The 61,150-nt window shown below is 42.9% G+C and overlaps 1 protein-coding gene and 1 long non-coding RNA gene across 3 annotated transcripts; one reads left to right on the forward strand and one right to left on the reverse strand.

Annotated features, from left to right (window-relative positions):
* Window positions 1-13,354: 13,354 nt before the first annotated feature.
* Window positions 13,355-16,671, reverse strand: LOC104147740 (uncharacterized). 2 transcript variants are annotated; one of them, XR_011140298.1, is made up of 2 exons: window positions 14,514-16,671; window positions 13,355-14,130 (listed from the first exon to the last, which is right to left on the reverse strand). It is a non-coding gene; the product is annotated as an uncharacterized lncRNA (long non-coding RNA). The 2 variants fall into 2 exon arrangements; XR_011140297.1 differs by having other exon boundaries at window positions 13,355-14,291.
* Window positions 16,672-17,136: 465 nt separating this feature from the next.
* Window positions 17,137-53,648, forward strand: EGLN1 (egl-9 family hypoxia inducible factor 1). The gene is made up of 5 exons (XM_009681126.2): window positions 17,137-18,272; window positions 45,295-45,414; window positions 47,671-47,807; window positions 49,297-49,364; window positions 51,567-53,648. The coding sequence occupies exons 1-5, from the start codon at window positions 17,283-17,285 to the stop codon at window positions 51,629-51,631; spliced, it is 1,380 nt and encodes a 459-aa protein (XP_009679421.2). The 5' UTR covers window positions 17,137-17,282; the 3' UTR covers window positions 51,632-53,648.
* The last annotated feature ends 7,502 nt before the right edge of the window (window positions 53,649-61,150 follow it).

The following is a 61,150-nucleotide window of genomic DNA, read 5'->3' on the forward strand; positions in this document are numbered from 1 at the left end:
GGCAAGGAGGCAGGGAGTTCCTCCTGCCGAGCATGTGACGGGCTAAGTCCTGAGCTGCTCGCTGCCTAGCCCGCACCTCAGCCCCATCAGGATTCACACGCGCTGTGCAATACCTTCACTGCAGATATATTTATCAAGCTAAAAAAAGTTCTGTTGAGCTGTTTCGTTGACTCTGAGGTCAAGCTGTACTATCTCAGAGGAAGAAAAGGGGCCACCTAGAGCTGCAAAATCTCCAGAGCCCGCACGTTAAGGAGAGTGGCGTACTCGCAGGACGCTGGGGATTTACTAGAGTGGCAAAATTCCTAGAGCAATACATAAATGACTCATTTGCAGCCAGCAGTTCCTTCCCCAACCGTAAAAAAAAAATTTACTTTTTACATATTTCCTGGCATACATGATTTTACTAGAAGTGCATTTACCCCGTTGTTATGAAGGGGAACCTAGCTGAGTGGGACAAAGTCATTCTTGGAATAACTTTCAATGAAATCAAGAGTTACAACTGGACTGACTTTGGCATAACAAGTCCTCAGGATATTGGTGACTGCTAGAGTCATGTTTTTGTAGGCAGTCTGGATCTACTAGTTTTCCTAGTAGAATAATTGCAGTAAGGGCTGTGATGTTTTGTAACCAAACTAGTTTATACTGGCAAAGGCCCTACTTTGGCTGATAGAGAAGTGACTTATACTGTTAAATTTCTTTCAGTTACTCTATGGGAACTGCTATTCTAGTATAAAATCTCTTTATGCTCTCTGCACAATAGGTGGGGGTGATTACTTCTGCATCGCTATAACAATACCATTTCATACCATCGACGAGCTAAAATGTCTAAATTTGCTATATTTTGTTACATACTAACATTAGAGCATGATTTTGGAGAGGAAAAAATACTCTTAAAAGCAAAAGGTAGATTGATGCCCCAGGACATTAGTCTGCTATGCAAATTCCATCTGATATAAGAAAACAAGTCACGAAGAAATCTGAAAGGTTTCCTGGGATCTTTATCCCAAGCTCCAAGCACAACCAGCTGCGTAAACCCAGAACCTATGTATTCCTATTTCAGTTTTTCAAAGCTGAGTTAATCTGTTTGCGGCATGCAAAGAAATTGAGTGATGTTCTTTATGTGATACTACTTAGTAGCATATCCACTTAGAAATACATTAGCACTGAAATATCACTCCAGCACTTGTCAGTGCCAGGCCAGCCAAAGAGGCGGGGGGGTACCAGCAGCCTTGACCTTGTCAGTTTGGCTGCAGGCAGCTCTAAGAAGGTTTTAGAAAGAGGATGTTCACTGCGAGCATCTCCTGAAAGTAAAAGACAGCATGACAGAGAGCACAAAGTTGCAGGTATGAAATCTAAGTAGTATGAGGTAGGGATTGAGATCATTGTCTCCTTGGAGGTGGGATTTCACCTTGCACTTGTCAGTGAGGGAATGGAGGCTTGGAGGGGAAGAACGGAAGCCCTCAGCTTGGAGGGCTTTGAAAGCAAAGAAAGACAAGCAGCTGCATTTGACGGTATAAAACCAGGGGATACTCAATCTGTGCTTGCTGGGAGCAGCTTTACAGTATTTCCATATGTATAGCAGGTGCATTAGAACAGCTCAGTGCTTTACTGTTCCTTAAAATAAGTCCCCAGATAATTTGTACAATGTCAAAGCAGAGACAGGAGAGGAAGTGAAGGAGAAGGAGTCTGCGGAGGATCCTAGCAGGGAAGCTGCCAGGGAAGGAGGGGCTCTGGGCCACCTGAACATGCAAATTGCCTCTGAGTGGCCAATTCATGGATTATAGGAGTGAAAATCAGGTCATTTGGCCTAGAGCCTTCCCCTGGCGACCTGTTTCCCCAGGCAGCTGGGAGCTCACAGCAATTAGGCGGCAGGCTGGAGGAATTGTTTCCAGTGGGGGCAGTCTATTCTGGCACCCTGCAGCCCCCTTTCCCCAGGGCTCCCTGCTCTCCCACCCATCCTGGGAGTGGTATCCTTGATGTGATGGGGCCGTGGGACAGCAGGAAAGGCGGTGCTGGAAACCAGCAGCCACTGTCAGCAATTCAATGGCCTGCATCTCCCTGCCATTGAGGCCCTAGGAGAGCGCTGCACTCAGTAGCGCGCTAGCAGCGGGGTACCTCCAGCCGTGCCCTTTCCTGCAGTAACCTGCAGCGCAGCAAAATCACTTGACCTACTCTGCATGTGCAAACAGTCAACCTGCACATATAGAGTATAGCACATTCAGCCAGAAGACATACGGGCTTGTGTAGCCAGGCAGGTTGAGTGCTTCTCTTACAGAGATAAGGATGTCAGTGGAAGCAAGGGGTGACAAAGTGGCAAGCAAAGACAATAATCTTTGCAGCAGCATGGTGAATAAATATCAGCAAGGCAAAAGCATATGTGTCTCATGGCCAGAGAAAAAGATGTTGCAGCAATCAAAACAAGAAGAGTCTGGCACAGCTTTGGCTGTAAGGCAGGCTAAGAAAGACGTATCTTGGAGATATTATCCAAAAATAATCTGCAAGACTAAAAATAGCATCAATGTCAAGATTTAAAAAGAGGTCAGAACTGAAGCTGATGCCTATGAAGATTCAAAAAGTCGTGCGAGATACAGACAATCAACATGAACTTCGCGGCTCATAAAAGACAGAGAAACTAAAAGTAGATTATACTAAATGATAGTACCTGGTCACAATCCCTAGTCACTTGAGCCAAAGTAAGCAGACCGTTTTCTTTACTGGATTTTCATTTTTCCTGGTATGTACACACTGAAGGAGCTGTATGCCAGACCTTCTGTGCTTCTCACGTACGGACCATGTTTCCTGCTGGCACAGGCCTCTTTCCTGCCAGCACCTCAAGCATGTGCTTTCACAGGGTACCTTAAAAACTGCCTGGTGGGCTGTAAAGGGCAGAAGCAAATGCTTAGCTGTGTCTGGAAGATAAGGCTGTGTGTGAAATCCCACTGCTTTTTGGCAAGTCAGACACCTGCCTCCGGTTAGCAGTGTTTTGCACCCCATGAACTAGGAATCTGCATTGCAGAGTCTTCCCTAGAAGCTACCTAGCTTTCAAAAAACTGAGAGCAGCTCACTTGCTTCTTCTAAAAGACGTCTGTTGTTTCTCTCATTCTACAGAGGTTGTGGGTAGAAGACTCGCTTGGAAAACAAACAAACAAACAAACTTCCTTTACAAGCCTGAGAAGGTTTAAACTCACATCTCCCTCCGGAAAACTCTGATCACAAGACTTGATGCTACTGCTTTGGGTGAGGGGGAAACTGGGCCTAAGGCACTCAGGTTTTGGGTCAGTGCTCAACCTGGTAAGCCCCTGTAGAATATGCTACCACTATATTAGAAGAAAATAGCTGCAAATTATTCTGTGTTGCACTTGCTCCTGTCGGTGTATGAGGATGCCTACCAAATGAAGCTCAAAGTGAGAAAACAGCTGGTGCCCTGATGTTGAACAGGTAGGCACCAGACTGCCCCACAAAAGCAGCTCCAGCTGGGACCTGATGGCTCACACGGGGAGAAGTTAGCGAGTATGAGCACCACCAGCAGCGTAGCCAGCTGACAGGGGCACTTGGGACTTAAATTTTAGACTCAGACCCCTTAGTCCAGCATAAATCTTGCTCTGGCACTCTAATCTTTCATCTGATTTAACCCTCCATCTCTGCTCGGGGGCGTTAAGGGTTTAATTCGGCATTTGCAAAGGGCCCAGATACAGCTTAAGGTGAAAGAACAAGGTGAGTAGAGGGGCTGCAATGATGGTTGACCCTCACCCCTTCGGGGGGAAGGCAGAGAGCCATGTTGTTTGTGCTGTGCATCGTTGCCAGCACTGGGCACAGGCTGGCTCAGAAGGGTTTGCCCTGGGTGATGCCACGAGGACACGGGGCAGCAGGGCAGGCAGGCTGCCAGGGCAGCTGTAGCACCCCCTGGGCTGCATGGGGAAAGGAAGAGAGGGAACAGCCGTTCTTGGATGCCTGCTTGGACAATCAGAGTCTGTGCCCAGCCACCTGGCCATAACCAAGCTGGAGACTGAAGTCGTCTTCCCACTCTGGCTGAAGGGGTTAATGCCCCTCGTTTACCCCACACTGCTCATCACTGTTCTTCTGCCAGCTGGGACTGCCCTTCTAGGTCTGTCAGCCAAACTACCTATATGTGCTTCCCTCAGTCCTCTGGAGTTCAAATGAGCCAAGTCAGCTTGAACAGTCAAAATACAAGGTCTGCCTGAATCTAGTTCATTGTTAGTAAACGAGTCAAGGAGAGCTGGCGGCGGCAGGGGAGGGATGTGGCTGCTTGGCAGGATGGTAATCTGTTCAGGTGACAAAACTGGAGGTGAAAGGCTGGCCTATGCACCTCTTTGCATGTCCCATGCATAAAGTAGCTGCAGCAACCGAATCTTGCTTTTGATTGCTCATGATGTTTGGTGTATGCTACGCTGAGAGGGGGAGTATGGTCAGGTGGATTCCAGAGGTGCACAACTCGCTTTCATCCCTATGCACTCTTGGACTGTCTCCTCCCTGCCTTGGCAGGTGTCTAGGGCTAAACAGTGCAGTTAGCATATAAGTTCTCTGCGGGGACCAGCAAAGCCACACCACCCTGTGGAGGTTTTCAGGGGCAGAGCTCCTCTCTGCTGGAGCAAGGTGTGAAAGCACTGGGGTGTTGATGGTCCTGGTGACGCACAGCGTGCACCCCTCTGCCTCTGCAAGGGCGAGGAGAGCAGGGCCATAGATCTGCCTTCTTGCACCAAAAAATTTCATGCACCTAGTTTCTTGCACCTACAAAGGAGTTGTTTCTGTGCTGCTTTAAACTCTGAGATCTTGACTGCTGGGCCCTGGCAATGTAAGGGAGTGAGAAATACTCTCCTCACACGTGTAATAAATGTCCTGGGATATAGACATGTTTGGAGTTGAGCTTATGAGAACGTATACCTGAATTTGCACATTCTCACCTCTTCCTTCTTAAGCGCGCTCATGCTGATACACTGCATCGTCAAATCAGCTTCCTTGCAAGTGCTCATATTCAGAGTTTTATGTGATTCAGAACCACAAAATCACTTTCTCCAGGTACCTTAGCGAGCATCAGTGTGAAATGCTTCAGCAGGGAGTCTGAGGAGATCTAGTGTTCACTTCTTTGGACTCTTCTGTCCATATACGATGATTATCAGGGAGGTGTTTGTGCTCGTTCTTGTTTTTGGGGACTCTCTGTTCCCGTTGCTGCCATGACTCATGAAACTCGTTAAACCAGAGTTTGCCTGGCAGGAGAAGATTTAATTATATAGCAGGAGCAGGCAAGTGATGGAATTTAGACTTGACAGGCTGATGGCAAGATGGCTTTATCTACAAAGTTGTTCAGCTGTCAGTATAGTCAATTCCATCTGTAAGGCTGGGCAAGCTGTACCGGGCACTGAACCAGCAAGGAAGAAGGTAGGAATCTGTGCCAGGAGCAGGCGCAAGACACCAGTCGTTTGCATAAGCAACCTGCAAGTGTGGCTGGCATCACCGCGCCTGGGTCAACGTGAGGAAACATCTGGTAAACCAACAGCCTCACGCTGCACCGTGACCTAGATAGGAAATACGATGCGGGGAGGGAAAACGTGAGACTGTGCGCTGTTGTAACGCATGTATTGGGTTATTTGCTTTTGTCTGGATATAAGAGTCTAATGCTCACTAAACCATTTGGAAACAAGTTCTGGCCTCTCCCTTCCTTCTCAGGCACACTCACACCAACACAGTGTGCAGCCAGACCAACCTATGAGCAACATATTTCAGTACTTAGCAAAACATTAACAAAATATTCTGAAAACCACTGTACACATCTCAGCTACGTGTGCACCACTTAAAAAGTACAGCCTTAAGGTTTCTGTCAAGCTGCTAAGAGGGATTACATTAACATTAGAGTGACTGCTCTTCTTGTGTGTGTAAACAAGGTTGTTTACACATGAAAACTCTTTCCACTCTTGCATTTGAGATTGCAGTACACAAGGAATCCACACATTTAAGAAACCAAGAAAATTAGGACTTGAAAGTTATATTCTAGAACTCTTCCTCATACAAGACTTTCTTGACTCAAGCAAACGTGAGCTCTCCTGAATCCCTCGGTACCCATCATCATACAAACAATCCATAATCCAGTCTTTTGGTAAGATGTAGTCCTTCAGAAGGGCTAATTGTTTCCTGAAAGGGCAATTTTTTTTCAGGTGAAACAGGCAAGGGTAATTTTATTCACTGGAAAAAACATGCAAAAGGAAACGTCTGGGAGCTAATGCATACTACTGCATGAAATACCTCTCAATTTTTTTCATGTTTTATTATGAGGTACTTTGAATTAAGAATCATACATACGACCAAGTATTTTGTCATCAGTTTTTTTTTTACAATGTGCCTTTTAATTAGCACATTGTATCTTACACTCTCGCACATGTAAGATCAGATTGTTCTACTTTTAAGACTAACATAAAACCTGTAGCACACTGAAAGAAATGAGTAATGTTCCGACATTGAAATTTAGTCTCCCTTACCTTTAAAGAATTTTTACCTGGCTGACACTTTGAGGAAGGCAGAGAGATGACCGTCTTATGGGGCAAAGGCGTAATGTTCCTATATTATAGTTTCCATATTATTTTTATATCAACAAAATATCTTTTAGTTCTGCAACTCTACTGGCAGGAAGGAGAACGCTGAAGATTGCATATCAAAGGTTTTTTCAGATCAAATGATAACTTATCTATAGTTAATTTGTTCAATACGCAGTCTGTGAGCAGGAAGATGATTTGTTTCCATTTTTCCTTCTTCTGTAGACAGACTGTTGTCTCCAAAATTACCATTGTTGGCTCCAAATTACAGTGATTGGTCAAAATCAAGCCTCCTCTCCTATTTTCAGATTTCCCTATTGCAGTCGCCTGAAAATAATCAAGCCGATAACGGACTGTTACTCTCTCAAATGGGTAGCAACAGAGATTTTGATATTTCCAGGATTCTGAGGTATCAGAAGTCACAGAGTGAGATTTTCCTTTTTCAATCAAATTTTTAGTTATTTCTTTTGAGAGTAATAGGCAGAGTTTGACCCCATCAAAATTTTTGTCCCACATTTAAACTAATTTTTGGAAGACAACATTTTTTAATCTGGTGCCACAATCAAGGGATCCATCTTAATGCAAATGGGTAGCATTAGGACATACTTTTCTAGCTTCTGTAGCAGTCAGCTGGTTCCCTCCTGTATTTACCTATTTCTTAGGAACAAAGGTTCAAGTATTTTGCTCTTGGAACTTACTCTGGAGTTATATTTGTGATTGGCATATTATCTCACACGTGACAGTCCATCTGAGCAATTAAAAACATTTTTCTCTGTAAACAGAGAACAACAGTAATTCATATGGCATTTATTGCTATATCCATTGATACTAGTGAAATAATTTCTCCATCCATTCTGGAAAGTGAAAGCTCTCTTTTCCTCTGCAGGAGTGTTTCTTGACTGCTTGAGGGAATATTAGGGCTGTAATCAGGGCTGTGATCCGCACAGGAGAATAGTAACAGCCAGCTCCGAGCTCTGTGTACATTGGGTAATTAGACTGCTCATACTGTGCCCCATGCAGCCAGAAGCTGCCCATGGTATAAAATCATCTTTGATACCGAGAAGGTACACACACACGTGGGGAAATCGCTGGGGCAGCTATTTTAAGTTGCTGTTCTGGGAATGTATTTCAAACTCACCTTTTTGTATTTCCATGACAGTCACTTCTTCTGTTTTAAGTGTTCAGCCTAAACATGAGCTGTTATTTCGTGAGAAATGAAGCAGCTTTCAGGAAGGGTGTCCTACAGTCAATTGTCTTTCTCAGATACCATTCTCAGTCATTTGCAACTGAAGCTCACTGTGGCTGGATTTTTCGGTCTACAGCAGCAGTTTCAGTGCAGGATCTAAGGGGATTCCTCCCTTCGCACACATGCACTTTTTTGGGAAAAGCCTTCCACGTTAATTCTCCTCTGAACCTGTCAGCAGACCTCACCTTAAATTCAAAGAGAGCCTGTTTTTCTTCCCTGCTCCACCACATGGCCCTGTAACTCGCCTTCTACGGCCCTCCGGAGGAGCTCAGAGCTCGTCTGCACAACGGCATTGCAAAACCTCCTAGGGGATGAAGACCTCCTCTATTTATAGACTGCTGAGGCTGGATGAAAATTTCCAGGGAGCGTTCTGGAAGAGCTCCCATCTAGCTGCACCAAAGGCTTACAAAGGCAAACTAGTTTGCTACCACGCTTCAAAGCTTTCCCATGCAGCTAGCATTCACTAGACCTTTGCAGTAAAATACATAGCACACACATGAGGCAAGCATTTGATGTTTACCTTCCCTTTAATGAACCTTTGAAAACATTTTCTTCCTTATGTGCCTCTTCCTTATCTGGGTTACAAACGCAGAATCAGAGGTTTGGGCCAGATCCTCAGATGTGAACCCAGATTCTCAATTTTTATTCTAGGTGTGCGACTCCGTGCTATCTTAAGATAATACAGGGGGAGAACTGCTTTTAGCTTTGTGCTGTAGCTTTTCCTTAAAAGACTCAGTCTCCTGAGGCTGATATTTTTAAACCAAAAATAAGGTTCAATTAGCAGATGCGTTGCTGAGTGTTGCTCTACAAAGATATGGTTCAGCACTTTTTTACTCATCTGACAAATGAAATAAGGAATATGTCTTAAAATAGGGGAGAAATGGTCACCCTAGCTAAAATAAGGTGATGACAGCCTGGGTGTGCAGAGTAGGCATATGCGCAGACACACAAGCCTTTGTGTGTATATGAGCTAGCCATGTTTGGCCTCTCGCATCGATAAGTTGTTGTTTACTTAAAAAAAAATGAAAGCCCTTACCTACTTTTGCTCACACCACATGGCTTTTATTGGAGGATATGTTTGCACAGGGGAGGAGCCTTGCCTCCCACCCAAATTTCAGCAACACTTACAATGTGGTAAATAGGCAAGGACAGAGTCTCTGTCTATTCTCTGCCTGTTCCTTCCAGTGCAGCTCCATCTATATCGCACAGTGAGGAAACTGTATTCCGAGGAACCCTTCTAGGAATCTGTTTTGATGAAAAATTTGGAACGTGGTCCTCGCATTAGACGCAGTCTGAAGTTATTAAAAAAAATAGCAAGAATAGCGCCAGGGAGAAAATGTAAGCCTGTTGGAACAGTAAGGAAAAAAGTGAAATCTGCCTCCTGAAAAGATAAGCATTATCATCTTCCATTACGCTGTGGGTGGATGAAGAATGTGTAAATTGCTTGCTGACCTGTTTTTTCTTCTGCGTAAAAATGAAAGGCCATTTCTTCTACTACCAATAAATGCCATCTTATCTCTCGGTCACTAATTAGCTAGCTGGGTGAGCAAGGAACAGGTTCAGGGGTAATAACTCTAACAGTGACGAAGTGATGTAGCGTGATAGGAAGACTCAGATGCAACCCAGCCCTAATTACAGCTCTGTAACACGTACTATTGCTCCAAGAACAACCCAAAGATGTTAATAATTCATATTCAGCTATGGGTTTTTTGCAAGAGCCTCCCGCTAAGTGTAATTTTTCCAGGATCTAATACTTAGGTACGGTTCTGTAAGAGCTCTCCGGTGTACAATGGTAGCATTCTGTTTCACCTGAAGCATCGACAGCATTGCGCCCTCTGAACGTCCATTGAAGGAGGTGGAATGAACAGTGTGAATGTGGATTGGGAGGGGCTAACTTCTCGTAGTAATATAAGATATGAATTTGAATGACTATAAACCTCATATTGACATTCCTGCTTTAGTATATATCTGTCCTTGGTGTAAGTGATGCTGCTTGGGAAGTGCTTTAAAATATACTGAAATATCCTCTACTCTGGTACTAGAGTAAGTGTATTTGCACAGAGGGTCGTGCTTGTCAGCACAGGGAGCAAGGAGACCTAGAAGCGCCCTCATAATGAGTGTTTATCAGCATCACAATTTTTAATACCGTATTTGTTCAGTTCCAAAATCTCAAGAACTATTTTAATCAACAGACAGAACCTTATCAACTGCTAAAAACTGCAAAACCGGTAAAATTTGAGTCCCTGGCCTGCTGTTCTCAGAGCCAGTAACCTAAAACACCTCTCCCCACATCCTTAGAAAGAAGAATCAGCTGACACCAGCTATTATGACATCCCAGTACAGAACAATATCCTGCACTTTGGATCTGCTGATTCTCTCAGTATGGTTTTAAGAGGTCACTTGCACTGACTCCTCTCAGTTAAAGAGAAAGTAGAAATGGGTCAAATTACATAATATGGAGTAAATAAGGGTGAAGTTACATGAAATGACTGAGTCAGCTTACTGTTCTGACTTGGGTGGTCCTGCTTTTTCCTCCCCGACTCCTGGTCCTGCTGGTCCACACCCTCTCTTGCACCACATCAAACCACACGGTAAGCCGATCCAACTTGTTAATCCAACAGAAAACTATTCTCTTGAACTGACTCACCAAAGGGCTAGACAAGCGTGGCGCTACCGTAAGGAAGGGTGAAGGAGCGTGCTGCTGGAGGGAGCAGGACCACCTGTTTTGGTGGGCAGCCACTCAACAGAGTGACTCAGATGTGTCATCAAACCACAACCTACAAAAACGGTACAGAAGGGCACGAGAAGTACACTGAGGGCAAATAGAGTGGTGCAGAATAAAAGCCTGCATCCTCGGGAAGGATGGAAATGGGACATGGGAACACCCAGGCCCTGTCCTGGTAGAGGAGGAAATAGGGAGTACAGGGGAACAAAGTGCCGAGCAGCGCTGAATACATCTAGCGTGGGATGGCTGTCCAGGGGTCGGACTCACAATGCGTATGTACGTGTGTGTGAACGTAGCCAGCCCTGGCAAAGGGGAGCTCTTCAGGACAGATGTGCTGTCTTGATAGTTTAAGGAAAACATGCAACTACAATGTTGTATCCCCATTGTTCAAGACAAGGAGGGGGGGACCATTGTTCACCTAGAAAACAAATAAAAATGAAGTTTACTCGCTGCATTCTTTTCTCGAAATTGCCTCATCCAAAAAAAAATCAAAACCCCTAAGTCTATTGAGGAATAACACCTGGTTGCTGTTATCAGTTCAAAAACTCCCTCACTATTGTCTCTTCCTTCCTCTTTTAAATTACTGAGACATGTTTCTCCTTCTGCAGCAGCAAATGTTTTAAGCTTTTTCTTTTCTTGGAGGCTCTCTTACTAGTAGAAGACAACTGCCTTCCTCAGAAAAAGAATGTAGAGATATTAAAAATACAGCTAGCCAACTGGAGAAAGAGAAAAGAAGCTGCATCTTCGCCCCAAGATAAAATATGCACTCCTCTAACAAATACCACTTCACGTTCTTGATTCCCTCGTGAACTCTGGCTAATAGTTTCTAAGGAGCAGGAACAAAAACCTGAGACCGTAACCCATTAAATAGTAAGATATGTTGTAATACATGAGCTGAGACTCTGTCAAGCTTTCCAGACCAAGGGTCACAAAGCAAACTGTCCTTCTTGCCCGCATCCCAGGGACGCCTGTTCTCTTTTCCCTTCCTAACACAAGGGAAGGCACTGGCAACAGAGCGAACTACGTGCCTGGCAGCTGGAAGGAGAGGAAAGAGAAAATATGATGTGCAATAAATCAGGTAAAAGCAAAATAATCATGGCAGGCCACATCACCCTAACACTGCTCTGCATTGTTTCCACCTTGATGATCTTTCAGCATGTCACGATGCTGAATCATGATGACACGGGGCAGGAAGCACATATCAGATGCAAAGTAAAAAGGTCATGTTATGATTGTGGCCCTCTGTGACCCCATGAAGCGCTGAAGAGACTTTCCTTACACTTGAGTCCCTTGTTCTAACGCTAGAAGGCTTGCCTGCATCAAAATTGAGAAAAATTTCTGGCGCAGTTCAGATGAATTTGACCTATATACAGATAAAAGAGGAATTCTTTTTCAGAACTGCTTATCGTTGTATCAGTGCATGGATTTCAAATAGTGTTTAAAAAATGTTCTTTAAAAGTATCTCTCTGTCCATAACTGGACTTTAATCACCCTGAGGGCCTGCTGGCTTGCTTAAGTTAGAGGCCAAAAATGTACATAATTGTCAATCTTTAGCAAGACGGGGAGTTCTTTTCTAACCAAAGCCAGAAATACTCCCTCTGGAGAGACCTCACAAACAATGTGGAAAAAGCTTTTGAACTTTTCATGGTACAAAGTTTAAAATGAGGACAAAACTAGAATGAGTCAGTCTTGAGCTTTTTCGAAGCTCTGCTGCATTTTCATCGTTTTACAGATACAGAGGTCTGGTGGCAGTACTTTCTGGAAAAAAAAAAAAAAAGAACATTGTTCCTATAGTGTAATTCACTAGTGTAATGCATTTTTCTTTACAGATGAACAAAATTATTAAAGCAGACCAATATTTAAATCTGCAGAAATCTCCCTGGCTCAACTGTAACCATATTTTTGGTATAATAGGCTATATTCCCAGAGAAGCAAATGCATATCATTTCAGACAGACTCAGGGACAGCAAAAACAATTTTAGTTGAAGAGCCTGGAGGAATCCTGCAATATTAAACACTAACCTTCACAAGTTTATACAAAGTAATTGAGAATACTTCTCCTTATAATTTAGCCCAACCCTTATAATCTGAGATTATAATGAAAGGTTTTTCCTTTAAACATTACAACATGATGATATTCAGTGATAAACAACCAAATTATTTTGTTACTTTAATTTCAGCAAAAACTTTCAGGGAAACGCTACGTTGGCATAAACAAAAGAATAAGCAGGGTGGAATGTGGTCCAGGGTATTGTGGATTATCTTCAAGGTTCTGAGCCCAATTCTCTGTTGTCCCAAGGGTTGCGTTGCAGTCTGGACCCACTTCATAAGGGTCTGTAACGATAGTGGAGTTTCAAGCTCTTTGTGTATTGGAGAGCTGTAGCCTGGATCTTAAAAACTGCTGAGATCCCTCAATTTGTGTTGGCCACAAAGTGACTTGAAGTTATCTGAGCAGTCACAGCACGAGACCCGGCGTGCTCTTCTGTGCCAGTCACTGCCAGCACAGCTAAGAGAGAACCTTACGTGTTCCTCACCTGCTCTGGTGGATGAACCTTTCCTAGCTTTGCAGAAATAAGGTTGGGAGGGGGAAGGTATTTGGGAGAGGAATAAACTATGCTAACCCTTTGAGTACCTCAGGAGAAGAGTGTGCATTCAACAAAGGAGCACTTGCATAGCCTTGTGGATGTACTTTGTACAGTTTGTCCTGATTAGAAAGGAAGCGAGCTTAACAGAGAATCCAGCTCAGACAAACAGATCCCCAGCTTTATTTGGAAAAGCTGCAAACCTGTTACAGTTCACTTGCTAGTATGAAAAGCTTGAAAAATGCCGCTGCTGAGATCAATGAATAATGGTTTAAGTGGAGTAAGACCAGTCAGGTCAAGTTCTTCAGTCAGGCTGAGGAACACGATGGAGTGACCTGGGGGAAAACAGCAAATTCTATGAACCCAGATGTCCTGAATTTTAATCATGACTTTGTCATGGACACACACCTGTTTGCCTGAGTCCTTACACTATCGTCAATCACAGCAGTATCTGTGTACCTTCCAAGTGCCTTTCTGACAGTAGCCTTGAGTCCCACATGCTTTTTCCTGTTCACAGTAAAACTATCTGAAGATGGGATTAAAAAAAACCCACCTCTTTATTTCCAAGTTGATTTTGTTCTGCGAATTAAATTTTTCTAATCTCGCTATTCTGCATTTCCCCCCTCTCTTTGGGCTTCAAAAATTATTTCTGGTTGCTTATATAACCTTACCACTGCAGTACGCTGCTGCAGTGCTTAAAATATATAAAGCATGGTATAAACGCACCTATTATTGCAGCTTAATGAAAGCAGAAAAGTTACCCATTGACCAACCTATTTTTAGGCATTTCTAATAAACATATCAGATTCATATCTAAGCAGTGATAAAAAGTTATGACCTTGCATTAATTTTATCCCATAAGATCCTCCTCATGACTGGTATTACTTTATGGATTTTTTATTTGCATTCTCTGCAGACCAATATACCTCATTGCTACCCAGTCATCACTCAAGTTCTTTTCCAATATCCACTGACACATACAAGAAATAAGATACCTTGGAAACGTCAGGTCAAGGAGCAGCAAAGAGTAACCTGCAGAAAAGAAAGAGGAGGAAGTTCCTTCCCCCTCACTTTTGGCAACCGTCATGTTGGGCATTTTGCTTTGTATGCTGTATGTTTCTTTTCTTCATGTTTTGTCCTTATGCTGTCTTTTAAGGAACAGGCTCTTCGGCAATGAATAGAGCCTTTATATGCTTGGAAAACATTTTTAGCATGTTGTAGCCACTGTTGCAACATAAATACACATTGTTTTCCAGAGTTACCTCCCCCCCACCCCCCCCGCCCCCCAAACACACACTTCTTCAGTTTTGTTACTGGACAAGAACCTTTACTAATTTGTTTTGTGCCCCTGCTGAAGGGCCATACTCATAAAATATGGCAAATGCTTCATATATCTGAAGATGGATTTTGCTAACCTTAGTATTTCTGTTCATCACACTGGGGAACAGTTTGTTGAGACAACTTGAAGTATTTCTGCACGTTAGTGAATGTAAAAATTAAGACCAAGACCTTTAACTGCATCCCCTAAAACCTGTGGGAAAGACAGGGAAGGAACAAAAGACTCTTGAAGCCAAATTAGTCCATGAATTAATGGCTATCAGTAGGTTTTAGCCAGACACCGTGCTTGTATCTTGGCCCTTTTTTGTTTTTTGTTTTTATTTGTTTCATACTCAGACTATTGAGTTTTCAGTCCGTGACTGTCATTTCCAGTATGTTTGCTTGAAGGAGTAAGCAACGAAGGCAAAAGGTCTTTAACTCTTCAGTTCCTCTCTGTCAGAACAACATCATTGTTCTACTGCATTTCTCAAGGATTTGAAAAGAACACGCTTGACTCTCTTCTCACTTAGCCTGGTTTAACAGTGCTCCCTGTCCAAGGAATTCAACTGAATTACTCTCATTTTTAAAGCAAGCAGGAGGAATGTCTAGCCTAGTATTTCTGACACAGCTCATATTCCTGTAGTTAAAGAGCGGCTCTCATTAAACCTAGGTTAATAATCTGTCTGCTTTATGCTGTGCCTGCGTCTTAAACTCGGTTTTTAACCCGCTTCCTTCTGCCTCTAACAATATATCTTCCTTCATTTAAGGGCGATAAACAAATAAATTATCAATCTGCCACCCTTTCTCCTTCCTTTCCCAGCTTTTCCAGTTAATTCAGCTCTTTTTATCAGCTTTGAAACTTGCTGATCACTTTCACCTTGAGATCTGGTCCTTTGGGCTTTCACGACCTTGTCCTCTCAGTTCTCCTTTTGCCTTTCTAATAGTTCACACTGTTTTTCCTTCTCATTTGCTGTGCATGTACCACAGGCATTTGTAGCCTTGGCACACTTTGTTTCTCCTTTTATATCCTTCACGTAGTACATACAGTGCCTAACATCCCTCTAAGTCCTATTACTATGTCAGTTAATTTTACATCTAATTCTGTAGGGAGAGATGATAGGAACCAGGCCATTTTAATTACATACGTAAGGCCATCTTACTACAATACAAGTGTATTACAACTTAGGCATTGCAGGATCTTGTGAGCTGTGAAAATGCCACTGTTCCTTTTCCATAGCGGCAAAGAACTGATGCATCCCAAATCACATGAAAGCCTGCGGCAGAGCAGGGGTAGAAAGCCTGTACCACTCATCTCGGGTTACCTGCCAGGCAACTCATTCTACTTGGCCACCTCCAAAGCTGTGTATTGGCTCATTTCTTTGACACTTCTTGGATTCCTTAACTCAAAAGCTGATACATGCCAACGGAGGGCCGCTGCCTCTCACCAGCCAGCCCGGCCCACGGAGCAAATGCTTCTGGTCTGCTCACCAGTGGCCTCCTAGAGGGGGTGGACACGGCCGGCCAGGGACGGTTATTCCAGCTGGCCACGAGGCCCTGAAGCGCGGAGTCGCCCACGGCTGGACTTCATTGCAGGAAACTGCAGCGTACGCTACCTTCACCCCCACCGCAAGGAAGCAAAGCTATGGTTAAGCTGCAGGGACCGGGGCTCGCACGTCACCTCAGAGGAGCCCCGGTCCTTGGGTTACTTCGGAGAGCCGACGCTGTTGCGACCGGACCTCCTTTCCTCGGCTGGCCCCTCCGCTCCCCTCTCCTCCTCCTCCGCTCTCTAGAGGCTCCTCTCCGCTCTGCCAAACCCGTTTCCTTTTTCCTGTCAGGGCCTTTGTCACATTCGCCGCGGCACCGGCCCTAACTCCGCGCTTCTTGCGGCTGCAGCGGTCACATCACCTGCTCCTCCTTCCTGCTTTCCGCGGGGGTTTTTTTTTTTTTGGTCGTCTTTTTTTTTTTTTTTTGGTTTGTCTGTTTGTTTTTAACGCTGCCGGGCCCCAGCCCACGCTCGCAGGCCGCCAGGCCGAGCACAACTCACACGGCATTTATTTTATTGCGGCCGCGGGCGCCGCTCGCCTGCCGCCGACCCCGCCGCCCTCTTGGGGGGGCCTGCAGAAGCGACAAAACCTGACCGGGCGCCGCCGCCCCGCTCCTTCCCCCTCCCTGTCACTCAGGCGGGGCGCCCCGCTCCCACCCCGCTGCCCCGCCGCACGGCGACCGGCACAACGGTCCCGCCGGCAGGGAGGGAGGGAGGGCGAGGGCGGCGGCGGCGCAGGGGCCGAGCGGGCGGCAGGACCCCGCGGCCCCGCCCCGGCCCCGCCCCCCGGCGCGGCCCCGCCCGCCTGACGCGCCGGCGGCGCTGGCGGGCTGGAAGTGGCGTACGTGCAAAGCGGGCGGCGAGAGTGGCGCCTCCTCCTCGCCGCGACACAGGCGGCGGCCGCGGCGGCGGGGAAGGCGGCGGCCGCGCCGCGCCGCGCACCACCAAGGAGAGGCTGGCGGCGAGGCAGCGCGGCCCCCCGCACGGCGCCACCGGGCTCCCCGCCGCCGCCGCTCTGGCCCTGGGCCGCGCCGCCGCGCGTGGGGCGGCGATGAGGCGGCGCTAGCGGCGCCAGCGGCGCAGGGAGGGCGGCGCGGGCCGCCGCGGCAGCCCCGCGCCCGGCCGCCCCCGAGGAGGCCGCGGCAGGCGGACGCCGCAGAGGCAGCAGCGACAGCGGCGGCGGCAGCGCGGGCGGCCATGATGCAGTGAGCGCTCCCCTCCCAGCGCGGCCGGGCGGGGGCCGCCTCAGCGCCGCTCCCGCCCGCCTCCTTACATAACCCCTCGGCGGCGGCGGCGGCGGGGCCGCGGCGGCACCACCAGCGCCATGGCGAATGACAGCGGCGGCGGGGCCGGCCAGGGCGGCGGCGGCGGCGGCGGGAGCGGCGGCGGCGGGAGCGGCGGCAGCAGCGAGCGGGACCGGCAGTACTGCGAGCTGTGCGGGAAGATGGAGAACCTGCTGCGGTGCGGGCGGTGCCGCAGCTCCTTCTACTGCAGCAAGGAGCACCAGCGCCAGGACTGGAAGAAGCACAAGCTCATCTGCCGCGGCGGCGGCGGCCCCGGCGCGGCGGCCACGGCGGCGGCGGCCGCGGCAGGGGGCGCTGCCGAGCCCCGCGGCGGCCACCCTCCGCCGCCCCGTGCCCGCAGCGCCGGGGCCGCCGCCGCCGCGGCGGGGGGCGGCGGCGGCCGCGCCGGCGGAGCCGCCGCCGTCGGGGCCGGGGCCGCGGCAGGCGAGGCCGCGCCGCCGGAGGCCCCCGGCAAGGCGGCGGCGGTGGCGGCGGCGGCGGCCCCGCTGACTAACAACCACGTCGCGGCGGCGGCGGCCGCCAGCGGGCCGGCGGAGGCGGAGGCGGCGGCCCCGGTGCCGAGCGCGGCGCCGGCCGGGGAGGCGGCGCTGCTGTACCGGGACAAGTCCGACCTGTACCCGGGCGGCGTGCAGGCGGGGCCCGGCGGGGCCGCGCTGCGCCCCAACGGGCAGACGAAGTCGCTGGTGCCGCAGCGGCTGGCGCTGGAGTACATCGTGCCCTGCATGAACAAGCACGGCATCTGCGTGGTGGACGACTTCCTCGGCAAGGAGCTGGGCGGGCTCATCGCGCAGGAGGTGCGCGCCCTCCACCACACCGGCCGCTTCACCGACGGGCAGCTCGTCAGCCAGAAGAGCGACTCCTCCAAGGACATCCGCGGCGACAAGATCACCTGGGTGGAGGGCAAGGAGCCCGGCTGCCAGACCATCCGGCTCCTCATGAACAGCATGGACGATCTCATCCGCCACTGCAACGGCAAGCTGGGCAACTACAAAATCAACGGCAGGACGAAAGTGAGTGCTAGACCCCCATACCCCCTTCCCCGGGGGGGCAGGCGGGAGCGAGGGAGAGGAGCGGGCGCTTCCTCGGCCGCGCACGGGTGTGCGTGGGTGTCTGTCTGTCTGTCTGCGTCCGTCCGTCCGGGGGAGGGAGCAGGGCCGGCTCGGAGGCGGCGTGGCTCCTGCTCTGCCCTCTGGGAAGCGCCTCTCGCTCGGACCCCTCTGGAGGCCTCTGCCGTAGTCGGTGGATACTGAAACGCGAGTTGGCCCTTCGCCTTCCGAAAAAAGGCTGCAAGTCATATCCTCGTTGGCCCCCGAAAGCGTGGAAGAGCGTGTGCTAGTCGCTGGACGTAAAGCACTCGTTCCCCTAAGCAACTTCGGTGCCCGCGTTGCCCTGAGCTGTGCTTGCACGTTGCACGCTTAGCCAGCGCTTTTTGCGTTACTCGGCGTGAAATTGCTGGGCCCTAGTAAAAACGGGGCTCAGGAAGCAGGCTGCCAAGTGCTGGACTTGGATGTCGTGTGTGCCTGGTGCGTTTTAAGACCTGCATGGTTGGGTGGGTGAGTTGCACCGTGATGACCCTTTAAATAAGTTACTCGTTGATCCACAGTAGGATCCTTTGGCAGCTCTGTTTTACAGTGTGCAGCAAAACATGACCGGTGAGGAGCAGTGTAGCTGCTGGGAGAAACTTTTTTTTGGTTACCATTCAGCTTTTCTGTCTTTTTTTTTTTTTTTTTTCTGTGAAAGTCTTATTTTTCTCTTAAACTGCATTTTTGGCTCACAGGACTGAGTCAAAATTTCCCATTGTAGTAGCCTAATTTGCAATTCTCTTCAAGTCCTTAAAATAAAACTCACACCCTTACTAAAGGACTAGTAATGAATATTCATTAGTATCTTTTCAGATTTAAAAAGTGGTGGTGGGGGGAAGCTCCTTCACAATTTGCTACCTCCTATTAAAATATAAGGAAGCTAGTGAATTGCTAAGAACCATCCTATCATGTAGTCGTACCGTCTGTCACAGATAGACTGTTGTTGCTGCAGCTGCAGAATCTCAGCTGGTAGGAAGCGGTGAGGAGGAGGAGGGGAGAAACTGGAAGGCAAAAAACAGCCTTGGATTTGTTTCGGGCACAGTAAATTTCAACTCTTGTGATGAAGAAAAGTGGGTGGGAATTCTTATTTTTTTTGAACTGTGGTCTTTGTGTACCTTTAGCAGAACGAATACCATGTCAGAAGTTTAACTGGAACGTAATCTGGATTTCTTCTGTATCCCTGCTAGCTTGGATTTTTCTAAGCCAATTTATCTTTCAAACAGATTTAAATCTCTTTGAGGTGCTAGTACTTGCACTCTAAAAATCTGTGCCTTTGCTGGATTTCAGTTTTATGCAGTAAAAGGGACTACTGCTTCTGACTTCATGTGTGGTGGTGGTGGACTTCTGTCAGTAATGCGTGCCCGGGCTTTAGAAAAGAGCTTTTGGAATTGTAAGTGGGATTCCTGAACCATTGCATCTTATGTTTATAAGTAGTAACTAGTACTTTGCTAATTTTGAAAGAATGTATGTGGATAGAGGAGAATCCCATTGTACAGCTAGCTGCACGTTTTTCTGTAGTGACAGTAAAGTGATGAAGACTGTTGAGCCCTCCAAGCTTTCAGTCACTGCTGAAATGCCTGTGTATTTCAGGTATCGGGATAGGTGCTCTCCTTTACTCCTTGGTGACACAGAAACGCGTTGCTTTCTGTCTTCTCATTTTCCTCCTGCATGTCTCCCAGCAGAAGTCAGTGTTGGAAGAGTTGCAGTAAAGCTCTCATTTTCTAAAGGGCTTCAGCAAGAGCAGCATGAAAGCTGTCAGTAACTTTCAGGAGCTCACCCATGGGTCAAATGAAGGAAAACAGTTGGTGAGAAGAGTGTAGCAAGTCCGTAGAAGAGTTTCAGCTGTTGAAATACCTGCTTCAGTGCTCGTTTGAGAATGCTTATTCTTAAAGGCAGCAGGGGCAGGAGTGATGTGATGACTTCCACCTGCAGTCGTCTTTTACGTTCGTGAAGAGTTATACGTTTTCTTCTGCCATTAATATCGCAGTAAATAGCATCCAAAGGCTGTGGCTGGGGAAGCAGTCCAGCAGCAGGTGCTTTTGACACATATCCCTTCTGAGCTCCTGGCAGTTTGGCCAGAGGGCTAGGGGGAAGAGAAGATGTAAAACGTACATGGAAGCATCTCTTGGTTTTTCTAAAGTCATTTCTTCTTCACTTCTTGCGCCTGCTTTTTCTGAATCTAGGTATGTTTGCCTTATGGTAGGAATCCCGGTGTCTTTTCCATTCTTGGCTGTATAGAGGGGTAGGCAATGGAGATACCGCAGTATCCACAGTAGGTGTTACTCTGTGGCTTTTCCGTTAGCTCAGTTTGCATGGTGACAGTTGCTTGGTTCACTTAATTGGTCAAATACAGTCCATTTTCAGATCGTTATTGCTACGTTGGTTCTGCAATTCACAGCAAAGACTTCTTATTTTTTAGAGGGAACAGTCTGTGCGTGGTACCTGTTCATTCTTACTGGCTGCATTTCAAGTAACAGAACAAAAATGCATGAAAATGCAGAACATGTTTTCACCTGACAAACTAAGCTCTTACCAAATAATTCTACTACTCCTGTACGTTCATATTGCGGTACTGTGGTCTGCAGAGTTTGTGCGTGGAGGATTTAGTGTAATGTTTTACTGAAGGTGCTGAATAAACCAATATGCCCCGTCACTGATGGGGTTTGTAATTCTCAACCATTTGAACCAACGAAACAATTCCAGCCCTTGGGGATCCCCCGACCTTATCTGGAAGATGACCGATGTTAGCTACACAGCATAATGGGTTATCGTCTGTATCAAACATCAGCAGTTTGGTGCGCTGCTTCGTGTAGAGGGGAACCTATTAAAATTGGGCTGTGTATTTAAATGAGGGGTACATAGCCACGCTGGTGAAATACGAGGCAGTGCAGTCGGGAGTCTGCGTATCCTCCCAAAGACATTTACTGAGAAATCAAAAGTTTGTTTATTTTAAGGTGCAGTGCCGTAGCTTTTAGGAGGAGGTGATTTTGCATTCTCAGTTCTAAAGGATTTTTTTGGTCTGATTTTTATTCTTCACTAGATTTGTGAAAACTTAACACAGAAAGAGAGTAGGAGTTAGAGCACGCTATGAAGTGGATTTATTTATGATTCATTCCCTCTAATAGGATATGCTTGTTTACAGAGCTTGAACTAGATCTTGTAAAGGTTAAAGATTCCATAAAAGCTCCTGTGACTTGTATGACAAAGTGCCAGCCCTTGCACAACGTTCAGAAACAAAGCCTGTTTTCTAAGAACGCGCTACAGCGAACCCAACAAAAATATTTAAAAAAAGGGAAAGAACTCTGCTGTAATCAGGCCGTAAGTGGTTTGGGTTTCTTGTTTGTTTTATGCGTTTTACATCTTAAAATCTCTGTTAGGGTGTCTAGACTGATGGGGCTACCTTAAATTGATCCAGTTGAACTTATGTGACTTTGCTTAGGCCTCTTCATCAGTAGAATACTCTGCAGGTTGAAAAGTGCCTATATAGCAGTGGGTATAAACTAGCCAACTACCTTTTATGTGAGCATACAGCAGTACAGTAGCCAGTACAACACAATGGCTGGCTATTTACTCACCTTAAAAGTCTTGACTTGCTACATTCCTTGCTTTTGTTCTGTTAGTCTCTCTCTTTCCAGACTGTGCTTCCTTTTTTGCTAGCAGATCGTGGCACGTACTTGTATACGTGAGCTCCAGTGTCTTTCTCCTACTTCCTGTTATTTTCTAGATTTTTGTCTTCTTTCATCTCCTCCCAAAATATTAATTCTCTCTTTCCTTTCTCTTATCTGTTCCCACATTTGCACACATGCATATCTCTGTTTCCTGCCTGTCCTGTCTCAGATAGCCAGCGGGGGTATAAATCTGCTCATCAAAGTTGGGGAATGAAATATTCCAGAATCTCGCCCAGGTGAAAAGGTTTTTCCTCTTCCTTCTCCACTCAGGCTGGGAAGGGAGAGGGGCAGCATTGTGATTTCTTGCTAGGTTTCTCTTTCCTCTATTGTGGATGGCTGTTCATCCAAGACTTCAAGTGCTTCATAAATATGAAGCTTTCATTCTTCACTGGTATTGTGGTAATATTGGGAGACCCCAGTCATGAACTGGGTTTTCCTACTAATCACTGTGTAAACCAGGGTCTGATCTATCAGCTGTTCCTGCTTCCACTCCCCTCACCCTTCTCCTCACCCTACCCTAGGCCTTTCATTGACTGGAGATTGAATAGACAGTTCCTATTATATTTCTTGAGTTTTTGTTTCATTTCCACTCCTGTGTACATCCAACATAAGAGCTACAGCTCAAATTATTCAATTTGAATAAGCATTCCTGTCCCTACCAGTATGCCAATGGCAGCCGCTGCTGCTCAGCCACCAGTGGCTTAGACCGCTTTATAGGCGGCATGTTGCGCAAGCCTGGTCTTGCGCTTTTTTTCTTGATATTGTTGAATTACTTAATTGTGCATCTCTTTTTTTCCTGCCTTCCCACCTCAAAATAGAGATATTGACCTGGTTCTGAGTATTTTCACTGCTGCTTATGATTTCCTGGGTGCCAGTTGATTTTCAGTGTGCTGCATAGCAGAGTGCCCAGGAGTCTTCTGAAGACCTAGGGTGCTCTGGATCCGGACTAGCCTGACTGTGTCCTATTGAATTAGGTTCTCTCACAGTTAGTAATATTCCTTTAGAAAATACTTTTCTAACAGTGAGCGAGTTTCTCATACCCTGCTGTCAGCTTTTCTAGAAACTGGGAAGAAGAGATTCTCTGCTCTAGCCATTTATTTGTATAGCAGCTGTCATATAAACATGTTGGATTAACGTTACCAAGGAAAGAGAAACATAACTAACAAGCAGTAATCAGCTCATACAAATGAAGCTGTCAACAGCTAGTGTGGCACTGAAACATCAGCGCAGAACATGAGAAGAGAATACAGATGTCTGAGTTTTGCAGGTATTGTTTAAAATAGTGCACAGGAAACCGGGGTGGGATTGCTAAATGTTCTTTCCACTAGATCTTATTCTGTGAAATATAATAGTATGCGTGCAATAATAAAGCAGATGACAAGGAAAGGTAGTGAATGACTGACTTGAGTGAATGACAGTGACCAAGTAAGTTTTGAAAGCTGATGACGCAAGTGGAGTGCCGGTAGAGGGAAAGTGAGCACAGAGTGCTCAGGCTTCATAGTGGCTGACTGTATGGGTTCGAATTTGCCTTGATCTGTGGAAGAGAGCAGCTAGGTCTTTCTCAATCTATATTTGCTTGAATTGCTTGAACCTGATTGAATGTTACGAACGCCTGTGCTTATTGATTCCTTTTCTAACGGTGGTGGTTCGTTCTGGCGGAGATGGCATTTTGGTCTAGAGGAGCGTGTGGTTCAGTGATTCGTGGATTCTTGGAATGGTCCACAGTGGTTTTTTTTTTTTTATTCTTCTTATTTATTTTTCTTGTTGAGGTAGAGCTCTGAAATGTTATGAGTATAGTTTCATTTATTATTCCTCATGTACAAGTGTTTTTGGTCCCAAACAGCAGATGATTGGAAGCCAATCTGTTGTTTCTGAAAGTACCTTTTGATTGAGAAGCATAAAGTCTGGAAAGGATCTTCGTTTATGGCCACTGAAAGTTAAAACTTGGATCTTTCTCTGAAGTCCTGGCATGTTCTCACACTAAAATAATTGCAAAGATATATTGTTAGCTCCTGAGAGGTAGCTGTGTTAGTGGGGTCATTCAGAAGACCTCAGTTTTAGTCCCTGTTAACTGATAATAAGAGACTTTGATAGCAAGGTCCATTATATTAGTAATATCAGTTGTGCTGAGGATTGGATTGGTCTCCAGGAATAGGTATGTGTATGAGTACGCTTGTCGTACATGCGTACTGTGATGGCTTGTTATCCTGAAGTTAGTGTCATACTTTAACTTAAAAAAACAAAAAGCCCTCTGCATCTGCACATTGTAGTATGTTGATTGCAACTTTGAGGTGTGGCATGGATATAATGTGTCTGAGGCTGGGGAGGACTGTCTGCTATTGCTATTAACTGCTATTAACTTTTCCATATCCCTGTATCTTAGGCTATAGTTCAATGAACACTTTAGGCTGGCACTGCTGAAGAAGTAGCAACTCTTCTTTGCCAGCACAAGTATTTGCATGGCCATCCTGTGAACTGGATTGGGGAACTGATCCATCTGAAAAAATAAACTGGCAAAAGAAGTGCTCCTGGTTCTCTGTTGGATGTTTGTGCTGGCACAGGGCAATGGCAGATGGTGAGACTTTTCTTTCAGCAGCAGCGCAAATTTATGCCAGCTTAAAGTGTTTGCCAAACTACAGCCTTAATTGAATGCTTAGGGACTGGTTATCTCAAAACTTGCCAATGAAAATTTTAGTACGTTTTAACAAATCTTTGCTTGCTATTTAATTTTTTTCCTCCTTAAGCTTTCTTTTCTCTGCTTGTCCATGTTTAGCATGAGACTTGATTTTTTTTTTTTTTTGCCTTAAAAAATGTATTTTTCTGTCCTTCGGAACTCTTCCTTGTGACTGTTTTCTATGAAAGTTGTCCTTGTCTACCCACATGTAGCATACATAAGGCAAAAATTACTATTTTCCAAATGAAAAATGACTTTTTTATTCTCACATCTGTTCCCCCCGCCCCCCAAAACCCCCTCAAAACAAACAAGCCTGTTAGCTAGATTTCTTATGTTTAATCTGGGCCCTGTCAGTTAGTCTAGAGTTCCCGTTAGTGCCAAAAAAAACCTCTTTATTTCCCTGTCTCAAGATAGAGCTGGCCTGGCATCCTTCCGCGAGCAGCGTTGTGCTGCAGTCTGTTTCGGTTCGTTGCTGACTGCCGTTGGTAAGGACAGTCCCGGCTCAGCCGCGGCCCCTTGCGCCAGGTCTAGCTCCTCGCTTCCGCTTCAAAGGCTTGCTCCAAGTGGACAATTTCTGTACTGTTTCATTTTCTTGTCCCGTTTCCTCTCTATTCCCTGGTGCATTAGGATAGCTCTCTGAAGTGTTGCTTTTCTGCTGCTTGCTTTTCTTCCAGTCATTTTTGACTGTGCAACTGCAGTTAATTTTTGAGCTGTTGCTGTTTCAGAGAAACTTTGTCTTGTTGTTCATGCACGTCAGTGGTTTCAGTACACTGTGGGTCGTTAATCTCATTATTTCCTGTTGGTGGTATGAGTGTTTTCTGACAGCGTTGCTGACGTGCTGTGCTGTCTGTCCTGGGCACAATGGGCTCAATTCAATGCTGCCCACAAATCAAGCGGGACACTCCTCATTGTAGCTTTACAGCTTGAGAGGAAGAGCTGTCTTCCCTTGTCTGTGGCCTCCTAGACAAAAATTCTTTGAAAATGATGTCCTGCCAAGTCTCAGGAGTGTCTGATCAGTACTTCTGCCCTCGTCCCTAGGTTAGTTGTTTCAGGAGTCTTGGTTGGGTGTTTGAGATGTTTTCCCTTTTTCTAGGTCATGTGTAACTTCTGAGTGGTTTACCCACTGTTTCCTGCAGAGAAATCTATAGCATATTGTTCTTTTTATGAATACAGGTAAACGTGAATGTTTGTAATAAGTTCTAGAGCTTAGACTGTGTCCTGGTTAGTCTGGACAGCTTTTGGCTTCATATAGGCTAGGTTGCTGTTGGGATTCTGCAAAACACTGTCTGTCTAGCTGCCACCATGTTGCCCTTTACTGAGTATGTCCAGCCTTGCAGCTTAACTGAGTGCTTGTTGCTGTAATAGAAAGGAAAGGTGTTTTATAAAGGGAAACAAATACTCTATATAGAGCAAATAGTTTATTTTTGCCTATCTAACAACTGGCCCAATGGGTTTTCCGTAGACTACTCAGAGAGCTCTTGTACTAAGTCAGAGTTTTGTTTTCAATTCAAAATAGTTCCTTTTTGGACTGTTGGGAGTGGATTGGTTAGTTAATCCTTCACTGTGATGCTCCTGGGGCTTCTTGTCTCTTGTGCTGTTTTATTTTGTTATTGTACCGTAAGTGAGTAGCTATTGCCAATTCCAAGGACTGTGCAAACTTTTTTTGGAAGTAACTTTAAGAGTCAGTCTGAGGTTCTTGATCATTAGTGCAGTTATGAAAAAACATACTAATGAAATGATTTTTCATAACTGCACTAATGAAATGATATAGTAAAAGTAATATGTGCAGTGAGCAGGACAGTAAAGTTATTTGACTTTCCAGCTACCACTAAATAGAGTAATCGTTATTTATGATACCCTCGGTGTCTTTCACATTTATGACTTACTACTTGCACCATTCCAGAGGAGAACTAATACTGGTCTTTGTGGCCATTTGAAAAAGTCCTCTAGCACTCGTTAAGTCTGTCTAAACTACCTTCCAGTTTCTGAGGGTTACTGGTTAATGATAGTTGATGGGACATATTTTCAGTGCTAGCTTGTGCCAGAATTAGTTGGTAAGCTGCAGTCACAAGCTTTGGGTTGAAAGCTAATTCACTCGCTGTTCCAGGACAGTGTCTGTCAAAAATAGAGCAATGCTTTTATGCACGTAACAGCTACTTGCAGTTGAAGGCTTGCTTGCTCTTTGGTATTTAACTTAAAATACTCAGGAGTATTTTTGTTAGCATGTAATGTTATAAATAGGAATTGTGTAGAAAAGTATGTGTCTGTATGTCTATATGGGCATTGTGTGTGAATTTAGGGCAGTTTTATTTATATATAAAATATATAGTATGCATAGCGTTCTAACAAGTACATGAAGGTCATACCGGTAGGCTAGTTAATGAGGCCTAACCAAAAAGACTATTTTATACCTGAGAATTTACTTCATGCATTAATTTAGGGTCTAGTCAATTTGGACCACACTATTTGACCCTAAAGACTTTCTGGTCTCTACAAGTTGCTTGAATTTTGAGGAAATGTTGTGTGGCTCTGGCAGGCTGTCTGTGAGGGCAGGGTCTGTAACTGCCTTGCCTTGTTTCAGCTAAGACGGGCGTTATGTTGAGAAGGGACGTGAAGGTGAATGCAGTGAGTGATTTCAGGAAGCTGTTCTCTTTTGCTCGTAACAGGGTGGAGGAATCGGTGAGCTGAGCATCAAATAACTGTAAGAAGTTTATTAAAATGCAGTTAACTAGCTGAAAGCGTGAGGGTGTTTTGTGTACTATTTTTTAAATAAAGGTATTTAAACCTATGTAGAGGAGCAACTTGCGTTGTCAGTTCTCCTCGCTTAGTTCTGCTGGTAGCTCAAAATTCTTGGTGAAGCAGCAGAGGATGGAGGCTTCTCTCCTGGGCATACCCTTCCTGGGACTCGTTGCCTTTTTGGTGAGCCAAGGTCTGTTATCTTCATGCTTACGTAGTTCAGAAAGCTGCAGATAATGTAGCTAGATCAGCCTGGAAGTTACTAGTTAAATTAAACTGTAATTTTTCAGTAATAGAATAACCTGATGTGACAGTGTGAAGTATAAATTGCTGTAGATCAAAACCGTGGTGCAGACTCATTTTGGGACGGAAATCCTCATATGCTAAAGGCTCCCACGTAACTCTGCACTCTGAAAAAGCCCAGGGATGTAGCACATGAAAGATTTCTTTATTTTTTTTTCAGAGCAGTTTACAGTTGGTTAATAATATATTTTTCTTGTTGCTGCTCAATGTCCTGTTCAAACATCTGTTCAGCCAGCGTTCACCGTGGCAGTCAGGCTCTGCAAACAGCTTCTGCTGTATATGAGCAACATGAGGCCCTTCTGGTTTCAGTTCGTTGTTCCATTGTTGTTAAAGCAGCTGGCACGCAGCCTCGCCGCTGTGAGAAAGGAAACTGGGGGCGGTTGATAAGGGCATCTTGAACTTGCTCAGTTTCAGCTGGCATATGACATGATGCCCAGTGAAATAGATGTTGGCTAATCGTACTTAACGTGTGGCTTAACCTTATTTTTTGTCTCCTTTAGCCCATATGTGATAAAGCATCAGCCAGTCAGAAGCACTCTTCATAAAAGCGGATTCACTTTTTCAAGCCGTACAAGGAAATGCTGTGCGGGCTTGGGATTGTTTAGCCTGGAGAAGAGAAGGCTTGGGGGGAACTGATTGATGCGTGTAAATACCTGATGGGGGAAGTAAAAAAGATGGAGCCAGACTCTTCTCAGTGGTGCCTAGTGACAACAGGAGAGGCAGTGGGCACAAACTCAAACACAGGAAGTTCTACTTGAACGTAAGAAAAAACCTTTTTTACTGTGATGGTGGGCGGACACTGGAACAGGCTGCCCAGGGAGGTTATGGAGTCTCCATGAACCCGATGGGACGTGGTCCTGGGCAACCTGCTGTAGCTGACCCTGCCTGAGCAGGGGGGTTGGACCAGATCATCTCCAGAGGTGCCTTCCCACCTCAACTACTCTGTGGCTTTGTGAAAAGTGAATACTGCTGTTTGTAGTGGCACAGATTAAAAATGAGTCAATTTTTGAAGTTGGTGGGAATAGTTTTTTTTTTTTTTTTCCCAGCAATGGCACAGTCAGTAACTTCTGCTCACTCCATCTCTGCTAGAGTGAAGTGACAAGAAGTCTGTCTTCTTACTAGCAGTCATCTGCTTCTTAACGGAACGCTGTTGTTGGATACATAATTAACCCATCAGTCTAAAATATTGCTGACTTGGATTTAGTTATGTAGATGGTAACTTATGCTATATAGTCTCTGCTGCCGCCTCTTCGCTATTTTTTCCGATGTTACCTATTTTACAGTTCATCTGTGTATATATGCCCATTGTGCAGTCCTAGAATAGCTTCTGATTTACAGTATGTGTACACTCCACCAGACTGGTTTAACCACATGTTTAAGGAAGTTAAAATCAGTTATTTAGGAGAGGCTCATACTGTCCGTTTAAAAGTATTCTAATGCTTAGATATGCTTTTGGGACCTTTTTTATTGTGAGAGGACATGCTGCACCAGGGATGGCCATACTTTTTCATCTAGAGAGGCAGAAAAATGAAATGTGTTGTTTCAAAACCACAAGCTATCCAGAAGTGCTTTACTGAAATATTTCCCATATTTTTACTTTGTGTTACGCCGTAATCTTGCATCAAACATCTGGACACATTTATTTTCAGTATATTTCAGTTCTAAGAAAAACGCCATCAACTTAACATTGAGAGTAGTTACCCTTTCACAGAAATGTAGGGAAGGCACAGGTAAGAGGCGGGATCATATATTCTGTCAGGCTGTTGTATAAATCAAAGAATTGCTGCTCTCAAGTTACAGTCTTTCCTCTCCCCCTCCCTCCCTCCCTTTTAAATTTTAGCCATTTCTTTCCTTTTCTCTGTACTACCCATAGGCACTTGTCAGCCCTGCTCCTCTTGCTCACTTTCTTCCTGTCTGGGATCCCTTGCTGATCTTGATGTGTGCTGGTGGAGCCTTTATCTATTGACTACACAGAGAAGGAGCAGAAGCCGCGAGAGGCGGGCAGCCCTGCCAGTCAGCGCTCACTGGCCTGCGATGGTTGCAGATGACTAGGTTTTCCTCCGTTATTTCTTTCCGTCAGGTATTCAGCAGTAGCAGGCACCCTATCAATAGGCTATCCTCTGCAAGGACTGCATTTGAAAGATAAGAGCTGCACGTGCCTCATGAGATGCCAGTTGACCATCCATGCCCTCTATCTAGTCATAAATTGAAGCCAGATGGAGTTGTGCTCATCTAAAGTGACCGTCTGTATAAGCTAGATGCGAGTCAGAGCTATGTATTTTAGAAGAATATCCAATCTTGCTGGTTTTTTTAAAAAAAAAAAAAAAAAAAAAAGAAATCTGATGGAACAAACTGTAAGACAGCCATTGTTAAATTGTTCAAATGATAGTGGAAAATTTGAACAGTTTTAGCATTCTGAATAATCTCGTTTCAGATTCTAGCAATTTGTTTGCTGGATTAGAGTTCTTCCTTATCAAACATCTCATCCTCCTGTAGGTATTAGTCATCTATGATTATACCACTTTGTATTTATTGTAAACAATCGGTGTAAATATGAAGTTTTGAAACGTATATAAAATGATGTACCTGTGTATGCCTTCCAGCTCCCAGCAGTTCAGAAGCTTTCTGAGCCAGAGCTTGTATCTTGGCCACAGTTCTTAATAGCCACGCATGGACATATTTGCCATTAACTTATGTAATCTTGTTTTAAAAGCCGTTTGTACTTTTGGCCTCTGCAGCATCCTGTAACAATGAGTCCCGCAGTTTGATTAGGTAGAAAAAGAACTTCCTTTTGTTTAAAACCTACTGCCTGATGATTTTAATCCCTTTTAGTTCTTGTGCTGTAAAGTAAAAGTATTTTCCTAGTAGTTATACCTTTTATGATTTTAAAAGTCTGTCATTTTCTTCCTTATGTTTTTCAGCTGACTGCTTTTCTCTTTTAAACTGAGGAGTCCTAGTCTTTCTGGTCTTTGTTCAGATGGGGACCGCTCCATGCTTCTGGTCGCCCCTGTTGCTCTTTTATGCATTTTTTTTTCCCTGGTTTTGCCCCTTTAAAATAAGGCAACCAGAATTGCAGTCTTAATACACAGGTACATCATAGATTTGTGTGCTGGCATATTGGTGTATTTTGTTCATGTTGCTTCTCTTTGTCTAATGATTTCTAACACTATTTGCCTCTGCTGCTGTGCTGAGGTGCTGTGCTGAGAACTGCCTGTATTTACTGCAGAGTTTGTCCTAAAGTGATGGTAGCCAGTTTAGAGCCCATCACTGTATGTTTATAAGGAGTGTGTGTGTGTGTATATATATATATTTTTTTTCCCCTGGACAGCACTCCTTTGCACTTATTAAACTTGGCGTACCTTTTTCTTGTCCAAGCGCTTGGTATCAATTTTACCTTTCTGTGCGCTTTTCTATAGTCAGTGGTAGAATGGGTTATGCAAAATAATTCTGTATTGCATGGAAGCATTGTCACTCTACTGCTCACCCCCTTTCCTCAGGTTATGTATATATGTATATGATTATTTTGAAAATTACCAGTCTTGTGGGGATCGTGTTGGTAGCTGTCATTTTTCACTGAAAAGGAGGTTAGTTCCCTGTCATGAAATTGCTCTTGCAATTTACTATTAGATTGCCATTTCCTTTGTCTACTCCAGTGCTTTAGAATGCCTTGGGAGTAAGATCCTATAGAAACAGCATGCTTAAAGTGCTCTATGCTTCAACATTTCTAATTTTGTATTAGATTTAATGTGTAGAATAAGTTTATATTAAATCCCCATTGTAGCTGGGGGAAAATGACATGTAGTAGCTCCCTAAGGGCTCCTAACGCCTGGCACAGGCTCAAGAACAACACTGGAGTTCCTAGACTGGAGTCCTGACTTTGTCATTTTCCTTAGAGAAAATAGAAAACAGGAGTGGTAACTTACCGTGAGCCAAAGGCTCCACCAAAATTATACTGTAAGTTATATAGGAATTAGTAAGATAAATGTATATTTATTTTTATCCATAGACTCCTATAACTGTATAAAGAGCCTTGCAAACATGGAGAATTAAGGTCTCCTGCAGCAGAAGAAATGTAAGTGAAAATGCTATCAACAAGCCTTATTTTCAGTTTAACCTTCTCATATGGCAGCATGAATGTTGCAGAGGAGGTGTTTTGGGTGTTTATTTTTTACTGTGCGTGTTGCATTTTCTAAACATATATCCTGCTACTTTGAAGTTGCACCCATTAAAAGACAAAGGCTAGTAACAAATGGCCCTTCACCGTTGAGGCTTAAGGTTCTACAGTTCAACTAATAATAGCTCCATAGTAAAACTCCGGAGAAAAATTCCCTCTGAATGAGAGTGAATATTCCAGCCCCCCCTCCCACCCCCACCCAAAGTTTGGGTACAGCTTTCAAGAGGAAGTAATGGAATTCTCCAGGGACTCGGTAGGGAACAGACTTTGCCTATGATAGGAAGATACAGTCCCTTTGAGATTTTTCCCTTTGACAAATCTTTCTTTTTTTTTTTTTTTTTTAAATCCTTATTTTGCAAGGATACGTCGTCTTGGCTTTGGAGCCCTTCATTGAGGCTATCTTTACAAATGGAAGAAAATTCTTGTTTTCTGAAATAACTGTCAGTAGTCTTGCCAATAATCGCATAGAATTGTTCGTATTAATCCTGGAAATAAAATACAAGATACTGTTTATACTGGCAGTTTAGGGCTCTTGTGCGTGCCAACTTGGGGGGGGGGAGGGGGGGGACCAGGCACTATGCTTGAGGGTAGGGCTGCTGTTCAGGCAGGCTGCAGGAATGGGCTAACAGAAACCTTGTGAAGGTCAGATGCAAAGTCCTGCACCTGAGAAGGAGAAATACCATGATGGTGTTGCCTGGGGTTTAGCAGGTGCTGAGTGTCGGGGGGATCATCCTGTCCCCCAGTCAATGGGCTGTGCTCCTGGAAATGCAGCCTGGGGTGCTGCTGGCCACCTCCGCTGCCAGGGCATGGTGCTGGCTCGTGTCACCCTGGCCTGGGCTGTTTTCCTATTTGGGAATTTAGTTGTAAAATGTTTTCAAGTCACTGGGTGGTAGTAGTAGTAGTATGTGTTCTTGCCTGTCGGTTTGATTTCCGATTTACTCGAATAAATAAGTGATATATGAACAGTGCCTTCCCTGAGGAATTTATAGTTAAATGTAAACTAAATACATTAGAGCTGTATGTAGCTATAATAATTCTATGTTTTTCTCCGCTAGCAAAAAGTAATTTAAAATGGTAAATAAATCCATTCCAGCTACAGCTAATGGAAGAGTTTTGTGTGGAATGCTGCCGTTACCCCCTGTTCACAGCGCCTGTAGCTTGAATTGATTTTTCTTCCTAGTTAGCTTTTTGCAAGGCCACTCTATGTGAACTTTTTATCTGCAAGTCAAATCACATGAGTAGCTTTCCGAAGGCGATGAGTGGATATGAGTGCAATAGTACCTGTGCTCTACGTTTAGTGGTGGCTTTTTATCTATTTTTAGTTGCAACTCAGTGTGCTGGTAGTAACCTCCTATACTTGCAATGTTTTGCAGTGCAGTTGATGAAGGGGCAGGAGGACGCAGAAAAGAAAGCGATTACAGCTGAGGCCTTGCAGGGTATCTCGGTTGTTAGTGCTTGCAACTTGATTTCATGGGGTTAGTAGCAGGGCAGTCGCAACTAAAAAGTGCTTTGGAACTTGCTCCCCTTCATTATCAAAGCGTCTGTTTGGCAAGTGCCGAAGCGTTCCACAAGTTTTTACCTGCTCCTTTTCCTCCCTCTTTTTCCCTTTAGTCGTTCTCTGGTTTCAAAAATGCATGGTTTTTTTTTTTCCTTCTTTGGTTTTGTGTAGCTCATATCAAGTGAAGACTTGCAGAGGATACAAAGTGACTCCTGGGAGCCCTGCTATCTTTATTGTAAAGATAAAGGGCCATCTACTACAAGTAATATAAGTTAGTAAATCAGTTAGCTGTCAGCAGGTGACTTCCTGAAATGTTGTCTCCTATTAAGAAATCACTATTCTCTGGTAATGTCAAGTAATAAATAGATGTTTTAGAAGATCTGTTGTTTATTTTCAATAGTTATGTAGAAATTGCATTTTAAATTATTGGCCTATGGCTGAAAAGTACACTGTGTCTAACCTTGAAATCTGTAGTGATTGCCCGTTGACTTGAGTGGATGGTTTTTGTTTCTTGTCTAGAAATGTGGAATGTAATATTTTGTATATTTGATTATTGTTTCACTTGCTGATTAGTTTTCATGGCACTCGGCATAATTTTCCCCCTTTTGGTAGTGGTTTCTTTTGGCAGTGCTGCTGTTACTCTTGGTATCTGTTTCTTCTCGGTCTCCCTCTTGCTTCATTGTACGTTACCTTTTTGCTTTTCATTCTCTCAGTGATTTCCACTGCTGTTGCTTAAGACAGTGATGACGCGGAGTTCATATCCTGGAGCTGTTTCCGAGTGTTTGCAGACTGAGGCAAATAAAGTTGCATCAGTTATGTTCTTAGGTATACTTTTGTTTGTTTTGTTTTGTCACAACTGTAAAGCTACAAGCAGTCTTCGAAAACTGTAAACTTGTGTTCTGCAAATCTTCCATATAGGCTGTGTAAATCTATCTTACAGCTTGGATCTCCAGAGCTGACAAGACACCTCTGCTCTGGGCTATTGCTGCTAATCCCTGTAATCTTTCCCCAGTGAGTGCAATATACTGCAAAGCCTGACTGTCCTTCAGGTCACCAAAAGTTGCTGCTAGCTGGATTTTTGGTGACATACATGAAAACCTATCTGCAAAAACAGGTTGCTTGAGAGGCTGTGGCCTGTCTGTCCTGTGTCCAAATCCATCGTTTCTGAGTAGAATCTGGAACAACGTGTTTCCCTTTTTACCAAACTTAGTGCTGTTAAACAAGGTTTAAGAGTAAGTATTGGTTACGTGCGGACTCGGCCAGGGGTTAGAATTTCCAATTTTCTGCCTGAGACACCTAGGGGGGCTCCTGGTTCTTGTGAAGAGCTCGGGAGAGGACAGAAGTTTCGTAGTAAGTTCTGTTTCAGAGAGGTTTTTGCTCTTGTTCCTGTCGATGCCGATTTCTGTTTGCTGTAGCTTTTCTTGTGTGTCATCACTTCGTGTACAGTTTCAGTTCCACTCCCTTCTGATTTTTAGAGGGGGAAATATGTAGTTTGAGATTAGCACCCTGCTTGTAACCGTGATATTTGTCCGGTCATGGCCACAGCACTGATGATGGACAGGAATCTTGGCAGATAGAATCAGCACTTTTTATTTTTTGAAGTTTTAAGCTTACGTTCACTGTAGATTCAGCTGAATTTTAGAAAAAGGTGGGGCTTTTGTATTGCCCAGGCCAGGATGGGCAGTTTCCTCAAGTTCTTCTCACTGCCTGCAGTCCGTGTTTGGTACATTCAGATCTTTCTCGTGTTCACATGCCCACATAGTCCTAAAGCAAATAAATAACATTCCTGAAGCGGTCTGGCCCTGGAATTGCATTGTGCCTCTCTTGCTTTCCCGTCACAACACACGTTTGCGTGAACTTGGTGACAGGCCAGCAAGCGAAAGCAGTAAATGAGGATGGGGACGGACAGACTTGGTTCTGCCGGCTTGAATGTGGCAAATAGGCTTAGTGTCATTTTATTCCATGTTTGCAACAGGCAAAGGAAAGCAAGTTGTCTCTCCCAGCGGCTGTGGCCTGTGTGGTTCTGTCAGTGTTTTGATTTCTCGAGTGGGAATATCTTTGATTTAGTTGAGGCTGAGTTTACTACTGGAGCATGCTTCTTTAAGCTAAAGGAGTGTATCTCAATCTGTTTGAACATAAGTGACTCTGAAAATATCACTGTCGTATTTCTGACTTGCTCGTCAACATTAAAACTTATACCCACCGCATTTGTGATCAGCCTTTAATTAATCTGGTCTTACCTGCTATTTCTCGTGACTCTCTACTAGCGCTGGTGGGAATTTACTGCAGAAGGAATACCAGCAGTATTTATATAATGCCTACTCGCACTTGAACTGGATGCATTTAGGTGATCTGGCTAAACCGAAAACCAGGTACTATCTATACCATATGTGAGAGAGGCCCTATTACAATATCATGGTGGGATAGTAGAGAAAAGCTTGGGTAAAGCCACTTATGGGTGAAAAGCAGTGTGGACAGAGTCAGCATTGCTTGGATTTAAATTATAGGTAGTTTTAAAGCATGCTACAGGCTGTTTGGCTATAAGTCTCAGTAAGACTGAGTAAGTGCAAGGTTAATATTAATTTCAGCACTACTTTGTCTTTTGTCACTCCACTGCATAGTTATTTGGTTTTCTGATTTGTAAATTTAAAGGAATTATCTGAATCCAAATAGTAGGAGTGAATGATAGTGTATTGTGTCAAGTTTGGAGTACTGTGGGGATTGCTGAATACTCTATGTCCCCTTGCAAATATCCTTAAAAATTATTTTCAAAATCGCTTTTCATCAACACGTTGTTTCTGGCAGTAAATCTTTCTATAGATTAAATCTTTCTACCTACATATGGTAGCTGAGACCTTGGACTCTTTAAAGTGTGTTCTTGTAGATAGTATAAATCTAAGATATACTTACTGTACAAGTACTTTCCTGTGTGGCTAGCTCTACTACTAAAAATACAATCCTATTACTATGCCCTTGCACAACATTCATATTTATATCAAGAAATCTTTCCTGTAGGCTCAATTTCAGTTGTATAGATATTTTGCCCCTTAAGTGGGAATAGAGTGATAGTTTTGAATAAGAAATTATTAAAATCGGTCATTTTTTTAACTTATGATACATCTCCTAGTATTTAGCAAAATTATCATGTATGGTTCCTTATCTTTGATAGGGAAAAAGTTCTAAGCTTCTCGGTATGTTCATATGTGTAATCTTGGGAGAGGAAGAGATCATGGACATTCTTCAAATGGCACATCTCTCAGCCATACGCTTTCCTAGATTTTACATGGGTGTACATCTAAACGCATGCGTTGATTGTGTGTAATAATCTTAAAAGAGGTAACCGTTCTTTCTCCTGTGTGATCGTTGGTGTGTCATGTGGTTGAGGATACACGTTAGCTCTGAGGTTAAGCTATAAAAATGTTTTAACTGGTGTAGTTGAATGACAGTTGATCTTTTATTAATTTACTGCAGTATCGTATTTTTTTAATATTTTTAGTTTTTAAAGGTGCAGCTTTTCTGTCTTCTAGAGTGGGACAGTGATGAAACTAGTAAGTTGACCAGAGTCATGCAAGAGCAAAACGTTCTGTCCCATCTTGGGGGAAAAAAAAAAGTTCCAAAGTTTGGGGTTTTTAATATAATATTATTAATTTCAAAGCATTTACAATGTTAAATTAAAAACAGACTCTTAAAATTCATGTTGATTGACTGACTTCTCTGGCAAAATTTCCATACAGTGCCAAAATACTGAGTCACTAGTCTGCTCCCCTCTTGGAGGGGACGTGGAGTTGTCCGTGGAGGCCAGCCAATTGTACAAACACATTTTAGGTGATTCAACAGTAGTTTGAATCTGAAATATATTGGTCAACTCATTTTATCATAACCTAGACAGATTTAGGTTACCACAAATCAAAGTATACTTTGAATTCTTTTTCAGCTCTAAAGTAGAGCTTTGTATTTGCTCGTAGGCATGTGAAAGAGGACTTTCTGCCTTTGGTGACAGTACTTTTTAGCTAATTTATTTGAGACACCTCAATTGGCTATATCTGGCTTTTTGTTTGTTTTAGATGGTTGACATCTACACTTTTTTTTTTTTAAGTTTGTAGTAGGCTTTCATATCAAAAATATTGGGATGTGTGGTGTTGAACCTCAGGGGAGCTGTTAGTGCTTTGAAGCACTAATATTAGCAACTAACATAGCTCAGATGTGCTCATGTTTTTTGGGGAGGCGGAATGCAGGTGTGTTAAGCTTGAGAACATTGTATGAATTCAGAGATGCACTAGATAAACTTTACTTTTTTTTAACTTTTGTTGAAAGGCAGTGCACAACCCTGTAGACTTCCTTAATTAAATCTGAGCACAGTTTTATTTTCCTGATGAGGAACTAGATTAAGTAAGTAGAAGCCGGTTCTAATCAGATCGAATGACTGCAAGGGTTTTCGCATTTATTTCACTGAATCAGTGTTAAAACACACTTTTTAGTCAAATTGGGCACAATTTTGAGAATAAGGCATGTCCTACCTTGGCTAGCAGCCTAGCAAATGCCAATGTTTTAACCATTAAGGAAGATTCAATCTGTATATCTTTCTCGAAGTTTGTAAGCTGACTCAGTAATCTTTTCTCTTGGCACTTGGAGACTTGAGACTTGTAACCTTAAAAGTTCAGGTATATGAGAGGAGAGGGAACCCTGTTAATGTTTAAATGTTGGTATCTCCATTTAGTAGCAGACTAGCTAGTCTGCTACAAGACTTTGAAATCCTTGTCTAGGAATTAGGAAGTGTATTCTGGGTCTTCCTGTTATTTATCTATAACACTGGTTTCAGTTGCTTATCAGTTTACCTTTTGAGATGTGTTTGATTGCCCTGCTTTCCTCGGGGTTCGGTCAAAGCCTCAAGGGATTTTGCCCTAGCTTCCAAGAATCTGGACGCTCTCTCCTACGTTAATAACTCTTAGCTGATAGTTTTATGGGAGCTTCTCTTTGCTATATGTTCTATTTATTCATTAAAGTGTGAGCACATCCCATATGCACAGTCATTTCCTGAACATTAGACTTAAGCTACTCTGTTCTGTTTTTCTCAGTGCCGTTTGGAAGAACTGATGAATTACCCAAATTTCTGTGCAAATTTCTACGTCAATTTAAAAGCTCATAAACATTTCTTATCCCTTTATACTCATGTGCGTATAGGTGCTGTTAGTTGGAAGTCACTCTTACGTGACCTTGCTCTTGAGCGCTATTAGAGTTGAGTTGTAAAGAGGGGGTACAGAACTTCACGTAGCTACGACAAAAAATACCTGAGCTTTTTTGCGAAACGGCACCCTGATTGCGTTCCAGATGTTTGATTTACCTTCAAACTAGATGTGGGACTTGCGGCTCCGGGTTGCTGGGTTGAACGCAGCAGTGAAGCAGCATGATAATGTCTGCCTTCAGACTCGTCAATTTGTTAGTATGTGTGAACTGAATGGTATAAGTGGATAAACATCCCTTAAAACTGAGGACCTTTTTAATGAGTAAAATAGTGACTTAATCTGAAAAGGAACAGTTTGCAGCTGAACAGTGACACTCATATATCTGTTCAGCTTTTGTAGGTTCGTGGCTGGCCCCCCCCAGGTTTTCTGGATGGGTAGGCTTCTTCCACCCCCAGCTTTTCTACGTTTGCAGCATCTCTCCCCCTGCCCCTAGCTTGGCAAACCTTTCTCTGAACTTCAGTTGGAGAAATCAGCACGCGATTTTAAAAGTTAGAAATAAACAATGTAGTAAAAGTACTTATCTGTTGTGCCAAACTTTTGGTGGTATACTAACTTGCTTCATTTTGTATGCCTGTAAAATCAGGTTCTGTCAAAGCAACTAGAAATCTTGTATTGACTGTTGCATTGAGAGGCCTGGGAGGGAGGGAGATAGGTCAGTTTAAGCATTAGTTTCTGGACTACCTAGAAGTTCATAGAGAAAATAAACCACGCGTGTAGCTGTCTGTTGATTCTCTTTATAATGCAAGAAGCTACTTCAGCTCATTTTTTTTCCTCTCTCCTTGCCTACCTGAATTTATTCTTCATCTTTGCTCTCTTTCCAATTTGTCTTTATTTGAGCTGGGGCTTTGCGCGCCTACTTCCCCGTTACAGCCTAGTGGGACCTGCTCGGGTAATCCTTTGCTTCCCTTTGCTTTGCCTTGGAAAGCAGCTTGCTCTGTGCTTGCCAGAAGATGATCCAAATAGCTATCTTTTTGAAGATATTTCTTTCCCATGTTATTTGCAGCTACATGTATTGCCATATATGCAGAGAAATGCATCGGAGAATAATAGCTTTTACTCCTTTGCTGATAGAGCAATTGGATGCCCATACTAACTACTAATTTAATGTTAGGAGGGAGAGCTTGAAGATGTACGATTCAAAGTTGCTGCAATGGTCAGTCTGCTCCTCTGTTAGATTTGAACCCCTTTGATTTACAGATTCCCATTTTTCTCTTGTGGTTGCATTATTTTCCTTTTTTAGCTGTAAGTCGCAAGCTTGCTTTCCTCTTGCAGATTCCTCAGTTGACTGCAGTTGAAAAGTAAGGATTTTTAGTGAGGAAATCTTTGCAGATGCTCATATTTCCGTTCAGCTTTTCTAGATTCACGGTTCCCCCTCTGTCCAGGTTTTCTAGATCTGTAGGTTTTTTCCATCCCCAGTTCTACTGCATTTGCAGGGTCTCTCCCTCTGCTGCTAGTTTTTTTTTAGATTCACAGTTTTAATATCTGTGACCACTGATTCTCTGGCCTTACTAACTAGACCATAGAGGATATCAGCTTGAAGCTTTTCTCGGATGAAAGTTAATATTGAAATACTCAAATTAACTGAGCCCCAAAGACTTTATTTTGCCCATTTCAGCTTTCTCTGTTTCAGGTGGAACTAATAAGAGATTCTCCCTAGTTGATATATTTTTCTGTTGAATGTTGAAAGTTTCCATCTCTGATTGTGGAAGATCTGCAGTAGAAGACTTCAAATCTGAGCCGAGTTGTACCATGTTAGCTTGTTTAAGTCAGGAGTCTTGACTATGCTCGTGCAAGGTAGTACCAATATAGTCTTTCTTCCTTCAATTCAACTGTTACTTTGTGCACTTTGTGAAAGCAGCTCTTAGACTGAAGTGTGCTTAAACTGAAATCTGGTTCCTCAGGATTGTTGTTTGTCAGGGATGAACACATTCTTGAATCAGAAATGCATTACAGATGCACCAAACGGGGACAAGTCAGATGTTTTATTCATTTCTTTGGTTCTTCATTCCAGTGTGTGTGGTGTTTTTTTTTAATAATCTGTCAAATGACCCATGCCAGAGATTTCCAGTGAAGTCTTTTGTGAGAGCATCTGATAAATTTCGCTAGGAAGTCATCGGTCTCAGATTTGGACATCTTGTTTTGCTCGCTGAGACTTGGAGTTCCTTCAGCAAATGGCAAAAGTGACATCTCCTTGACTGATGCAGCTTTCTTTAATCTGAGCTAAACAATAGTTATTTTATACTAATAAATTAATATGACACAGCACACGTCCTCTCCATTTTGTTGTGTGTTTTTTGTTTGTTTTCCTTGGGATTTGATGTTGTCATGTAACTGGCATTTTCTCCCCCCTCCCCTCCCTAAGAGTTTTCTATAATTGCTTTCTTCTTCTTTTGAACAATATCCAAACTTGCAGGTATCCAGCTGTGAGAGGAATGGGAAAGGATAGAGGAAAAAGCTTCAGTCTGTTTACCTGCAACTCTGTTTCTTCTCTTTGGAGGTGGTTGGGATTGCTTCCCCTTGAACTCGCATTCTCCGCTGCACTGATGTGCTGCGCCTCATTTGATGCCCCTTTAAGTAGAGAACGAAACTGTATGATTATTTCCTCTAATCTTGTTATTTTTATGCATTTAGTTGCTAATTGGAATAATGGTTGACACACAGATGACAAGGATATTTAGCAAAAAATTCTGTGGTTTCATTTAGCTTGATTGTAACTTCTGTGTGCTTACAGCTTAATACTTGTTTTGGGTGGTAACTGACAATTAGTTTTCCAGAGCTGAACATCTGAAGGTAGAATGTGTGAATAGGTGAGCAGCAGCTTCTTAAATGTGTGGTTGCTTTCATTGGATATACCAAGCTGTAGTGAGTGCAGAGTAGCTCGGGCTCTTTCAGACTTTCTTGCTTATTCATGAATTCCACAGAATATCTTAGGACAGTGCTCATGTGCTAGGCATGAGTGCTTAGGCTAAAATAGGATACTGTTGTATTAAAGAAGGCTAATATTAGTGTTTTGCAAAGGAATCCAGTGTGTGAACAAATTCAATGTGTGACAAATATATTCTTTGCAGAAATTAAGATTACTGAATGCTTAGAAATTGTCATGCCTGAGAAGTGCAAAAAGGGGAGACTTTTTGTGTCTATGACTTGAATTTCTTATACTGAATTCACCAGTTCCTTTTGTAGGAGAAGTTTTTAGATGGATCGCTCTTCATTTTGAACAGCTAACACCTTTATTGTTCCTAATCCAAAGTGTTAGGGAATTTTGAACATTTTAGTCTAAAATGTCTCTTTTTTGACTACTGATAGCAGTATTTTATTTAAAAAAAAAAAAAAAAAACCTAAGCTTTGTGCCAGCTTGAGATGTTTATATGTACTGTCAAATGGTAAAGCAAGAAAAAAAGTATGTGACTTAATTACATCCACGGGTAACCTTTCAGTCCTTTCCCACAGAATGAAAATGTGAGTAATCTTGCAGTACATAACGTTTTGACACAAACTCACTTTGTTTTGTTTCACAAAACAATATATTTCACATATCCTGTAAATTGTTAAGTTTTGTAACTTTCCTTATCATAGTTCAATTGGGGAAAGGGGACTTGTCACACTAACTGGAGAAAGCAATGTACATTATGCTACAGTGACCGATTCGTGTATTTGTTTGCTTTCCAATTTGTCACTAAAGCCTGAGTCATTGTTACTGTTATAACAAATATATATTAGATAACTTATCTCAGCAAAACTGTTTCTCGTCTCTTGCAGTTACGATAGCAGAAATTTCGGACTATAAAGACAAAAACAAGCAATTTTTTCAAACGGTGACAATATTTTAGACTCAAATGAATTGTTTGAAACATTTTTAACACTGAATATCGCTGGCCGTTATGTTAAGCTGATGACAGCTGACACTCCCTCAGACTTTCCAGCAAGTGCTACTAGTTCTCTTTTTCTCCAGCAACTTTGAGGTTAAAGATTCCTCCCTGCGATGTAGTGGGTAGTACTCAGACTTGTGGATCCAGGTGTGGATTTGCCTTAAGTGAGGAGAACAAGTGAGATTATTCCAGTAGCTTGTAAAGGGAACTACATCAATAGGATGCAAATTTAGGCTGGTTGAACTATGCAAAAAAAAAAAAAAAAAATTTTTTTTTGAAGAAAAGAAGGCACCTGAGTGTGCCCTTGTCGGGGGGGAAAAATGTATATATTGGATAGAGAGACCTGGGAAAAGTGCTTTCTAAACTTTGAACTCCAGCGTCTTTTTAACTCACTGAAAGATATTTAGGTCACTTTACCCCTAAATACCTTTTCATACCTGAGTATAATTCCTGGTGATTCCAGTGAGAATTGCAATTGCTGTAGCTACTTGGTGTCAACCTTTTCTTCGTTCTGAACAGTAGCTGTCTCATGTACTTGTTGAGGAATAGTTAATGTCTGCGTTGAATTTATGTGATACTTCTCAATAAAACCTCTTAAGTAACAGTTTTCATATTGCTCAAAATGTCTGCTATGGGACTGGATCCAGAAAAATTGTGGATCTGCTGTCAGCACCGTTTTTCTCCTCCAGGAGAACCTGATAGGGGCCCTGCAGCCCATGGGCCTTTTCTAAGGGGGCTGGCTTTTAGTAGAAACCAAATACCTTCCTCTTCCAGCTCAGCTTTGCTTTTGTTTTGTTCTCTTTTTCTTCTTGGAAAAGGAAATTACAGAACCCTTATTACATTATTTGGTATCTTTAGCTCACTGTTTTGATTTTTGTGGGTTTATCTTCTTGCAGCAAAGCTGATAAGTAATGGCTTTGCCAAATATTAGGTCACATTACTTAATATCTGTAGTATGTTTGCATAGTGTGAGACCTGTAGTGATGTTTGTAGTGTGGATACACTACAGAAGCTGAGAAACTGGAAGGCCTAATATCAAAACTACAAGTGTAACTGGATTTTGCGGTTTTGAGTACTGTTCACACAACGCTCTGCCAGTGTAATTGATTCCATTTCGTGAGAGTAGACTGTGATCTACTTTTAATTTTTTTACAACCACTGTGCTGCTTTTTAGCAAAGGTCATATTCTTATTCCTACCTAGAAGGATCCTCCAAAAGATTACTTCTTCCATTAGTACTGTATATATGTAAAAAAATATTTTAAATGATTGCTGCTATAGCAAAACCCATTCTGCTTACCTGTAACGTACAAATATTTTACCGAGTGAGCCATAAATACTTTATTTCTCTGTCTGCTCAAAACGGTTTCTTGCATGTGATGCAAACTGTGGAAAGCTTTATTTGTTAACCTAAAAAAGAAAAAAGTCTGTTACCAGTATAAACTAGCAAAAAAAATGCACTGAAACAGTTGCTTTGAAAGGCTTTAAACTCTTGGTGTACGTTTTCAGTTTTATGTAATAAATCAGAAGTAGTTTTACAGTTAGAGTTGTGTGGCTGAAGCTTGGCAAATCTAGGGGACTGACTTAACCAGACTGGATCTAGACTGGAAGGACTGCATTTAAAAGTTGGGGTTTTTTTGTTTGTTTGTTTTAGACAGTAGTAGCTTACTGAGGTTAGTGTATTGAATTGTTGGAAGCAACTCAATCTTTTGCTTTTCTTTTCAATTCATGTTATGACTTTTTGCAGAAAGCGTATCATCGTTGGAGACACTTGAATACTCTGGCAGTGAATAATACAAAAATACTGGGCCTGGAAAACTTTGTTCAAATCTTTCGAAACTATGAAATAATCACTTTTTTCGGTAAATGTATAAAGGTATGCAGATGTGTCCTACAACAAAGCTGGCCATGCTTGCTACCTGATAGCTAATCAAATGGGGTACAGACCATCAGTTAGCAAGCACAGCCAGTTTGTCGTAGGGCACATCTGCACGTCTGAATTCTTCTAAAGAAACTAAACCACCTTCTATAGCAGTCTTTCAAGTCAACTTGGATTAAGTGCAGCATAGGGAGTTAAATATACTACTGTACTGAAAGTCGTTTGATGTCATAAGGTTATTGCAGATTACTGTTCAGTGTCTATTTTCAATTTCTCACTTCTTGACTAAAGAGGATGTTTTTGTTATATATGTAGATTGGTTTCAACAAAGGTTCAAAGACCTCCTATGAACAGGACAAAACAGAAGCCAAAGAATGCACTTGGTGATGGAGTAAGATGGGTTAGCAGTGTTGTCTGAAAAGTCTCCTGAAAATAAAATTTGCTCTCCTTTTTTTGAGGAGAACTTCTTTGCAATGCAAGCAGGAAGGAGGCAAAAAAACAAATGACAATTGTCTGTGAACTTGAGTCTGGAAGACTATTGTTCTCATCACAAGGAGAACCATGTATTGCTTAATTATACACAAGACATTTTTCCTCTCTTGCATTTCATTGAAGGGAGGGAAGTCTAAACAATTAGCCACAACACTGGAACAGCCCCATCTTTAAAACTTTAGCAGGGTTCCTCTCAAGGTGTTTCATGCCTTTGTTTTTTGTTGTAGCTATCTGTGTTCCAAAATGATCTTCAACTAGAAAGGAAACTTAGAAGAATTTATTTTCCATTATTGCTATTTTAATTGTTATGTTGCTTATGTATGAGTTACGTAGGTGTTAATACAGCTAAAAGGGATGTGGGTTCCCCCTTCCCACAACAGATAAGCTAAATTACTGTTTGATTCTTTGACTCTAGGCTATGGTGGCTTGTTATCCAGGCAATGGAACAGGATATGTTCGCCATGTTGATAATCCAAATGGAGATGGAAGATGTGTTACATGTATATATTATCTTAATAAAGACTGGGATGCCAAGGTATGCAGTTTTTCTATAACTTTTTTTACATGTATTTGCTAATGCATCTTTGTTACCGATGTGTGTTCATGTCCTTATTTCTGTACCTTAGTTGTGTTCTTACATTATTTCAATAGTTGGTATCCTCTGTGATTCTCTCTGCAGTTAGTGAGATGTTCTACAGATGAGGCATTTCTTTCCGTGGTTTTGAAAGATGCTAGCAGAACCTCCTTGACAGTTAGATTGAAGGAAACTTGCATGTTTCCTTCATATGTTTCCATTATAGAGGTAATTAGATATTTGTGAAGCCTGGATACCAGTAGATACTTACGCAATTTATTGTATATCTGTTTGTATGGTGAACACCTCCCCACCCCAACACACACACGCTAAGCGTCAATAAATAATATTTGAAAGAATGATTTTAGTTCGTTTCTCCTTATTTTCATGTTGTTCCTTGAGTTTACTGTTGATGCCACTAGATGGTTTAGCTGAATATGCTTCTAAAAGTAAAGATACTGTAGCTTAGGAGCAGTTGCAAATGAACAAGTGTTACAATTCTTGCAGAATCAGCATAGTTCAAGGCCACACAAGTCTTTGTATTGTTGTAGCTACGGAGTGTAGAATAGATAAGCCTTTATGACCTAGGTGAAGTGGTCTAAGAAGTTGCTACCAGTAATTTGAAACTCTCCTTAGAAGTTATGCCTGCGATAATGGAACTTTTAATCAGGATTATCCTAGCAATTCAGTGGGATTAGGTAAACTTGAAGAATGGATGTAGTTAACCGGAGAGAGCACATGCAAAGATAGCTTTGCTTATTCCTTGGTTGCTATGCAGTTGCCTGTGCAGCAGGTTATTCTCATTGCATATAAAAGACAAGACAGAACTCCCTACTAGTATTTCTGTAATAATTCTTAGGAAACAATGTGCACTACACTTAACTAGGCTGTCCCCACATGAATTGAGTGCACTTAGTGTGGATAACACTAGTTGCAGCTAAGGGTGATTATTTTCATTTCATTCAACAAACCCTACCTGTTTCTTACAACAGCTGGATGAGACAGTGAGACTGATGAGATACTTGCATGAAACTTGTACATCTGAAAGCAAGTCAGAAATGGAAGCACTTGAAACTTTCTGCTTCTGACTGCTTTGTGAAATGTCAAATTAATCCTCCACTTAGGAAATAATTTATTAGCCTTCTTTGCATATGAGCCTATTGGTTGGACTGAACATCTTAAAATGCAGCTTTTGGGCATTTTTAGTTGAATTCCAGTTCTTCTCCCAGAAGAGCCGAATACATATCGGAGTCTAAAAGTCACACAGATTGCATTGTCAAAATAACTATGAAAAATTTACTAGCTGAGCAGAGGTACTTAATTTACTGCAAAATCTGTTTTAAATTACAGTGTATTATCAAGTATATTGATTAGCAAATAAAGAAGCTCCAACTTTCCTTAGGAGAACAAATTGATCTAAAATGTGACTTCTTGCTTGCTGATTTTGATCACTATTAAAAATTAGTCATTTAAATCAATGTACCTTGTTAGTATTTACACTCTTACGACCTCATGCTAAAGTACTTGAGTGGCTATCTGTAGTTAGGAAACCTAGATTTAACAACACCGATTCCATTGACAGGAAGAAGTTAACATACGTAAATAGTTAACCTGATCTGGTTGTGATACATTCTAGGTATGCATAGTTGTCCACCTGTTTTTCAAAGCTTGGAAGAGATTTAAATTGACTACGAATAATAAGGAGTCAAGAATTAAACTGAAGTTCTCTAGGTTGTTTTTTTTTTTTTTGTCTTAATCGTGGGAACGTAGCATAAAGCTTTTGCTGCTGCTTAATTAAAGAATATGTTTAATGGGAAAGGGTGAAACTCAGGGTTGAAACTCCCTGTTCTTCTAATCCATATAGATTTGTCTTTGGTTTTTAGCCACCTGCTTGCATCAATCTGTTTGTCTGTTTTTTCTAAATTAGTAATGCAGTTAAAAAACCCCAACTAATTAAAAATCATACATTTCTACCAAAACAGGAATGGAGCTTTAATCTTTGTAAAGCTTTCTGAAATTACTTCAAAATATGCAAGACTTAATGCATTTCATTTAACAAGATCAGGAAAACTGTAGGTTCATAGTTTCTTTACCATCTGATGAAGGCTTTTATTTCAGTTGCAAATGTCTAAAATGTTTTTAATTATGAGATGCGGTACTTTGAAAGAATAAGTTTCAGTACATTTAAAGCACTGGTTTTAAATATTTAATTTGTAGGTAAGTGGAGGCATCCTTCGGATATTTCCAGAAGGTAAAGCCCAATTCGCTGATATTGAACCCAAATTTGATAGACTGCTATTCTTCTGGTCTGATCGCCGCAACCCTCATGAAGTGCAGCCAGCATTTGCTACAAGGTAGGCTTGATTTCATGTGTATTGCATGAAGCTGCTTTTATCATGGGCTGAGGAAATCCTAATGAGAAATGAGTGAAACTAATGAGTTATGACCTGATCCAGCCTACTTCCACATAAGTTTCAGGTGCACTGTGCCAAAACTTTTTTTTTCTAATGGTTGGTGTTTGGGTTCTGTTTGTGCTGCTGAATTTGTATTGACGTCTGATCTCCTGTTTTGGATAAAACAGTCTCTTGAACCAGGGTGGGTAAGGGGGAGATGAATGAAACGCGGAAACTTGTGAGTGTGTGTCAGACAGAACTGGGTAGGAGCAAACTAAGGGCATGTAGAGATCCCACCGTAGCTGAAGGGCATCTTTGTTTCTGCGTAGTGGCTTTATATTGCAGTCCCTGTCCTTTGTCTGTAGCATATTGCTGTGTTTTTAAATATTGACTAGCTGCTGCAGTTTTGGGTTCCCTTTAATTAGAAGGGAGGAAGTTCTTATAAAAGCCACTTTTCCTTTTTGTTTTTATTCTACAGCTGACTTAGTCTGGGAATTGGAGAGGGAGAGGGCTGCTGGGTGGAATCACCATTGATAGTCCGATCTTTGTCTTGCACATGGAGGGTTAGAAGAGTTGCTCCCAGTCTGACTCTCAGAGGGAACTTGATATCTCTTTTGTGACTTTGTTTAGAGCAGTGGATGATGCTGAAAATGCTTGCATTCCCTGCCGAAACGTATTGAGTAATGTTACCAGGTAGTGTTAATTGGTGAATCATTGGAGTCATTAATCCAAACTTCCTGTTGAGCTTTTTGTAACATATTTTGATGGTCAGAGTGCTGAACATTAACTCGAGCAGTGAGATAACACAAGTACCCGTGCAAGAAGTAATCCGAGAACTGCAGTCTGGGCGTCCTCTTGCTCAAAGCCTTTCAGGAGGCTGTGCCACTCTCCCCTCCCCTCTGTGCTCTGAGCAGAGTCGGAGGGTGAAATGCCATTTACCAGAGCTCCTTAAAGTATTTCCTCAATAGCTGGCCTTTCATATCGCAGCCCTCTATGGGTCATGGAAAACTGGAGGAGCTGGGCAAGGAAGGGAAGTTAATTTTCCCTTATGGTGACTTTTTGCAGTGTGACTCAGTACTGGACTTGACTGAGTAAAGTCAAAGATGAGGTCACAGGGCAAGGCGATATGCTTGGAGACTCTGTACTATCTGCTACAGTTTCTGGGCGAGAACCGTATAATAAGTTAACAGAAAAGTGTGAACTTATAGCACCAGCGTCGCCCTTTCAGTTACTTACCCTTTAGTAAGTATAGTCTGAATAGTCTTTCGGTCAGTAACTGTTCAGCCTATACTGACTAACCGAGAAACGCTGTTTACTTTACCCTTTGTGAAATCTTCTATCAAACTGCAGAAGTATTGTCTCATTTAATTTGAGTTTTGTTTTCAGTGCTTCATTACGGTATGTCTGTTTTTCTTAGCAGTTCAGGAATTTTTTTCATCCGTTTCCCTAGGTACGCAATAACAGTGTGGTATTTTGATGCAGATGAAAGAGCACGAGCTAAAGTAAAATATCTAACAGGTAATCGCTTGTAAATATCTTCTGTGTTCTTGTTTTGTGGAAGAAGGGCTAAACAGTCGAACCTCATCTCCTTGGCCTACCCAGCACACAAATGGGGCGGGAGGGGGCACCTAACTCCTATAATCAGGTTTTATAGGGAAGGCGATCCAGTGGTTAAGCTGCTAGTCAGTGACTTGGGAAATCCAGGTCAGTTCCGCGTTCTGCACACACTTCCTTTGAGACCTAAGGCTACTCAGGCTTTTTATATGGGGATACTGCTTCTCCTTGATCTTGTGCCTCTAATAGGTGTAGGTGTGACACCAGAGATCGTGAGGCAGCGCAAAAGTGAGCGCCATGTAAATGTGTTTGCTAGAATATAGCGATTTAGCAGTCAGATCCTGCTTGACTGGACTTGAGTCTCTATACTGGGAAAAACAAAAGGCTAAAATTAAAATCTGGAATTAAAGAATGGAGTTACTTCCTCCGTTGCCAAATCCACATATCTAGCATCTGTTTTCCTTTTCTGGCTTTTCCCTCAAGAGGAAGTTGATCTAACTTTCCTGTTCAAATTAACATTATAAGGAGAAACGGCGTGTAGGATTTGTCATTCTTGTTAATGCTATCATGTTTCTGTTGCAGTAGTTTATAAGTAAAGCAAAGTAGGTGTACCACAGGTACACGTGTATTCATAGGTCCAGATTCTCTACAGTTTCGCTGAACGCTCTGATTCATACTGTTCTGAAGACATGAGCCAGTCCAGATCAGATTTCTGTTGATTGCTGTAGAGTGCCTGAAGCTCTTGGAACTATCTAACAGATGTGGAAACGACATTTAAGTTGGCTTTGGTGCTGTTGGTGACTTGCATTTCTGAAGGAGTGAAAGAAATGTGCAGCTCATGCTCTGGCTTGGAAAGAAATGGAGAGAGCTGAGTACCTAACCCGTGGCTGGGGCAGCGGCAGGCTGCCGGCGCACGCTTGCGCTGCTCGGTGGCGCACGTGCCGTGCGGCGCTTCCCAGGCTGCCGGGAATGCCGGGCACCCGCCAGCGCAGCTCGTCTCCGGAGGCAGCGTATGTGCGTGTGCAAGTCAGGCTTCATGGCACGCAGATGTGACTGTGCAACTTCTAGGACCGGCCTTGCTGGATCAGAGCTGTTTCAGCTGTCTCCACGTGGCTTCTGCTGATGCTGTTTCAGGGTAGAGTGCACAGAAATTATTCAGATCATCCTGCGTTTGCAGGTTAGATCTTCTCCCCCTCCCCTGCCCTGATCTACCCTAAAAACTGCAGGGACTTTAAAAAAAACAACCCCTTATATACTCTATTGTGCACAGCTGTTTTTCCTCTTAAAAATACTGTTCTTTGAAAGTAAGCAGGCACATACTCTGTAGCTTCAGATTGTCTGCAACTTTACTCCTGTCTGGCTCTCCAGTCAGTTGCTCTGTTTAAGGAGCAGTAAGTGGGTTCAGTATTTCACTGCAAATGACCCACTTAAGGGAGGAAAGAAAGGGAGGGTGAAGAAGCTGTTAAAATTGTGGTATTGCTTTGGTTTGTGATTGATTTGTCTTATCATACTGTTGTGATTCCAGTTTTATTTGGAATTAAAATTGCATTCTTACCTCTGTAGCAAGGATTGTGTAAGACACTTCATATTTTCAACTGATATTAAAGAATAAAAAACTATTAATTTTGGCCTAGTGTCAGTCTAATTAGAGCCGTACATAATCTATGTGAATTTTTGTTGAATATGGGATACTGTGTCTGTTAATGTTTTGATAGTCAAACTTTTCTAAGAGGTATCTAAGAGGTGATTTTTAGCAGCAAGTCAGATGGGATTTTGTGTTTTAGAAATCCTTCATGGTCTCTTTATAAAAAGATAAATACTCTGAAACTCTGGGTATTCTAATCCAGTATGATAGACCAAATCCTAAGATTCTCACATGGATGTTTTGAGAGCTTACCTTTGTATATATGATACCAAGCATCCAGTTTTCAATTTGGGCAGCTAAAGAAATGTCTCCTTTCAGAGTTGAGGAGTAGCTGTGGCTCATTAACTTTAGTCCAGGATACAGCAGCTGTACTGACCTGTTCTGATAGATCATACTATCCATCTCCAACTTTGGAGATAGTTTTTTTAAAAACTAATCTTGAAAGTAGTGTAGCAGTTCTATAGACTGTACTTTGATAAATGCTGAAAAATAATTCTGATTTCCTTTTCGTATTTCTGCAGGTGAAAAAGGTGTGAGGGTTGAACTAAATAAACCTTCTGACACGATTGGGAAAGACGTTTTATAAGCCTTTGATTTAGCAACTCCCCTTGCTATTCTCCCTGATAAATCTTGATGCTATCTATTAACTTTTGAATGTGAATAACAAGATAAAGGAAAATCGACAACCAACCAACATTTTAATAAAGAAGCAAACAGTGTTTCAATGTTGCATCAAATAGAAGATTTTTTTTGACTGCTGAAGCATTGTACTATGTGATTGTGACTCCAGGCCTGTGACTGCTTATGTGAAGAAGATAAGCAATCAGTAAGAAACAGCATATGCATCTGGACATGAAATAAGTGCCCTACATAGAATTTGTCCATCCTTATATTTTGCCAGACCTGTCATCCAGCTGAATCTAATTCATCTCTCCCTTTTTTTATATGGTAAAAGTTTGAATTTTGGGTAATTTTTGTATGACCAGGTACAGTTTATCAAAATTGAGTGTTTAAAAAAAGAAAAAGGAAAAAAAGAAAAAAATTACAGTATTCTCCAAAATAACATTGATCTATTTTTGTAAAACTACTCATACTGTTCTCCTCTGCCATGAAAGACCTAATTTAATATAAGGGTTGCCAGTAACTGATAATCACTTTAATTTTCTTTACATCTTAAGTCAGAAAAGGAGCACTTTAATTACCAGCTAAAAATCTGATTGTTTTATATTCATATCTCACACTAATCTTAACTTTTAAAGATTGCTGCTGTATTTTTTTTTGACTATGTCTTCTTGAACCTTATTAACAGAAGCAAATCAGTATCTCGCTATTAGTAACATTCAGTTTGTGGTTTTGTATGTTGAATCCACAGAGGGGAAGTTTCTGTCTCTTTGTTTTTGGGGTTTTTTTGTTTGTTTTTTAAGTGACTGGCACTAAGTGAACTTGACACTATCGGTTGCTGTTATTGGCTTTGGGGACCTGGTAAATACCCTCAAGTTACAAGAATATACAAGGGCTTTCCTAGGCTATTAGAGGTACCCAGAACCTCCTTATGTACTTGACAGAAAATTTTGAGCTTTCTCCCTTTTCTAAAGAATACCTGCCCATCCCCCTTTTCTTTGTATATAAGTTAACAAATATCTAAAATATACCTTTTTTCCTTTCCAAATGTTGGTGTCCCATCCACTCTGTAAGTTGACACCTTGATCTATTATATAGTATCATGGAAATGGTCAGCACACTGAAGCTGAAGTGCATCACTGCAGGCTCCATGTGCAATACAAGATTTTCACTGTGTTGAAGGGTTTCCCCAGAAAGGCATTGCCCTTTAATCAGTACTGAGATACCTATTTAGTAAGCAAACCTTTACTTTGTTTTATTATTTTCATTTTTTGAAGGAGAGGGGACATCACAGAATAAAAATGAGATGTGCAGAAACTTTGTTATTCTTATTTTTAAGAAATGGATTTTTTGGACACCTTCCCCTTCTCCCCCCCCCCCCCCCCCCCAACACCCTGAGCTTTAAAAGCTTGAGAAAACAAAAACAAACCCTATAAAATACATCATTCACATTTACAGGAGTTTGGGGATTGATCAGCTTACCCACTGCAGTTTTCTATCTGTCCCTTATTTCCTTACTTAGCCAAAACAATGTGAGTGTACAGAAATATTTCTGTATATATTACAACTTGTGACAATTTTAGCATCTGTATAGTTTGTATTCAATTAGAGACCTTTTCTATGGAAAGCTCAGTAATTTTTTATTAAAAAGATTACTATTGTTCATGTAAAACATGAAAAAGCTAATTGTTTAGTAGCAAACTGACAAGGGGGAAAAAATTCAATATTGGTGTATCTTTTAGGAGAACCAACAGAAATTCCAGGTTTGTTTTGATTTCACTTCTCCTTTTTCGATAAGTTCTTGCCCTTTACAATTCTCTTCCTCTTTCCTATTTTTTTTTCCTGGAAAATCAGAGAGGATACCTTTACTGTAAGTGCCTCTGCCAACCTGGCCAAGGAGTGCAAATCTTCATTACTGTCTGGTCTGCAGCACATTTAGGCTACCAATGAAACAAGCAAAAAAAAAAAAAAAAAAACACAAACGCCACTTCATCTTCTTTAATATTACTTTAACAGAGGTTTGGTTGGTTTTGTTTTAGAAATGTACAGCATAAGCCTTTAAACTTCATTTCAGTCCCTCTGTCATTCAAACTTCTGCAGTTACACAACGTATCAAATTCTAATCACGGTGTAGGTTTGTGCTTGCCAGACAGGTTTAAAAAGTGCTTAATTTTTCACTCCACTGAAGTCATTACAATAGGGTCAACAAATCAGGTCAGCCATTTCTTCAATGTTATCCTTTAGAAACTGTTCATTTCATGTCGGTTGAATATTCAGTTTTAAGCATCACCAAGCAGGTCCTTGTTTTAAAACTATTTTTTAAACTGTCTTATGATCTGTATGTGTCTAGTCCTGGTTAAAGATACAGCTTCATAATGCTATTTTTATTCATGATGTTAGCCAGCTGTAAAATATGAGACCTTTATCTAGAGCAGGCAAAGAAATTCAGGATCCATTTACAGGTTGCCTATAAAGTTGTGTAATTTGAAAAGCAGTGTTCATTATGAAAGAGCTCTCAAGTTGCTTGTAAAGCTAATCTAATTAAAAAAACGATGTATAAAGGTTCTTGAAAACAATGTGGTTATTTGTAATCTATGTAACTTTTAAGAACTTCTCCCTAGTAACTAATTTCTAATATGATAAAGGGGGTATGTGGATTTTTTTAATTATTTTAAACAAAACCTGTTTCCGCTCTGGAGAAGCGTCTGTTTCTTTGTAAATTGTCTATGATTATCTGGGTGTGGTGATTATTTTTTCTGATGCTTCTCTCCCTTAAAAATGGCACCAAGTTTAGACTGGCTAGAGAGTGGTGACCCACATAGAGGCAGCTTTCATTGTCCACCACTTTTTTGATAGGTACATGAGGTGCAAGGCAATGTTCTCGCAGACGGGGTTTAGTACAGTGTAATGGGGACTCTTCAGTTTTGCATGGCTCCTAATGAACTATGAGCCCTTTGAAAATGGCGGAAGAATGGTGGGATCTAGAGATGCCAGATGCCAACCCGTACAAGGTGCCGCGTGAGTTCCCCGAACGTTTCAATGCACCTCTTAATGGCTGTGTGGGAAGCAAGGAGGTGTCTTGCTGTGAGGCTTCTGCCTTGGCTCCAGCTCTTAGGAAGCCCTCTGGAGGTGCTGTGTTTCTCGTGCTGGGTCAGCAGCAGTCACCTGCCTCTCTGGAGGATCCTACCAGCCTTATGCGCCTTCTGTGACGCTTGGATACTTGCTGAGCTCAGTTCTGATCTGAGGTGATCACCGTTGTCGGCGTGTTGGGCTTGAGCCTAAGTGTGGCAGCACTGAGCTGGTCCTGAAATGCTTTGAGACTTTTCCATACTGCAGTGCCATGTAACTAACTTGCACGTTCTCTCAAAATATCTCTGCCACGTCTTTCTTTTATACTGAGCAAGGAAGAAACCTTCTAGCACTTACGACCATCCTGCAGAGATGTGATTCTTAATTCTCACAGAGTTGAGCATGATGTGCAGGGGGTCACTTTGCACAGTGAACACCGCACCAGAGAAAGGTGAAGTCTCTTTTGCGTATTGTTTGAAAGAAAAACACTTGCAAGTCTGGCAGGAAGCTAGCTGACAGCCTGAGCAGTGGAGACAAATACCTTGTGTAAGACTCAATTTAAGGTCAGGAGCGAAAGACCATATCTGTAAGTCACACTGTAAGCATAATCAGATGGGAAACTACCACTTTTGTGCCTGCTGAGGGCTTTACATGAGGTGACGTTGCTAAATGACAATAGCAAACTCAATCCCCCAAACCCAGGAGTCTAGCATGTGTACGTTCCCTATAGGCATGCAGATAGCTGCATGCACTTGCAAATACATAGTGGGAAATTATGACTACTCTGCAGCAAATACTTTGAAGGAATTCATGGCACTGCATGCATTTAGTGTTTTTGTGGGTCGAAAGCAAGCCTTGAATGTGGGTGATTGCTGCAAATGTGCTGAAGCCTGTTTGTGCTATTACACCACTGCAGGAGCTGCATTCGCTCGAAAGTGTCTACTGCTTCCAAGTGTCTACTGGCCCCATATGGTGGGAGTGACAAGCAGCTGCTAGAAGCGGGTTCGAGGTCCTCTGTCCAGCAGCCAAAACAAATTCCAGAGAATTCTTGTTCTGTTGACTTTTGCTACCATTTGCTCCGTTCCAGCAAGCCTTTCCCCATAACCTTGAGGATGAGTAAGTATACAGCACACTTATCCCTTTCCTCAAACGAGCAGAAAAGCCCCTAGCTCCCGAAGGGAAGAGCCAGGTCCCTGGCTCTTAGAGAGGACTTGGGGTCCGCTCTAAAAGCAGAGGGAGCAATGAGATACATACCCCCAACCTATGGGGGGTAGATGTGAGCCCTTAGCAGGACAGGGGTGAAGGAAGGAGTTGACTAGAAATGCTAAAGGAGGTCAGGAAGAGACTGATGCATGTAACTAAGGTAAAGCATGCGTGCGGGCTAAGTATGAGGAATATGGGACATACCAAGCAAAAATGTATGTTATGGATGTCTCCCTGTGGGGAGGAATATGAAAGGTGAGGAGAAAGAATATGTTTGCCTCAGGAAAGAAAATATGTGTGGATGGACAAACGTTAGTGTGTCCCATCAACCTTTCCCTTCATGGATGTGTGCTGCAAAGTACTGTATTTTGTCTCTGAAGATGAAAAGTTCATAATTTTTTGCTTGAACTAGCAATTGTTTTTCTTGTCTATCTTCCAGATGTAAGTTGTTGGGCTTTGGGGATTTTTTTTTTTTTCCCCTCTTATTAAGTGCGTAGTTCAGTATATGGGTTCTTTTGGAGAGCTCGTTATAACTACCTTGTATGCAACCTGGTTGCTAATGCTGGAAAAAGTGACCAGCTCATTTAGCCTATAAGCGCAGTATCAACGTCTTCACGTGGCTGAAAGTCTACAGGGCATGTCTCGCGTTTGAGTGGTGAGGGACATAAAATTCACAGGTGGACTAAAGCCTTGCCAGTATTGCATACAGCTGAGTCAGTGCTTCAGTGCTGTGCCTAAACCAGAAACCCTTCCTTCCTGTCAAAAGCAGTTGGAAGTGGTAAATGAAATTTCGAGTCTGAAACCTCAGCATGTGGGTCCAGTGTTCCTTTTGGGCCCATCTCTGTTCCGCTGTGGTTTATTAGGGCAGAACCAGTTCCTTCCTGGGTTCATTTCAAGAGCTGGTGTGGTTCAGCCTCTTTTGGATTATATATAAAAGGTGAATCCAAAATAGTTAAAATGCTGAGATGTGAGTCTTTCCTCACAAGCGGAAAGGCAAATACCTGGATATTGCATTGGGTTGTGAGCTGGTATTTCAGTGCCTAAAGAAAGCCGGGGTCAAACAAGGGAGCAAGCAAAAAAAGAACAGAATGAGCATAGGGCAAGACGCTTTTAGGCTGTGAATGGCTCTTGCTTACATTAGTACATGTAAGCAAGCTTTAAAAAGCTATTAGTAAAGACTGCGTAGTAGCAGAGGAGATGGTGGCAGCTGTAAGGAAGATAAGGAAATTAAGAGTTCTGGATCAATTTTTGTTGCAGTCCTGAGAAGTTTTTTCTTATAGCGAAGATGGGAGTGAACTGCCAAAAAAATCAACCCATGAAAAAGCAACCACCACCAGCAAACCTGAAAAGTGAGTGCAGTACCTAAAGTTACCGAAACCGAAAGATATTTCAGAAGAGTTGTCACTTGACGGGACCGCCGCACATCAAGGAGAAAATATTTACAGAAGGAAAATGCGATTGTGGAAACCACAAACGTTGGGTAAAGAGAATCAGTAGCATGTGTAATACCTGAATCTGTTTTCTGAGATTAGAGTCAAGTTGACAGCGTTCCTGTTAGCAAAAATGGTGTTCCCGTGGCAAAGAACAAAGTTTGAGCTGTCACATGGAACTCTTCTTTTTCTTCACTTCCCCTTCTCTGGCCACAATATATAATAAGTAATATTGTATTGGGCACATGTTCTGCTGTTCTGCACAGTGACGTTTTTAATGAACAGGCCAAACGTCTATAGTAAGTTAACTCTCTTTTGTCCTAATTTGTTGTCATATGTAGAACTCTAAAGGGAAGGAGGCAACAATTTCTAAACTTTTTGATTGCTTGTAAATTTTTTCAGCTGTACTAGCAGAACTTTTTTTTTTTTTAAAGGTTTAGTTAAAACAGCACAAGTAGGAAACAACCTTGCATAGTGAAGGTTGCCACAACTTCAGACATTGCTAGTGAGGGAGTGTATTTAACAGTAAAAATCAGGCTTGCACAAATCCAGGAAAGTACGTAGTGTGCAGGATATTTTTGTATGATCTTTTTTACTTATGACTCAGCAAACTTGCCCACATTAGCTGTTATCTATAGTGCACGTAGCAAGAATGTAGAAATACTTATGAAACCTTCTTGGAAAGGAAGAGACTGAAGCAAGAGCAAGTAACTGGGTCCCCCTGGTGTTCTAGTCTGGGAAAAATAACTCCTCTAGGTAAGAGAAAAAAAAAGAATATTTTTAATATCCTAGATATGATAAAGGGGTGAGTTACTGTATCCATTTTAGATGGAAAATTTTGCACTACCCAAAAAAGTTTTTTTGTTTTTTGTTCTAACTTCTAGCAATCGAAGGATGTGTATTTTGACTGGGAGATTTGTTGTTGCCTATTATTGTGGTGGTGTAAGCTCTTGTGTAGATAGTTACAAGGCAGCTTTATCTTGCCATATCAATATGTTACTTATAACTATAGATCCAGCAGGGGCCGAGATAAAGGAGCAAGGAAAGGTGGGTGGCGGTTAGTTACCACTGCTAGTGCTAACGGTAGATTTGAAAACCTGCTCTGGTTTCTTCAGGCACGACTGCACAGAGAACAACAGCTCAATTTCATAGACCTTCAGCATGTTTGGTTGCCGTTTCTGCTGTTGCACATGCTTAGAAGACTTTTCCACCCCCTTGGAGGTGCTAAGTGAGCACTTCTGCATCCCTCGATTCCTGTGAGAAGAGCTGTGGTTTCCAGGCTGTGTTCGCTCCTGAAGCGTTGTCCCATCAGCCTGTGCTGTCCATGAGCCTGTCTGCAGGCTTTTGCACTACACCCCTCAGCGGCTGTTGGATCAGAAGCTGAATTGTAAAATATTTGGCTCAGGAAAATGTTTGGGGTTTTTATTCTGAGAGAAAATGAATATTCTTTACCCTCTCCAGGGGCTGATAGGAGCCTGATGCCACAGGCAGCTGCTCTTCCAGGTGGTCCTGGCATCCCTGCTGCCATCATGGCTCTCCTTGTGCAGTCCCTGATGGTGGAGGCAGTGAGCTGAGCCAAGCGTGCTGCCCTGGGCCCACAGCCTCCTGAGTTGGGTAGGAAGGTCTTGGGCCACTGCTGATCCCCTCCACCAGCGCAACGCATCCACCCACGCTGCTGGGGCAGGCAGTGGCTCTGGCCCCGCAGGGCTACTGGCGGGTAGGTGTCCTCTCTGCCTGAGTGTGGCCTCGCGTTCCCTATTTTCACTGTCCAGGAGCTGCCACTCTGGTTATCTGAGTTTGACAAATGCAGGTGCATAGAATGCAAGTGGTGCCTGAGCCCTTGTATGAAGGTTGGGAGAAAGGATGCATTGCTGCTGGAGTACCTGGAGCGGAGTCGACACCGGCAGTGCAGCCTCTTAACGCTGCTGTTATATGCACCTCCCATGGCTGCTGTTTGGCAAAGCCTCAGTATTGCTGACTGTCTCATGAAAGCAAAAATACTAATCTTGAATTGCTGTAGATGCTCCTCTTCTGGCAAGATGGCATGACACATGTGCTGAACCCCTGCAGTATATGTAGCGTGCTCTTCAGCTGGTACTCAATTAAATAGATCCAACCAGGCAAGAACCTATGCCAGTGCAACCCAGGAGTGATTTGACATGAAGCTTAAGTAGCCTTTCCATGGAAGAAAGGAAGGGAACAGACACAAGGAGAATGGAAATTGGTGTAGGATTCACAAATGAGATATCTATTTGTAAATCTGAAAACAGCATCACTTCAGTACAGAACCAGGTGTCCACAACCACATGTAGACTACACCTGGGGCTGGGATCCACCTGTTGTACAACTATGTGGTGTTGAGGTCGTTTGCCCAGCAGTGGAGAGGTCTGTGATCTCCCTCCTCTTCCTGAAGAAGTTCAAGACAGCATTTCCATAAGTATCTGCTCTGGGGGTTGGCACAGGCTGACAACACTCCTGTGAGAGGCTCAGTGCCTACACTGCTAATGGTGAGGAGCATCACATCTGGTGCGGGAGAGCTCTGCTGCAGAAGAGTCTGAGGCAAGTTAATATTTGTAGAGCATGAAAAAGGGTTAAGAGGAAGGCTGGATTAAGGCAATTCTAACCTCAGGTCTCCTGGTTCCTATTGGGGAACGCTGGTCTCCATAACACGTTGCGAAGAGCTCCAAAGTGATGGCATTGCTTATCATTTAGGATGGGTGTCTGCTTTGGCAAAACTGCATTTCAAGAGCCAAGTGCCAGCCCAAACGTTGCCGATAGAACCTCTTAGGTGGTTGGTCTCTTAACTCTGGTAAATGATCTAGAAAATGTTGCCAGATAGCTTGACTAGTCTTTTGGGGCTTCACGGTGCCTTAAACACCTATTTCTTGTGTCATCATATGCTTTTCCTACCTTCTGTGTCTCTTACAGGTACGTCCAAAGTTAGTTATGGCTGAGCTTTAATTCATGTCATCTGCAGTTCTGATAATCCTGGCTCTCTCTCACATAGCTCATAGCTCATAGCCATTAAAAAATGGCTTTCCAGGCCAGATGCTAAGAAGCAGTGACCTAACTTCCTGTGAGTGTGACAGAGCAGAGCTTCATTTTATCTGTGTTTGTGTCACCTATTCCAACGGTGGCCTGTGCTGAGCTCCTACCTGAAGTCCAGATTTGTGATGTTAGGGCTGGAGGAGAGCTGATCCCTCCTGGATGTGGTCCAGGTGGTGGGAGTGACAAGAGCTGCCTGTGCAACACCTCACAGAAGGGAGGAAGAAACTTGCAGCTGGGGCTGGGGGGGGGAGATGGTTAGAGATAGCGTGAGTGTTCCTAGGCTATTTCAGTGCAAAGTCAAACTCGCTGACCATAACTGCCTTTAACTGTAGTTTCACTCTGTATTGAAGTGCTCGTGGAGTTGTTAAGCAGAACTACAGAATGGCAAAGGAGGAAGAGACCTCTGGAGATCCTCTGGCCCAACCCCGCTGCTTAAAGCAGCGTCAGCTAGAGCAGGTTGATCAGGGCTATCCCCAGTCGCGTTTTGAATATCTCCAAGGATGGAGACTCCACAAGCTTACTGGAAAACCAGCCGCAGTGTTCAGGCACCTTCCCTGCAATTTTTCTTATATTTAAATTTCCTGTACAGGTGCTGTTAATCACAAATCTAAGGAATAACCAGAATGATTCTTAGAGGTATATCCTGCAGAAGACAGGAAGTTTTGAAAATAAGATCACCTACTCCCAGCTGCCAGTTGCTCTCCCATACCCAAGGGCTGGATTGGTGCCTGCGG

This window comes from Struthio camelus, chromosome 3 (assembly GCF_040807025.1).
Source record: "Struthio camelus isolate bStrCam1 chromosome 3, bStrCam1.hap1, whole genome shotgun sequence".
In the NCBI taxonomy this organism is placed as follows: Eukaryota; Metazoa; Chordata; class Aves; order Struthioniformes; family Struthionidae; genus Struthio; species Struthio camelus.

Excerpts from the sequence above, each read along its gene's own strand:
- EGLN1 (XM_009681126.2), top strand. The coding sequence starts at position 17,283 with ATGGCGAATGACAGCGGCGGCGGGGCCGGCCAGGGCGGCGGCGGCGGC. Across the intron at positions 47,808-49,296 it reads CAGCCAGCATTTGCTACAAG|GTACGCAATAACAGTGTGGT; the intron begins GTAGGCTTGATT and ends CCGTTTCCCTAG. Across the intron at positions 49,365-51,566 it reads TAAAGTAAAATATCTAACAG|GTGAAAAAGGTGTGAGGGTT; the intron begins GTAATCGCTTGT and ends GTATTTCTGCAG.